The 66040-nt window shown below is 48.3% G+C and overlaps 7 protein-coding genes and 1 long non-coding RNA gene across 21 annotated transcripts in view; 4 read left to right on the top strand and 4 right to left on the bottom strand.

Annotated features, from left to right (window-relative positions):
• Positions 1-2798, top strand: UPK2 (uroplakin 2). Of its 2 annotated transcripts, none has more exons than XM_024751795.1 (5): positions 1-125; positions 578-712; positions 900-1038; positions 1299-1369; positions 2275-2798. In XM_024751795.1, the coding sequence occupies exons 1-5, from the start codon at positions 50-52 to the stop codon at positions 2409-2411; spliced, it is 558 nt and encodes a 185-aa protein (XP_024607563.1). In that variant the 5' UTR covers positions 1-49; the 3' UTR covers positions 2412-2798. The 2 variants fall into 2 exon arrangements, with proteins under 2 accessions (XP_024607563.1, XP_024607564.1); XM_024751796.1 differs by having other exon boundaries at positions 21-125; positions 2353-2798.
• Positions 2799-4799: 2001 nt separating this feature from the next.
• Positions 4800-23252, bottom strand: LOC112404021 (uncharacterized). Its single transcript, XR_003004027.1, has 3 exons — positions 23226-23252; positions 22297-22357; positions 4800-4866 (listed from the first exon to the last, which is right to left on the bottom strand). It is a non-coding gene; the product is annotated as an uncharacterized LOC112404021 (long non-coding RNA).
• Positions 7463-16519, top strand: FOXR1 (forkhead box R1). The gene is made up of 6 exons (XM_024751831.1): positions 7463-7592; positions 14038-14112; positions 14214-14461; positions 14700-14926; positions 15779-16017; positions 16491-16519. Exons 1-6 carry the CDS (start codon positions 7532-7534, stop codon positions 16517-16519), a joined length of 879 nt encoding a protein of 292 aa, XP_024607599.1. The 5' UTR covers positions 7463-7531.
• A 1866-nt stretch (positions 23253-25118) lies between the features above and the next one.
• CENATAC (centrosomal AT-AC splicing factor) lies at positions 25119-33740 on the top strand. Of its 3 annotated transcripts, XM_024751785.1 has the most exons (11): positions 25119-25254; positions 25397-25560; positions 25977-26075; positions 29425-29491; positions 29567-29629; positions 29976-30040; positions 30193-30301; positions 31295-31325; positions 33174-33263; positions 33336-33468; positions 33552-33736. In XM_024751785.1, exons 1-11 carry the CDS (start codon positions 25135-25137, stop codon positions 33613-33615), a joined length of 1005 nt encoding a protein of 334 aa, XP_024607553.1. In that variant the 5' UTR covers positions 25119-25134; the 3' UTR covers positions 33616-33736. The 3 variants fall into 3 exon arrangements, with proteins under 3 accessions (XP_024607553.1, XP_024607552.1, XP_024607551.1); XM_024751784.1 differs by having other exon boundaries at positions 33174-33468; positions 33552-33740; XM_024751783.1 differs by having other exon boundaries at positions 33174-33667.
• Positions 33728-35586, bottom strand: RPS25 (ribosomal protein S25). Its single transcript, XM_024751789.1, has 5 exons — positions 35452-35586; positions 35114-35209; positions 34360-34543; positions 33871-33969; positions 33728-33774 (listed from the first exon to the last, which is right to left on the bottom strand). The coding sequence occupies exons 1-4, from the start codon at positions 35452-35454 to the stop codon at positions 33875-33877; spliced, it is 378 nt and encodes a 125-aa protein (XP_024607557.1). The 5' UTR covers positions 35455-35586; the 3' UTR covers positions 33728-33774; positions 33871-33874.
• Positions 35587-35626: 40 nt separating this feature from the next.
• On the top strand, positions 35627-38821 carry TRAPPC4 (trafficking protein particle complex subunit 4). 2 transcript variants are annotated; one of them, XM_024751788.1, is made up of 5 exons: positions 35627-36138; positions 36302-36476; positions 37099-37202; positions 37835-37961; positions 38461-38821. In XM_024751788.1, the coding sequence occupies exons 1-5, from the start codon at positions 35964-35966 to the stop codon at positions 38537-38539; spliced, it is 660 nt and encodes a 219-aa protein (XP_024607556.1). In that variant the 5' UTR covers positions 35627-35963; the 3' UTR covers positions 38540-38821. The 2 variants fall into 2 exon arrangements, with proteins under 2 accessions (XP_024607556.1, XP_024607555.1); XM_024751787.1 differs by lacking the exon at positions 38461-38821 and having other exon boundaries at positions 35728-36138; positions 37835-38096.
• Positions 38822-39752: 931 nt separating this feature from the next.
• SLC37A4 (solute carrier family 37 member 4) lies at positions 39753-46143 on the bottom strand. 7 transcript variants are annotated; one of them, XM_024751811.1, is made up of 9 exons: positions 46127-46143; positions 44587-44920; positions 43495-43727; positions 42940-43183; positions 42287-42445; positions 41956-42041; positions 41327-41440; positions 40566-40704; positions 39753-40455 (listed from the first exon to the last, which is right to left on the bottom strand). In XM_024751811.1, the coding sequence occupies exons 2-9, from the start codon at positions 44732-44734 to the stop codon at positions 40289-40291; spliced, it is 1290 nt and encodes a 429-aa protein (XP_024607579.1). In that variant the 5' UTR covers positions 44735-44920; positions 46127-46143; the 3' UTR covers positions 39753-40288. The 7 variants fall into 7 exon arrangements, with proteins under 7 accessions (XP_024607579.1, XP_024607577.1, XP_024607580.1 ...); XM_024751809.1 differs by lacking the exon at positions 46127-46143 and adding an exon at positions 45522-45765; XM_024751812.1 differs by lacking the exon at positions 46127-46143 and adding an exon at positions 45332-45354.
• A 14728-nt stretch (positions 46144-60871) lies between these two features.
• Positions 60872-66040, bottom strand: part of HYOU1 (hypoxia up-regulated 1) — a 23630-nt gene continuing 18461 nt past the window's right edge. For all 4 annotated transcript variants that reach the window (XM_024751691.1, XM_024751689.1, XM_024751688.1 and 1 more), the window contains exons 15-26: positions 65868-65928; positions 65631-65710; positions 65028-65213; positions 64712-64884; positions 64545-64632; positions 64293-64415; positions 64012-64145; positions 63846-63930; positions 62959-63199; positions 62817-62864; positions 62503-62553; positions 60872-62369 (exon numbers count right to left, since the gene is read on the bottom strand). In XM_024751691.1, coding sequence (XP_024607459.1) covers positions 62308-62369; positions 62503-62553; positions 62817-62864; positions 62959-63199; positions 63846-63930; positions 64012-64145; positions 64293-64415; positions 64545-64632; positions 64712-64884; positions 65028-65213; positions 65631-65710; positions 65868-65928 — 1332 coding nt within the window. In that variant the 3' untranslated portion in view covers positions 60872-62307. The remainder of the gene's footprint in view (positions 62370-62502; positions 62554-62816; positions 62865-62958; positions 63200-63845; positions 63931-64011; positions 64146-64292; positions 64416-64544; positions 64633-64711; positions 64885-65027; positions 65214-65630; positions 65711-65867; positions 65929-66040) is intronic.

Here is a 66040-nt window from a genome sequence, read left to right on the forward strand (position 1 = left end):
CTTTCCTTAGGAAGCCACAGCCTGCCAGCACCCACCCCAGTTCCCAGCTATGGCATCTCCGCTGCCTGTTCGGACCTTGTCCTTGATCCTGATTCTGCTGGCTGTCCTGGCCCCCGGGGCTGCAGGTCTCTGCCATCTCTGGCCGGGGTGGGGAGGGGCTCAGGGGTCTGGAGAGGAGGGACTGTGCCTTCCAGGGCTCTCAAAGAGGGCTGGTCTGGCCAGTTGGGGTTGGGGGACTGGTGATGGCAGTGACCAGGCATCAGTCACTGGGGCCCAGGGCACACTCCTGGTCCCAGATCCAGGAGGCAGGGAGGTGTGGGGAAGAGTCCAAGGCTATGGATATGGGTGGGGTTGGGCTCTGCCCCCTCCTGGCATCCAGGGTCTAGCGGCTTGGTGGAGCACCTAGCTTCTGCAGCTCAAGCCTGCCACCTGGTGGTCGCACAGGCAAAAGACTCGTGTTCTGCAAACGGACTGCAGAATAGGACTCTTCATCCTCAGAGAGGACCCAGGGGTGGGGGGCAGATCTGTTGATGAGAGGGGGATTGACCCTCACCTGTATTCCCTCCTGGCCCCCCAGCCGACTTCAACATCTCAAGCCTCTCTGGTCTGCTGTCCCCAGCGCTGACAGAAAGCCTGCTAGTTGCCCTGCCCCCCTGTCACCTCACAGGGGGCAATGCCACACTGATGGTCCGGAGAGCCAATGACAGCAAAGGTCTGCTGCCCCCTCCCAGGCATACCCTAGTCCCCAGAGATCCCTTCCCAGGACACCCGGCATCCCTCCTCCCACTCATCCCTTCCTATTGACCCCCTTCTTGGGCCATCCATACTCTAAATACTGCCCTTCTCCTTGGGGTCTCCAGAAACTTGACCCTGCCTCACACCCCCAATTTCCTGCCCAGTGGTGAAATCTAGCTTCGTGGTGCCTCCATGCCGCGGACGCAGGGAGCTGGTGAGCGTGGTGGACAGTGGGTCTGGCTTCACGGTCACCCGGCTCAGTGCATACCAGATGACAAACCTAGTACCAGGAACCAAATACTAGTAAGTACCGGACCCTGGCCTGGGGCATCTGTGGGAGGGCCTACAGGAAAAGAAGCTGGGTCCTGACTTTGGTGTTAGCTGTGGGAGGTGGTCAGCATGGGGGAGAGTGAGGACCACAGCTAAAGGGGTCAAGAATGCACCTCTCCTGGGCACAACAGGAGGCATAGCTGTGAAGGGGGAGGCCTGGGCTCCCTCTTACCCTAAGTCCCAGATACTCACTGAGGATTCTCTCCTCTCTCTCCCAAATCTCACCACAAAAGCATTTCCTACGTAGTGACGAAGGGGGCATCCACTGAGTCCAGTAGAGAGGTCCCAATGTCCACACTTCCTCGTAAGTAATATCTCAGGGCCTCCAAAGGCTTTCCAGGCCCCTCCCACCCCATCCCGCAGCTGCCTCTCCCTGTGTTCCCTTAGCTCCTTTGCTTACCTCTATCTTCACACTGAGCCCTTGGCATTTTAAGTGGCTGTTGACTCATCTGCCCGCACCGCTAAACTTTGTGGGTAGCGATTGTGTCTGATTAATTTCTGTATCCTCAGTGCCTGACATAGGAGATGCTTCATAAATGTGTTTTTTTTTTTTTTTTTTTTTAAACATTTTTTTATTTATTTATTTTTGGCTGTGTTGGGTCTTCGTTTCTATGCGAGGGCTTTCGCTAGTTGCAGCGAGCAGGGCCCACTCTTCATCGCGGTGCGCGGGCCTCTCACTGTCGCGGCCTCTCGTTGTGGAGCGCAGGCTCCAGACGCGCAGGCTCAGTAGTTGTGGCTCACGGGCCCAGACATTTATTTATTTATTTATTTTTGGCTGTGTTGGGTCTTCGTTTCTATGCGAGGGCTTTCGCTAGTTGCAGCGAGCAGGGCCCACTCTTCATCGCGGTGCGCGGGCCTCTCACTGTCGCGGCCTCTCGTTGTGGAGCGCAGGCTCCAGACGCACAGGCTCAGTAGTTGTGGCTCACGGGCCCAGTTGCCCCGTGGCATGTGGGATCTTCCCGGACCAGGGCTCGAACCCGTGTCCCCTGCATTGGCAGGCGGATTCTTAACCACTGCGCCACCAGGGAAGCCCCATAAATGTGTTTTTGATGGATGTCTGGATCCCTCCAACGAGTCGTTGGTTGGTTGGGTGAATAAATGGGTGAAGGGATGGCTGGTTGGATGAATGGATGAGGGACTAGGCTGGGAGCCTTGGGAAGGATGGGGGCCGCTCCTGACCACAACGGCCTCCCTCCTCTCTTCTGACAGGAAGGAAGGCAGAATCTATTGGGCTGGGAATGGCCCGGACGGGGGGCATGGTGGTCATCACGGTGCTGCTCTCTGTAGCCATGTTCCTGCTGGTTCTGGGCTTCATCATCGCCCTGGCACTGGGCGCCCAAAAGTGAGGAGGACAGCACCAGGCAGCAGGCTCCTCCAGGAAGTCCAAGGCACCGTCCATTCCCCCAGCTCAGGGCTCTGCTTTTGCTCCTGTCTCCTCTGCTGAAAAGACTGCCTGCTCCCAGGCCACAGGTGCCAGGCTCTGGCTCCTCTGGTGCCATCAACTCCCCTCCCTGCCCCCCTCTCCACTGCAGCCCTTTCCTCCCTCTGTCCCCCTCCTTGTCCCCTAAGGCCTCACCTTGGCCCAACACTCCCTATTATTCCCCTCATCCCACTCGTGTCAGAATTGGTTTTCCTCCCACTTCACCTCTTTAACCAATCCCTACCCCTGACAGATGGGAATTTTTCCTTCCCTCAGTGAATTTAGTTCCTACAATAAAACCTGATGCCATGTTGCTGTGTGTTTTTCTCTTCAATGTGCTCCACTTTGGGGTGAACCTACAGAATCTGTGTCCAGGCTGCAGCTGCTCCCAGTCCTCTCTCTGCCCTGGAACCCCAAAGCTGCTTTTCCCAGGAGGCAGGAAGGGGTGGATGGGATAAGAATCCAAGAGTCAGGGACCTCCCTGGTGGTGCAGTGGTTAAGAATCTTCCTGCCAATGCAGGGGACACGGGTTTGAGCCCTGGTCCGGGAGGATCCCACATGCCGCGGAGCCACTAAGCCTGTGAGCCACAACTACTGGGCCCGCGAGCCACAACTACTGAGCCCGCAAGCCACAACTACTGATGCCCGTGTGCCTAGAGCCCGTGCTCCACAATGAGAGAAGCCACTGCAATGAGAAGCCCACGCACCACAATGAAGAGTAGCCCCCGCTCGACACAACTAGAGAAAGCCCGTGAGCAGCAACGAAGACCCAACACAGCCATAAATAAATTAATTAATTAAAAATAAAAAAGAATCCAAGAGTCAGGGTTCTCAGACTCACACCTGGGCTGTGGGTTTTGCACCTTCCAGAGCAGGCCACCCAAGCAGGGGCCTGGGGTGGGGGTGAGGCCGAGGCTGGTGCATCACATGGGGCTCTGAGGGCCTTTGTGGGGACCAGCAGGGCAAGGGGAAGCGCTGGGGGAAAGAGAGACTCTGACCAGGAAAAGACAGAGGGCCACTAGGGTGAGACCCAAGGACAGGGTACTGGGGGCAAGGGGAGTGGAAAATAGGCGAAAGAGTCTCTAGGAGGAGAGAGCAGAGGTAGAAGAACCCTGCCGGAGGGGGCAAGAGTGGTACTGCGGGGTAACGGAGGGAAAAGACAGGGAGGGCTCATCCTCATTCACTTGTGTCCTTGCCAATATATATTCCTTCTAAGGATCTTTCCCTTGCTCTTAGGGTAAAGACCAAAATCTTTGAGGTGACCTTCAAAGACAGCCCTGGGTCTCTCCCCTAACTGCCCCTCTGGCTCTCACCGTGTGCCTTCTAATGTCCTGTGTTTCCTCTTGCCTCAGTGCCTTTGCACAGACTATTCCTTAAGCCCAGGCTGCTCTGAAGACTGCCCCCACGCCCACTCCATTCTATTTGCATAGTTAAGCCAGCTTCCCCAGGGAAGCCTTCTCTGACCTCCACCCCCCATTAGGTTGTGTTCTCCTATCCCATCTTTCATAGCATTACTATGTTTATTATTATGTTTATGTGATTATTCAATTTTCTCCCCACCAGACTTTATGTTCCCTGGGAGTTGTCGCTTTGCTCCCAAGGGCCTATAGTACCTTTGCGGTGCCTGGGACACAGTGGATACTCAGTGGATCCACTGAGTATCCACAATGAAAAAATGAATCAACAAGCCCCTGAAGAGAAGGCAGGGGCTAGGAAAGTGCCAAAAATTCTGCAAAAACAATAAAAAATGACACAGACTTAGAAGATGCTGGAACAATGGTCTAATGATCCCTTTCTAGAGTAATCCAGGAGCCCGGGAGAGGGAGGCAATGGAAGAGAAGAACAACAATATCTATTAATTCCACGAACACTAACTTAGCTTTTTTTTTTTTTTTTTTTTTTTTGCGGTATGTGGGCCTCTCACTGTTGTGGCCTCTCCCATTGCGGAGCACAGGCTCCGGACGCGCAGGCTCAGTGGCCATGGCTCACAGGCCCAGCCGCTCCGCGGCATGTGGGATCTTCCCGGACCGGGGCACGAACCCGCGTCCCCTGCATCGGCAGGTGGACTCTCAACCACTGCGCCACCAAGGAAGCCCGATACACTAATTTTAAAAGGGCTATGGGGGTGGGGGTGGGGCTGTGATGAACTGGGAGATTGGGATTGACATATATACACTAATAAGTATAAAATAGATAACTAATAAGAACCTGCCGTACAAAAAATAAATAAATAAAATAAAATTCAACAACAACCAAAAAAGGGCTATAGGGGACTTACTTCCCTGGCACTCCAGTGGTTAAGACTCTGTGCTCCCAACGCAGGTGGCATAGGTTCGATCCCTGGTTGGGGAATTAAGATACCGCATGCCACACAGTATAGCCTAAAAAATAAATAAAAGGAAAACTAAATAAAAATAAAAAAAATAAAAAGGGCTACAAAAGGGTGGATGCATGACAACAACATTTTTTATAAGACAAAAATGAAACACTCATAAGGAAAAAGATTGGAATAATATACATCAGAATGTAATTATTATCATCTCTGGTTGATAACAAGAATGATTTTTATTTTATTGTTTTTTCTTTGTGCTTTCTATACTTCCAAGTTTTATGTATCAAACATGTATTATTTTTATAATTAGGTAAATTGTCATAAAAGTTATTGTTATTATTGATATTAAAGGTAGAGTCCCACTAAGTTTTTTAAAAGAAAGCTGTTATTTTCACCATAGTTAAAACAATATTTATTGAGGGTCTCCTATGCACCAGGTACTACTCTCAAAATTTCTGGCTGGGACTTTCCTGGTGGCTTGGTGGGTAAGAATCCACCTGCCAGTGCAGGGGACACAGGTTCGAGCCTTGGTGCAGGAAGATTCCACAGGCCACAGAGCAACTAAGCCCGTGTGCTGCAACTACTGAAGCCCGCACGCCTAGAGCCTGTGCTCCGCAACGAGAGAAGCCACTGCAATGAGAAGCTCGCGCACCACAACGAAGAGTAGCCCCCGCTCGCCACAACTAGAGAAAGCCCATGTGCAGAAACAAACACCCAACGAAGCCAAAGATAAATAAATAAATTATTTTTTTAAAAATCTGGTCTAGTAGACAAGCAACAGGCAACACAGTATAGGGTGGATGAGCTCTGATGGGAAAACCCAGTATGCACAAAGGAACCAGAGGGGGCTGCCTCACACTCTGGCCAAATCTGAACAAGTTAAGAATTAAAACAAATAATTACAGTACTGAATTATGATCCACTCTGTAAAATAAGAATCAATCTTTTGAAAAAAAAAAAAAAGAATCAATCCTTTGAGTCCATACTGATAACAAATAAACAAAATGAGATAAGGAAAAGCTCTTCTTTACAATAGAATGCCAACTAAATAAATGGAGATGGAATGATTGATTTAGAAAAATCAGGGAATTCCCTGGCGGTCCAGTGGTTAGGACTCAGTGCTTTCGTTATGGTGGCCCCGGGTTCAATCCCTGGTTGGGGAACTAAGATCCCACAGTCAAAAATAAAAATAAAAATAAAAATCATCATTTCAAGCCCATGATAGTAATGATTGATTTAGGCAAGAATCGTAAATAGACGCTAGAATCTGTGGGTCCAAACTTGAAGAGAAACAGGATTTTAGATCACTTTAAAGTATCTCCCCACAAATTGCTTACTAATTACAAAAGAAAAAAAAAGGTAACTTCACAGTTGAGAAACATGATGGATACCACAAATAATGATTCAAACTGACATCAAGGGCCTCTTGATGTGATGTACTAAGAAGGAAACAACATCACTTCTCTGGTATTGTTGCCAAAAACACATCTAATTATGAGGAAATTAGGGACATTCTACAAAATAAATGGCCTGTACTCTTCAAAAATGTAAATGTTATGAAAGATTTAAAAGTCTGGTGGGAGGGTGGTGGGATGAATTAGGAGATTGGAATTGACATGTATACTCTAATATGTATAAAATAGATAACTAATAAGAACCTGCTGTATAAAAACTAAATAAATAAAATTCAAAAAAAAATTAAAAATAAAGAAATAAACAAAAGTCTGAGAAACTGCTCCAGATTAGAGTCTAAAGAGACATAAATATTAAATGCCCTGCATGATCCTGAATTGGATTCTAGACCAGAAAACAAATTAAATAAAGGACACTATTGGGACAATTGGTGAAATCTGAATAGAATGTGTATATTAAACATAGTATTGAATCATTGTTAAATTTTGATGATTTTCCTGTTTCTGATTTTCTGGTTATGTAAACCAATATCCATGTTTTTAGGAAATACACACTGAAGTATTTGTGGGTAAAGGGACATGACGTCTGCAAATTACTCTCAAACAGTTCAGAAAAAATAATGTATGTCTTACATACATGGAGACAAAAGCAAAAATGTGATGAAATGTTAGTAATTGGTGAGTTACAGGATTTAGGTATACTGGATTTTTTTATAGTATTCTTGGGACTTTTCTGTAAATTTGAAATTATGAAAAACAAAATTTAAATATCACCATTCAAAAAAATAAAATAATAAAAAAATCACCATTTAATCCTATCTCCACCATGTACTTACAGATGTAACCTTGGATAAACCATGAAAGCTTCCACACTTCTAGAAAGTAGCTATTAATACCACCACGGGATCATTCTTCAATGGTAGACTGATTTACTAAATAAAAGAGCTTGGTGCAAATGTAGAGGGGAAAGAGGGCCTGGGGTACCTCCCTTCTGGACCCCCAAGGTTCCCAAATGAAAGCGGCGGGGCGGGGGGGCTTAGAAAGACGTGGCAAGAAGCACTCCGTGGAGGCTCGAGAGCAAGGGTGTCAGCTGGACTGGGCACACCTGAGCGGGCTCCGACCCAAGTCAATCAGAGCGCGGGTATTTTAGGAAGTGCCTCCCAGGCCTCAGCCTCAGTCTCTCCAGACTCTCCCACCCTGTGCCGGCTCTCCCTCCTCTAGCTAATCGTGGACCTGAAGCTCCAGCACCTAGACTTCTGGGCCAGCCTCCATGGCCAGGTCCCGGGATTGCTGGACTGGGACATGGGGAACGAGTCCTTTCTGGCCTTCACCACTACGCACCTGCCCTTAGCGGAACAAAACCGTGAGTGTCCGAGAGGGGGGTCGTGGGGGATGGGCGCGCCGCGGAGGGTCGGAGGCTCGTGGGCGCGCCGGGCCGGAAGCTCCCCGGCCTTTGACTTGCTCGCCACTCGCTCCCGCGAGCCCCGTGACTTTGTCGCGTTCGGGGCCCCGCGCCCCCTTTGTTGAGCTCTGGAGCTCCCACCCCGCCCCCACTTTTTCCGGGCAATGGAGTCCCCGCCTCGATGGAAAGCCCAGGGAGGGCAGGGGTCCTGCCTGAACACGGCTTTTCAATCCTACCCCACCCGCCCCGGCTAAATCCCAGAACTTTCTAGGCCTCTTCTCGGCCTTCTCTCCGTGGCGCCTACGCCATCGGGGCACACTACGTTTTCGTTCATCTTTCTCTTAAAATCTTTTTAAAATCGGTTTTGTTCGTGGCTGTATACCACCTCTTAATACATTGTCTGACACCTAGAGGTGCTCAATATTTGCTGAATGGATAGTTGACCGTTGTCTTTTAAGAACTTTTTTTGTTTGGTCCTCAAGTGTTGAGATTTGAGGTAATCACCTCCTACATTCATGGTACATGATTGCCATCTGTTTGGGCAAAGTACTTGGATTAACTCATTCAATCCCCACCCACTTTTGTCACCTCCCACACTCCCATGTATCAACCCTAATCCATTTAATGTCTTTAGATAGGTGTATCTTTGAAAACTGTTTAGCATTATTTTGCTTTTATAGGTGACGTTAATTTACATAAACTCATTGCTTTTTTTTTTTCCTCATTCAAATTGTTTTTGAGAGTTATTTCAGTTGCTAAATGCAAATCTGGTTCATCTTTTTTTTTTTTTTTTTTTTTTTTTTTTGTGGTACGCGGGCCTCTCACTGTTGTGGCCTCTCCCGCTGCGGAGCACAGGCTCCAGACGCGCAGGCTCAGCGGCCATGGCTCACGGGCCCAGCCGCTCGGCGGCATGTGGGGTCTTCCCGGACCGGGGCACGAACCCGTGTCCCCTGCATCGGCAGGCGGACTCCCAACCACTGCGCCACCAGAGAAGCCCTGATTCATCATTTCTGATTGCTGTGTGGTAATCTATCATCTGCATACATTACTTTTTGCATTTTAATTCTCCTTACTGATGGAGACAAAACTCCATTGGAACTCTTTGCAACCATAAGTAATGCTGACAAACATTCTTGTATCTTCACTGATTCAAGAAATATTTATTGAGCACCTCCAATTTGCCAGGCACTGTTCTGGACACTCATGTAATACATCATGAACAAAACAGACAAGTCTTCATGGAGCTGACATTCTACTGGGGCCACACAGGCAATCCACATCAAAATAAATAAACAAACAAACAAATAAATAAACGGTATGTTATAAGGTGATAACTGAGATGGGGGAAAAAAGGACATGGTAAGAGGGCTCAGGAATGGGGGCTGGGAGGTGGTGGCAGCTACAGTTTTCAATAGGGTTGGTCTTCATTGGGAACATTGTATATGAGGGTTGGTCTTCATTGGGAACATACGAGAAGAGCAGAGTTGAAGGAGGTGAGATAGTGAGCTGGAGGATACTTAGAGGAAAAGTTTCCCAGGCAGAAAAAATAGCCATTGTAGAAACCCTCAGGAATATGTCTGGGGGAACCGGTAAAGAGGCCAGTGAGGCTGGATCAAAGTAAATGAAGAGGAGAGTTCAGCGGGTGTGGGTCGTGGAGCGGAGATCAGGAAGAGCCGTCTTCCCCTTTGAGGGCGTTAGGGTTGATTCCAAGTAAGATGCAGCATGGTTGAAAGGTCTGGAACAGAGGAGTGACATGATGGCCAGCTTAGTGAGTGACCTGTGCTATTGCATAGTGCCTGTACTTGGTTTAACGTCCTGCTCTGTCTTAAGATTTTTAATAATTTTTGAACAAGGAGGCCCACATTTTCCTTTTGCACTGGGCCCTGCAAATTATGTAGCTGATCCTGAATGATCTATAGTCTGAAAAGATCACTGTGGCTGCTGGGTTGAGGGTACACTGTAAATGTAGAGCGACTGGGAAGCCAGGAGACTAGTTAGGAGGCTGCTGTAGTAATCCAGACAAGAGCTGATGGCAGACTGCACCACCAGGGTGGTGGCAGAGGATGTGGTGAGAAGGTAGAACCAGGTGGATTCGCTTGATGGATTGGATGTGTGGTGTGAAAAAGAGAGATTAGAGGATGACTCCTCCAGAGTTTTTGGCTGGTCAAGTGCAAGGATGGAGTTTTCTTGTAGTGAGATGGGGTAAGCTCCTGATAGGGTATTTAGGGAGGAAAATCAGGAGTTCTGTTCTGAACATGCTGAGTTTGAGATATTTTTTAGATATCCAAGTAGAAATGTTGAGTAAGCTGGTGGATATATAAGTCTGCAATTCTGGAGAGAGGTATGCAGATAGAAATTTTGAGAGTCTTTGGTACACGCCTGGCATTTAAGGGGTGAGGCTAGAGAAGAACCAACGATGAGCCCTGGGGGGCATTCCATTCTAAAGAGATTGGAGAGGAGATAAACCAAGAAAAAACTGAGGAAATGACCATTAAGAATCAAAACTGGTATTGTGGGGGCTTCCCTGGTGGCGCAGTGGTTGAGAGTCCGCCTGCCGATGCAGGGGACACGGGTTTGTGCCCCGGTCCGGGAAGATCCCACATGCCACGGAGTGGCTGGGCCCGTAAGCCATGGCTGCTGAGGCTGTGCGTCCGGAGCCTATGCTCCGCAACGGGAGAGGCCACAGCAGTGAGAGGCCCGTGTACTGCAAAAAAAAAAAAAACAAAACAAAAAAACTGGTATTGTGGTTTCCTGGAAACCAAGTGAAGAAAGTGTTTCAAAGAAGGAGTGGTCACAGGACAGGAACACTGCTGTGAGAGATCAGGTCAGAGGTGGGCTGACTATTGGATTTAGCAAAGCAGAGCCTTGATTATATGGTTTTGGTGGAGTGCAGCCTTGATCATAGTGGTTTTGGTGGAGTGGTGGAGAAGAAAGACTGATTGGCAAGGGTTTAAGTATGGAAGGGAGAGGAAGTGGAGACAAAGTATAGGCAATTCTTTCGAGGAGTTCTTCCTCAAAGGAAAGCAAAAATATGGAGTAGTGGCCTGGCACAGAAAGCGGGGACAAAAGAAGTTCTTGTTTTTAACAAGATGAGAGAATTAACAGCATATTTGAATGATGATAATGGTCCAGAGACAGAAATTTATAACAGAAAAGAGAGGAGACAGGAATTCCCTGGCCGTCCAATGATTAGGACTTGGCGCTTTCACTGCTCCCTGGTTAGGAAACTAAGATCCCACAAGCCTCCCGAGGCCAAAATAAATTTCAAACACTGTCCTTGAGGCATGGGGCCACCTGTGTGAGAGACAGCAGGGGAGGGAGATGGACAGAGGCACTATCCTTTGATCCCACTGAGATCACCCATCTGTTGGTCCCATCACCCTTTCCCTGCTCTCAAAGAGCAGAGTTAGAGGGGATGTCCTCTCTGTAACTAACCTGGAATCCCCCAAACAGGCTTACTCTCTTGCACACACCGTTGACTCCTTTGGCTCTCTACGGCTTTGGAACACTTGCTTGGCCAAACCACACCCTGATTAAATCCAACCAAACAAGTGCTCCAAAGCCATAGATCAATGGATTGGGGTTATCGGTTGGTATCAAAAGAGATGGCTGGAAAGAAGAGGTGGTGCATTTTTACATGGTGCAAAAATGAGGTTATGGAGAGGTTGCAGTTATTGGTTTAGGTTATGACAGTGAGGACTGTCTACATTAGGATGGAAGGCAGAATTCTGGGAGGAGAAGAGTTCAAGAAACTAGAGCCCAGGTTATTAGGATAATCATCTATGTATCTATTGAAATAGCCAAGATTTAAGGCAGGAGTAGCACTAGTGACAGTGAGCCAGGAACTAAATTCCTCTAAATGAGGGGGAGTGGCCGAGAATTTGGTAGATGATGGTAGCAATGAAAATTAGTATATAAATTCTTCTATTAACTTGAATAGACACACCCAGGATTAGACAGTAAATTGTAGTGCTGCCTGATTATTCTTCACCAGCACCAGTTGCTATTCAGATGTAATAAAGGATCCTATTTCACTGCATCTTTGCCAACACTTGGTATTACCTCTTTTTATAATTCTTGTCAGTTTGATGTAAAGTATTATATCATTCTTTTATTGTGTTCCTATTACTAGTAAGGCTCAGCATCTTCAGGTAGCCCCTCCTTGTGAATACTGATTCGTATCTTTCCCATGTATAGATTTGTCTTAGCCTTTTATTTTTTGATTTGTAGGAGCTGTCTATCAGAGAATTGAGAGTTCTGGAAATGATTTTTTTTCTGGTTTATTGTCTATTGATTTTTTTTTTCCCTTGTGAGTTTTACTGTGCAGAACCTTTCAATCTTTTTTTGTGTGTGTGGTACACGGGCCCCTCACTATTGTGGCCTCTCCCGTTGCGGAGCACAGGCTCCGGACGCGCAGGCTCAGCGGCCATGGCTCACGGGCCCAGCCGCTCCGTGGCATGTGGGATCTTCCCGGACCGGGGCACGAACCCGTGTCCCCTGCGTCGGCAGGCAGACTCTCAACCACCGCGCCACCAGGGAAGCTCACCTTTCAATCTTTATGTGTTATAATATCTGCATTAAATGTATAGGTTAATTTGAGGATAATTGGCATCTTTATAATATGTATTAATGTCTTTGTTTATTGAAGTTTTTTAGGTCCTTAAGTAGTAGGTACATCTTTTTCACATAAAGGTCCATTCTTTGATGAGTTAACCCCTAGATACATTATAACTTTGGTTGCTATTGTGAAAGCACCTTTTTGAAAAAAAAAATTATTTTCCAGTTTCTTAATGCTGGTATAGAGGAACAGTGGTGATTAGTATGTTGGTCTTATATCCAGCAAACTTGCTGGACTCTTATTGGTTCTAATAATTTATATAACGATTTTGTAGGGTTTTCTGTTAATCTGTTTTTTTCTATAAATAAATATAGTTTTGCCTTTTTCTTTCTTATATCTCTTACTACTTTTTCCTTTTTAGAATACTGTGTTGAACATTAACAATGTAATGGGCATCCTTTCTAATTACTGAGCTCTCTAATAAGTATATCATCATTTTCCAGACAAAAACCTAGATTCATCTGTAATATGAGGACACTCATGGGGACAATGATAGTTCCCCCTAACTGGACCAGAAGCCAGCTTCATGTCGAGCAGCTAGCTCTAATATATACCTGATTTACTCTAAGCCCACCATGTATTCATTCATCCAGTTAAGTTGAGCTCCTCCCATGCGCCAGGCAGTGAAGGAGACAGACCTGGAGATAGACACTAAGCAGGTAGTTACAATAAAATGTGTGCTACGGGAGTGTTTGGACAGGTAGTCAGAGAAGGCCTGCTTCAGAGAGACGTTTAAACAGAGACCTGATGGGTGAGTAGCAATTAACTAGGCAAGCAGGCAGAGGGAAGAGTGTTTCCAGCAAAGGGAACAGCTTATGGGAAGGCAGAGGATCTAGATGTGGTCTGTTGGAGATGGGTGGAGAGCCTGGGAGGAATGACTCAACACTAATGAGGAGCCAGGGCCTTGTAGACTATCTCAGGAATTTAGATTTGGCCCAAAGGCAATGGAAAGCCATCAAAAGATTTTACACTGAAGGGTGGCATGATTGGATTAACATTTTGGGAAGATCACTCAAACTGCAATACGGTAAGTTAAAGAAAAGAAGATAAGCAGACCTTTTAGGTTATAGGCTTGGACTAGGATGGTAGAACTTGGTGATTGATTGGGTGTGGCTGTACGGGAAAGAGGAGTCAAGAATGATTTCCGGGCTTCCCTGGTGGCGCAGTGGTTGAGAGTCCGCCTGCCGATGCAGGGGACGCGGGTTCGTGCCCCGGTCCGGGAAGATCCCACATGTGCGGAGCGGCTGGGCCCGTGATCCATGGCCGCTGCGCCTGCGCGTCCAGAGCCTGTGCTCCACAACGGGAGAGGCCACAACAGTGAGAGGCCCGCGTACCGCTAAAAAAAAAAAGAATGATTTCCAAGTATCTAGCCTGGACAGCTGGTTAGATGGGGCCATATGCTGAAACAAGGAATGCGGAGCAAGAGCAGGAAAACGGAGTTGACTTTTAGAAATGTTGTTCAAAATGCCTGTGGGTTATCCCATGGGCAGTTCTAGTTAAGGGCTAGCAGAGAAGTCTGGGCTAGAGATAAAGATTTGTAAGCCTTGAGTTTATAGATGGTGACTGACTAAAGTAACAGGCATTAATGAGAGGGTTTAGGGGCCGTAATGTGGGGTGAGAAGAGAAGAATGCAGAGGAGAATGAAAAGGTCAGAGAGGTAAGGGGAAACCAGTAGAATATGGCATCATAACTTCGCAGGCAGGGCCCATAGCCACCTCCCAGGGAAGCTTCAAGGGGCCGAAATGAAAATCCTAGGTTGTTTTGACTCTCTTCTTTTCTTTTTGCTAGTTGCCAGATATAAACTCCGAATAGTTGAGCCACCAAAACTACCTCTGGAAAAAAAACCCAACCCTGATAAAGATGGTGAGTAGATGGGAGTGAGTTCTCTGACATGGCCCTGTGGCCTGGGCGGGACACCCAAAGCCCATGACCCATGGCCCTCAATCTCCTTTTTCTCTGCACAGGTCCAGATTTCGAGCCCAACCTGTGGATGTGGGTAGACCCCAACATCGTGTTCCCCCCTGGAAAGCTGGAGGTCCGAGAACCCAGTAAGGGGAAGAATCTGACAAGCATAGTCCCTTCCCCTCAGCCACCCACAAAAGAAAAGGACTTTGCCAAATGCCCACAGGCCACAGTGGTGGAGTCGCCATCACTTTCTGGAGACCAGTATCCCCCTCGGAAGCGGTTTGCCTCTTCCCCCAGCAACTGGGAGGTAGGGATTTCTGGGCTGTGGGAGGGACTTGGGATGTAGGCAGGGTGGGCACAGGGATGATGCGCAGACTTCTGTTTTCTTAGGGTTAATGAAGGGTTAATGGGTTCCGAAATTAGCTGTGCCCCTGGGTTGGGGAGAAGCCCAGATGGTGGCCCTAGACCACCACCCCTTCCTGCCACTGCACCCCTGGAGTAGAGGCTGTGGAGTCAGGACCAGTTCCTACTCTGTACTCCTCTAGCTCACAGAAGAGAAGGAGGCTGAGGACCAGGATGACAGCTCCTCTGTGGCTCTCCCGTCCCCTCACAAAAGGGCCCCCCTCCAGAGTCGGAGGCTTCGGCAAGCCAACAGCCAGGAGGGAGGGCTGTGGTCCCGGCCCCCTCTCAATTACTTCCACCTAATTGCACTGGCATTAAGAAACAGTTCCCCCTGTGGCCTCAACGTGCAACAGATCTACAGTTTCACTCGGTATGTGCCGGGGGCCCTGTGAGGAGGGCGAAGGGGAGGGGGCAGGGCCCTGCTCTGATACCTTCCAGGCCCTGGGCTGCTGCTTCAGTTCCCCCATCTGGGTCTGAGAGGATGCTTCTCCTTTCCCAGGCACTGGTTCTGGGTTGCCCCCGACTGTGTGTCCACACCTCACATAGACGGGAAGATATCCACCCCACCTCCTTTCACATCTAAGAAACTCCCATCTTTTTATACCTTAGTTCCTTAACATATAAAATCACCCAGGTCATAAATTCTCCCATCTTCCCTCTCAAGAACACCCAGTATAAAATCTGGTTTCCCCAACAGTTTCTCACATGCCTTCCCTTTGGACTGAACTGCCTGGCACAGCCTGTTCCCCAAGGACCCGGGGAAGCCGGGCTGGGAAGGGATTTACGTTGAGCTTTGAGAGTCGGGTACCCATGAGTATGACGAGTTTCTCGGACCTTTTCCCTCTATTATCAGAAGAGTCGCAGAGCATTAATCCTCAAGAGGCGTCCTCCTTGACCAGGATTCCTCTGACAGGAGCTTGTTGGCCTGATTTCTGCTCTGTTCCTGTTGCAAGTCAAACTCCTGAGCCCTCGGAGGGAGGGAGGAAAGCGAGCCAGGGAGTGGGGGCAGTGAACTGGGTCTGTAAGGTGAGGCTCTACACAAGCACTGCGCCAGGTGGAGGTCTGACACATGCTTAGTTGGCAGAGTGCGTCGTGGGCCAGCTTGCCCTTCTCCGATGTGAGAGAAGGGCTGAGGCTCCTGGCCCCCGGGGAGAACATTCTCCAGGGTAAGGCATCTCCCAGAGAGACCACACCTCTCCTTGCCATTCCTCCCTGTCTGCAGACAACATTTCCCCTTTTTCCGGACGGCTCCTGAAGGCTGGAAGAATACCGTGCGTCACAATCTCTGTTTCCGAGACAGCTTTGAGAAAGTGCCGGTCAGCATGCAGGGTGGCGCCAGCACACGGCCCCGATCCTGCCTCTGGAAGTTGACCGATGAGGGACACCGCCGCTTTGCAGAGGAGGCCCGCGCCTTGGCCTCCACTAAGCTGGAAACTATCCAACAGTGTATGAGTCAGCCAGGTGTGAGGCCTCATCACACGTGGGGCCGAGGGGAGGGGCCCTGAAGATTCTGACCCAAGGCCGAGCGTGCAGGGAAGGAGCCAGGGTCACATGGGGGGGTCGCGGGGAGGGGGCAGCACCTTCTGTAGGAAGGGGAGAGGACAGCAGTGTTCTGAGACCCTGGGGTGGTGCCTGCCTCGGGTCCCCCCACGCACAAGCACGGAACCTGAGGTGCTGGGAGTTGATGGAGAAACAGCTAAGGTGCAGCTGGCCCTACTCACAGCCCCGCAGCCTGGGGAAATGGTAACCACACAATGTGAGAAGCATGGTATAAAAGGTTCTCTGCAAAGGGGGCTTTTTCTTCTCCTGGAGACCAGGTGGCATTTGGGCCTTGAGAGAGTAAAAGTAGATCATTTGCCGTGAGAGAGCTTTCCAGGCTTAGGGAACAGCGTCTGCAAACGGCAGATAGATCCCTTTGACTTCTTTCCTTACAGATGTGATGCCCTCCCTCTTCGACCTTTAGTTCCACAAACCATCCGTCAGCCCATGCCTTATTAAAGTTATCTGCAGCATCCTGGTGTGTCTGTGGTCCGAGGGTGGGGCAGGAGTGGGGGCGGAGGTGGGCTCTGAGGTTGGAAATGGGATGCCCTCAGAGCTGATGGGTGGGGCAGTTGCCTGGTGCACAGCAAAGGGTGCCCATGCTCTTCTTTCTTCAAAGGAACAAAACACTCAACCCTCTTTAGGTCCCATTTTTCTTGGGAGATGCTAGCATAAAGCAGCCAGGCCCGCAAAAGGCCCCCCCAAATCACTACCCACTCAAACGAGTGGATGTAATCAGTTGGGGACAAAGAGGAGAGGCCTAGGGAAACGCATCATCTATGGAACAGTTGAAGGAAAAACGCTTGGAGGAGGCCATGAAGGAGCAGTGAGAAAGGTGAAAGGAAAGAATTTCTTGAGAAAAGGAGTAGCCAGGCTTAAGTCTCATTTCCCTCATTTAAGCATTGGGGGTGAGGGGTGGGAACTCAGAGCTGAGAGGCATGGCCCTTCCATACTTCCGGTTTCAGTAGAAACCAGAGCACTTGTCCTTAGAGGCTGCAGATCACAGCTGGGCTGCTGTGGCTTCCCTGGTTGCAGGAGACCGTGTCCAGGGCAAGGCCAGCTGCCAGCCTCAAACCTGAGGGATAGGGAGAAGCCAGGGGGACAGGAAAGGAAGGAACGAGATTCAGAGCTGTGTCGGGATGCCACGGCCATTCCCACAGTGCTTGAAGTTCCTGCTGGGTTTCCCACAGGGCTGAGATGACCCTTCTCGTTCCCTCTCCTGCTCTTCCCTCACCCCGCGACAGGCCTGTACAGAAACATGGCTCCAGCCACAGACACTGTCCCAGGGGGGCATCGCTACTCCCCAGAGGTAGCCGTGGGTGGTGTGTGAGTCTCAAGAAGGGCACTGGCTCTCAGCTCTGATGTAGCTGCTTGCTGCTCCTGCATCCTCGTTCTAGAAGAACCTGCCTCAGGCAGCCACTTTCTCTTTAAGCTTGAGTGTCTTGATCAGGAAAATGAGATAATGATGGCTCTTTCTTTTTTAAATTTTTATTTTTATTTTTTTTGGACACACAGCATGGCATGTGGGATCTTAGTTCCCCTATCAGGGATTGAACCCGCACCCCCTGCAATGGAAGCGTGGAGTCTTAACCACTGGACCGCCAGGGAAGTCCCTGATGGCTCTTAGTACTGTACCTGTACCAGCACGAAGATGGGGAGGGATGGAGTAGAGTGCCTCATACCAAACCTGGCTCCCAGTTCTAAATAAATGGTAGCTGTTTTTTTGCTTCTTGTGATGTCTAGTTAGGACCCGCCTCCTTCCTCCAGGATGCTGGTGGACTAGTAATGGCCTGGATTTACTTTCAGCACTTGGCAACTCTCAGTGGGAGCCGGGACCTTGCTCCATCTCTGACTCTCCGCTCTGCTCCCACTCAGCAGATGACCTGTCATCTCTCACTATATCTTCTTTAGCACAGTTTTCTTAACATTTCTAAGTACACACAGATTTGATTTGGGAACTAAATAGGACAATGGAAAGTGTGTAGTCCTGTGACTGGCATATTAACATTGAGCGCTCACAACTGGACCAGACATCATTCTAAGTGCATGTGCAGGTTTAATCCATACAGAGGCCCTAAGGAGTAGGTACTGTTATTCTTCTCAGGTAGTTGAGTGTGATAGCTATTTAAGGAGTTGCCTTCATTTCTGTCCACTTATTCAGCCCTTAATCCCTTGCAGTCTAGAGCACTATAAAATCAGACTGCCTCCTCCCTAGTCTCTGAAACATGGTATTCCTGAAAAGCATGGCCCATGCCCTATCTGACCAAAATCTTTACCTTTGAAGAAAGGCCCCGGTTCATCTGCTTGGTTTGCACGTTTTTGGTAACAGACATGCAGTCTCGCCCTGGTCACTTGTCCATCACCACAGCCACCTCTGCTCTACCCGCTCCAGCTTTGCATTCATTCTGGAATATGCACCCAAAGCAGCGCTAGGCCAGGGGCTCTCACTGGTCCTGTGGTTGCCGCAAGGATGTGGGGGATTGGCAGGCCCAGGAGTGTCAAGTGTCAGTGCAGGAGGCAGTGTCTCACCTTAAAGAGCTGAGCCTCATACCAAAGGCCATTGAGAATGAGCTGAGCCAAGAACCTAACCCGGTTTTACACCTAAGCAGAAAGTATTTGTTGTGTTGTTTTATTATGTACTAAATTTTCCAGGAATGCAACTCTTATGTAAAGTGAAGGAAGACTGTACTTTTTTTAGTTTGGAAGTTTTCTGAGAGTTGTTTGCCATTTCGGAAAATCACTTCACTGACAGCAAAGTTGCTCTGGTATTTAACTCACCAATACCACTTGCCTGTATTGGTCTGTTTGTATTTGTTGTAATCATCAGGATTCTACATGTATAAACAAATACTTAGCTATTTCAAGGTAGCCAATATACAGAAAAAAGTATTTTCAGGACTGCCCTGGTGGCACAGTGGTTAAGACTCTGCACTTGCAATGCAGGGGGCCCGGGTTTGATCCCTGGTCAGGGAACTAGATCCCACATGCATGCTACAACTAAGGAGCCAGCGAGCCACAGCTAAAACCTGGCGCAAACTAATTAATTAATAAATTAAAAAATCAGAATAGCTCTATATCCATTTTTTAAAGTATTTCAATAATCATTTGAATGACATCTCTTTAAGCTATTCACAATAAGTATCTACACATTTTTAACTCTCATATTTTCAAATATAGTTTATCGGACTTCCCTGGCAGCGCAGTGGTTAAAAATCCACCTGCCAATGCAGGGAACATGGATTTGAGCCCTGGTCTGGGAAGGTCCCACATGCCATGGAGCAACTAAGCCTGTGTGCCACAACTACTGAGCCTGCGCACTACAGCCCGTGAGCCACAACTACTGAAGCCCGCGTGCCTAAAGCCCGTGCTCCACAAGAGAAGCCACCTCAATGAGAAGCCCGCGCACCGCAACGAAGAGTAGCCCCCGCTCGATGCAACCACAGCCATGTGCAGCAACGAAGACCCGACACAGCCAAAAATAAATAAATAAATTTATAAAAAAGAATATATATAGTTTATCCACTAGAATACATTTTTATACATTTCTCTCCCTTTATTTTTCTGTTGTATTACCGTTGGAGCATTACAGCTTGATTTTTTTTTTTAATTGTATGTGTAGGTAGGTTATTTTATCAGTATGGTTCATTTCAAGGTGGTAAAGACGGTCTTACAGAGTATTTGCTCCATTCCTAGGGTGTTAAGGCTGATGAAGTAGAAAACCACCAAACCAAGCAACGTATAAGATATAGTCCCTGGGGCTTCCCTGGTGGCGCAGTGGTTGAGAGTCCGCCTGCCGATGCAGGGGATACGGGCTCGTGCCCCGGTCCGGGAAGATCCCACATGCCGCGGAGGGGCTGGGCCCGTGAGCCATGGCCACTGAGCCTGCGCATCCGGAGCCTGTGCTCCGCAACAGGAGAGGCCACAACAGTGAGAGGCCCGTGTACCACAGAAAAAAAAAAAAAAAAAAGATATAGTCCCTGTCCCAGAGGCGCTCATCCTCAGTGACCTTGGCAACCAGTGAGGACGATACAATGGAATAAGTTCCGTTCATGTCCAAACCCCAGAGCCTAGCATGGGGCCCATTAGGTAGTTAGAATGCTCTGTTTGCTAGGACTTGTCACTAGTAACTTCCCTAACAGGCAGATTCCTTGTTCTCTGGAAGCACAGAGAAGAGGGCAATTAGCGTGAGAGGAACTGGGGAAGACTTCTCACAGGAGAAGTTAGTACAGGGTCTTTTTTCCAGGTCTGGAAAACAACAGCTAGCTCTTCTCCGGAAGTGATGTCCCCTGCATTGGCAAGCGGATTTTTAACCACTGTGCCACCAGGGAAGTCCAACTCCCTTTTATTTTTTAAATGATGCTCAGCCACTCATTGAAAGTGGCTTGGAGGGGGCAAACATGGAAGCAGGAAGGCCTGTAGGGAGGTGACTGCAGAATCCAGGTGGCAGTAGAAATGGAGAGAAGCAGCCTGATTTGATGATATAGCTTGGAGGCAGAATCAACACGTCAACAGTATTGACTAGATGTAGGAGGAGAAAATAATGACTCTGAGGTTTTTGGTTTGAATGATTGGATGAATGATGAGAAGGGGCAGCAGGTTTGAGCAGTTTTGTGTTTAGAATGTGTGAGACATCAGGGTGGTTATGTCAAGTTGATAATTGTTGTAAGTCTGGAGTTCAGAAGATAAGCCTGAGCTGAAGACGTAAATACATTTGAGAATCAGGGGGATATAGACAGTATTTAAATCATACTCAAAGTACTGGTGTAGAAAGATATTCATAATACATTTTTAGGGCTAAAAAAACAAACAGTAGCAGAACAGTATGTTCGATATGATTCCAAATGTGACAGAAACTATATATATATATATACATATAAGTATGCTGTCTACACACAGAAAATGTCTTAAAGAAAACAGGTATCAGTAATAGTCATCTTTGGGGATTGGCGGGTGGCAAAAAGATATGGAGGCCAATCCCTTTTTATTTATTTATTTATTTATTTTAAAAATATGTATTTATTTGGCTGTGCTGGGCCTTAGTTGCAGCACGCAGGATCTTTAGTTGCGGCATGCGGACTCTTAGTTGCAGCATGTGGGATATAGTTCCCTGACCAGAGATTGAACCTGGGCCCCAGGCATTGGGAGTGCAGAGTCTTAGCCACTGGACCACCAAGGAAGTCCCCCTTTTTATTTATAGCTTTGGTACAGGTTTTTTTTTTCTTTTTTAATAAGAAATTTCTTTTTAGAATTTTTAAATAAATAAAGCTATTCACTAGCCTGTTTTGTAGTTTGATACTCTAATTGTTAGGGAACCATTGACTGATACCACCCACCTTGGCCAGGCACAATGATAACCACTTGCATGAGTTGTCTCACAACAGGAGTTCCCAATAAGGAACAGGGTGCTGCCACTGAAAACTAACCAGGAGAATCTGGGAGGGGCCAAAAGGAGGGAGGAGACGCCAGCCCATAATATTGTCCTACCAAGCTCTCAGAATCCTTTGCACTGGAATCCATCTTGGCTGAGAGATGCATGCACCACCAGGAAGGACCCTGAGTCAGACCAAATATAGGCCAAGAAAGATGATTGGCCAGAGACAACCCTGAAAACTAACCCCATTACCATGAAACATGAGACTGCGAGCTACGAGCTACGTGGCAGAGCAGTTCTGGGTTCCCTTACCCTGCTCCTCTCCACCTGGGGGCCCCTTCCCAATAATGTCTTCTGCTTCGTCAGTACATGTATCTCCTCAGACAATTCATTTCCGAGTGTTAGACAAGAGCCCACTCTTGGGCCCTGGAAGCGGTCCCCCTTCCTGCAACATAATTAGCAGGCTGTTAGCTGCATGCTTCTGAGGCTCCTTCCCAGCACAGACTCCCACCCCATGGGCATGTTAACACCAGGGTGTCTGGAGTTTTGATGATTTTAACTTAATTTGACAAATATTCATAGAAGATCCCTTTCTGCTAGTTCTACTGAGTCAGGTATGATCAAGACACAGTCCCTGCACTTGAAGAGCTTTTTAACTATTGAGTTTTCAACTGACTACTAAACAAAACGACAAGATGATGGGCAAAGGACCTTGGAATGGAAAAATTAATTCTGCAGGATCCACTCTGGTAGGCTTCACAAAAGGGGTGACATTTCATTCATTCAATCATGAATTGATCTAAGAGCTTATGACTAGATTGAGAGCTTACCATGTTCCAGACAAAGTCACCAGCCTTGTGGAAATTCCATTCTAGTTCATATTTCAGAGCCCTATATAATAGAAAGAACTTATCAGGCAGAGCTGGAAAGAAGTAAATTCTAGGCAGAGGGAACCAAGGGCTGGAGATGCTAAAGTGCATAGGAGCAACAGGACTGCAGGAATATTGCCTGGAGGAGCAATAGGTGGGGGGGAGGGTGGGGGGGAGTGGGAGAGTGTGGGACACAAGACTGAAAAGGAGGTTAGGAGACTTAGTGTAAAATTCATGTTGTGAAATTTAGATATTTCCTGAAGGCAACTTAGAGACATTAAATTAATCAGGAAAGTCATTTTAGAGACTACCTTAAGACCAGCGTGTGGAGGATAAATGGAGGTGAAATACACCAGACACTTGGAAACCAGTCAGAAAGATTTTACATGAATCTAAGCAAGAAAGGTAGGGAAATGAAATAAGGTATGGTCTATGAGTATAAAAGGTGGAGAACAGATTTTAGACATCTCAGAAATCCAGTAAGACAGCTTGCACAGGGTGGATGTGGGGACTAAGTGAAAGGGAGAATCAAAGATAACTTACTGTAGGGACTTCCCTGATGGCTCAGTGGTTAAGAATCTGCCTGCCAATGCAGGGGACACCGATTCGAGCCCTTCCCTGGTCTGGGAGATCCCACAGGCCGCGGAGCAACAAAGCCCGTGCGCCACAACTACTGAGCCTGCACTCTAGAGCCCACGAGACACAATAAGTGAAGCCCGTGCACCTAGAGCCCATGCTCCGCAACAAGAGAAGCCACTGCAATGAGAAGCCCGCGCATCGCAACGAAGAGTAGCCCCCGCTCGCCGCAACTAGAGAAAGCCTGTGCGCAGAAACGAAGACCCAACACAGCCAAAAATAAATTAAAATAAGTTAAAAAAAAGATAACTTACCCCAAAACTCCAGGCTTTAGTTTAGTGGTTATCATTCACTGGGAGGATGAAAACGGGATGATCTGAAGAGGAAGAAATTGAGTTCCATTCACACAGTCTAGTTCAGATGGCAGCCGAATGAATACTCAGTAACGGAAGACTTTAGGGAAACAGTTTCAAAAGCCAAATTGCAGAGGGCTGAAAAGTTAGGCGTTTAAGCAGATGGTATAGACTACTCTAAAGCAGCTTTGGGACAAATGACGGAAACAGATGGGATGGTTGGGGTGTGACACAATGAGAGGTCTTTGTAGGTCAAGTGAAGTAATATGTTGCCGTGAGAGTGTGGTGGAAGTATTCCTGGGATCCAATGGGTAAAGCGAAGTCAAGAGGACCTCAGACCTAGACCAGTGATTCTCAAACTTGACTGAGCATCAGAATCACCTGAAGGGCTCATTAAACCACAGATTGCCGGGACCCACTCTGGAGTTTCCTATTCAGTAGGTCTGGGGTGGGGCCCAATAATTTGCATTTCTAACAAGCTCCCAGATGCTGATGCTGCTGACCTGGAGGCCACACTCTAAAGGTTTTTAAAATTTTTAAACCTGGCCTAGAGCAAAGCATTTAGTAGCTGGCATATGATGAATAATTTTCCAAGTGACTGGATAAGAGTACTCATATTCAGGAAAGGAGGTCTCCCTGCAGTTAAAGACCAGATGGAAGGTAAGTCCACACAGGAGGATGGAAGACGGTGGTCAGAGTAGAACTTCAGAGTCTGAATTCAGAGAAGGAGCAATTTTTGGTGGACAAGGTCCAGGGGAGTGATGAGAGGTCAAGGAACTGAGAACTGCAAGGTCATCAAAATATATCACATCTGGCAAAGGCCTGAGTCTAAAGGGAAGCTCCATCAGGATGTCAAGGTCTGAAGGGGAGTCTGGCTACTTTCTGGGTCTGAATTATGTAGAGTTGACTGGATATGCCCACAGACATTGTAACCCATCCAGGTTAATGCACCAATACAGGTAACAAATGTAAGGGAAGCTGGGGACTTTGTGCCAGCTCTGTTTGCACATCCTATAAGTTAAGGTGTGGGCCAGGCCCCAGGCTTTTTGGAGGGAGTTCTAGGGTGGAGATCACAGTCTGGGGATTTCAGCCCTGGGAGGGAGCAATTCACCTTAGGTGCTAAGGGAGCAGGACAGACAGGAAGGCTGTTGACTCTGGGAGAAATGGCTTGTAGAGAATAAAGTTCCACTAGTTTAGCACGTTTACAGATTAAACACGTCTGCTAACCCTCAGCAGTGACTGCACCCTTTATAGCTTTCCCTTTACAGCTTTACAGGAGCAACGTTCAGATCACCCCTGTGGGGTATGAGCGTGATCAGGTCATAGATTAGGCCTTCAGCTTGTGTTCCCTACAGCCTGCTGGCAATGCCTCTGCCGCTTTATACCTGTGCAACCTTCCACAAACTTACCTCCTCCTTCACGCCTCAGTTTCCCGCTTGTAAAATGCCAGTAATAACAGGACACCACACAGGGCTATTGTGAAGATTACCTGAGGTAGTTAAGGTAAAGCTCTGGACCCCCACTGAGCACCCTATAAATACTAGTTACGATTATGTTACATTGTCTCTACGGGTCCTTGTCGGTGTCCAGATACGTGCGCGGTCCCCCCTAACTGTTGCGTGCGCTCCTTCCCCTCACCTTTTCCAGCCAGACTGCATTTGGCGGTACTGGCGACGGGCTGGGTTTGCGCGCAATGAGGGTTCCCAGAGAAAAACCCGCGCAACCGTAGTAGGACTTGCAGTGGCGCCTGCCGGCCGCTGGGGGCCGCGGGGGCCGCTGGGGCCGCTGGGTTCGCCCCGCCCCTGAGGGGGTCAGAGGTCACCAGACGGCGAAGGAGGCTGCGCGTTGCGGATTCCCCAGTCCTGGGTAGATGGCGCCGGCGGAGCGCTGCCCTGTTTGCCGCCAGACCTTCTTCTGCGGCCGCGGACACGTCTACAGTCGCAAGCACCAGCGGCAGCTGAAGGTGGCTTTGGAGCGGCTTCTGCCTCAGGTGCGGACGCGAGGCTGGAGGAAACCCTGGACAGGACGGGGCGGGAATGGGGGCGGGGCTGTGAGCGCCCGAGGGGGTGGGATCTGGGGGTCCCACCGGGGTCCTACTTAGCCTCTTCCCCTTGGTACCCTCTCCGCGGCAGGTGGAGGCCGCCCGCAAGGCCGTCCGCGCCGCTCAGGTGGAGCGTTACGTGCCCGAGCACGAGCGGTGCTGCTGGTGCCTGTGCTGCGGCTGTGAGGTGAGGAAACACCTGAGCCACGGAAACCTGACCGTGCTGCATGGGGGGCTGCTGGAGCATCTGGCCAGGTGAGCTCCGGGCCGGGAGCCGCATACAACAGTCGTGTACGTTTGTGGGAGGGAGGGTTTAGGGTGGGTGAGAAGAAGAACGCTTTTGTGATTTGATTGAGTCATCTTGTAGGCATTGCCAGCCTTGAAGGTAGCGGGCTTACGGCTGCCATGGTCCCAGTGGTGTTGGTGGTCTAGCTGGGAAAGTCAGCTGGGCAGGTTCAATCAAGGTTCCCTCCCATCACTTCCTCTCAGATTCTCACATTTTTATTGGAAGGGGGAGACTGGAGATCTTGAAGAGACTACTATCAGTATTCTCTCAGCCTTGCCCAGAGACGGAAACCCAGATGTCAGTTTGCATTATTTATCTAATGCCTAGATATCTGTGTAATATTCTGCAGTCTGTCATTGAGATTACATGTCCTTTCCATTCTCAGTCCAGAGCACAAGAAAGCAACCAACAGATTCTGGTGGGAGAACAAGGCTGAGTTCCAGATGAAAGAGAAGTTTTTGATCTCCCCCCAGGATTATGCACGGTAAGTCACTACTTCACATGATGAAGAAGCAGAGTGTGGATTCTCTGGGCCTGTGTCAGGTACTGGAGCTTCCTCTACTGCTTGGGAAGTTTAGTAAGGACTTCATTAGTAACCATTGTCTTTGTAGCACTCATTATCCTAGGCACCATATTGGACACAAAAGAAATATGACAGAGTCCTTGAAGGGTTTATAATCTAGTTGGGGGGGGGGATTTACAATGTATTTAGCAAATAGAGGATAGTGTATAATTAAAGCTGACCATAATCAACTACTTAAATGTATGACACAGAAACTACTAAGGTTCTTTAGGAGCAGAAGATGCTTTTTATAGTGTGCAAGAAACTGGTGCTCACCCAGTGCCCACTTTTAATAGTTTTGGACTCTATTTTAACTGGCCTCGTAGGACCCCAAGGAACCGGATTGTAGGAAGCTGGACAGCACAGAGAGGGAGTGAGCCCTGACTGCCTCAGGAAGAGGACTCAGGCAGCCTCACATCATCACTTTTATTGGGACCATATTGAGATTGTGGAGTGTGGAACCCAAGGGGATCCCAAAGCCAAAGTTAAGAAAACACATGGTGTTTGTTATTTCTTTCTACCCAATGTGGAGAATAATGAGGAAATAAGAAATGCCTAAATCCCACCACCTTGCCTTAAAATCTGTGGTTCAGACTGGGAGGAGATAAGAAACTGAGGCCACTCACTCCTCACACCCTGGCTCAGCTCCATATGGTTTTTGGTGGGTGAATAAAGGATAGTTGAGCAGCAAAGGTTATAATTGAGAATTATGAGGATGGACTCTTTGAACTTTTTATTTAAATATAATTTGACTTTTGAGCTTTATAAATTTCAAGCTCACACAAGGCCAGGCCAAGCCTGACTGATTTGACCAGTAAAGATACAATGAGCCACTTTTATTATTTAATCTTTTTTTTTAATAAAAAAATTTATTTTTGGCTGCGTCTGGTCTTTGTTGCTGCACGCAGACTTTCTCTAGTTGCGGCAAGTGGGGGCTACTGTTCATTGTGGTGCATGCACGGGCTTCTCATTGTAGTGGCTTCTCTTGTTGCGGAGCACAGGCTTTAGGTGTGCAGGCTTCAGTCGCTGTGGCTCGCAGGCTCTAGAGCACAGGCTCAGTAGTTGTGGTGCACAGGCTTAGTTGCTCCGTGGCATGTGGGATCTTCCCAGACTAGGGCTCAAACCCGTGTCCGCTGCATTGGCAGGCGGATTCTTAACCACTGCGCCACCAGGGAAGTCCTAATCATTATTTTAAAAGATTAGTCTTTTTATTTGGCTGCATTGGGTCTTAGTGCCGGCATGCAGGATCTTCATTGCAGCACGCAGGCTTCTCTCTAGTTCTGGTGCGTGCGGGCTCCAGAGCACGTGGGCACTCTAGTTGTGGCACGTATGGACTCAGTAGTTGCAGCATGTGGGATCTTAGTTCCCCGACCAGGGATCAAACCCAAGTCCCCTGCATTGAAAGGGGGATTCTTAACCACTGGACCACCAGGAAAGTCCCACAGTAAGCTACTTTTAGATTCAGGCAGTTTGTTACATAGGCAGTGAAAAGAGTAAGCCCGAAGTGCCAGCTTCCCAGGTTGTCCAACACACCAAAAAGGACCATACTGATACAAATAGGGCTGGGTGACTGCAGTGTGAGCTGTGCGATACTTTTGCTGGGGAGCCAAGTCTAGACTGCAGCTACGTGCTTTTATATCTACAGCTCAAACCTGAGAGCACAAAGTCCCATACCCCATCAGAACTGAGAGTTGATGAGAAACTGTTTCATAATGGTCTCCCATGAGAGATAGGGAGACGAGTGGGAGATGGCCTCCTAGCAGTTCCTTTCAGGCCTCCTGTCCTCTTGTGTTCCAGGAGGATCACGCAGACCTTCAGCCAAAACTCTGATAAGCTGCAGTTCAAGGCTTTGCCTGTAAGGATACATGCAAGGCTGCCAGGGCACCTTGATAGAGCCATTCCATCTACATAAACGTTTTACATATTAAAATTAGGCAAAAAGGCTATAAGCTCGTGTGCAGTGGCGGCGTCGGCAGAGTAGTCGGCAGCGGCTGCAAGAGTTTGGCGACATGTCTCACACCATTTTGCTGGTACAGCCTACCAAGAGGCCAGAAGGCAGAACTTATGCTATGAATCTGTGAATGAATGCATGGAAGGTGTTTGTGTAATGTATGAAGAACATCTGAAGACAGTGAATCCCAACAGCCCCCCTATCACGTATGGTATCAGTTATTTGATTTTATTGATGACCTGGAAGACCTCAGCTGCCTTGTTTACTGAGCTGATACCCAGACATACCAGCCTTATAACAAAGACTGGATTAGAGAGATTTATACGCTCCTTCATCATATAGTTGAGTTTGGAAGCATTAGGGGGATGGGGGTGGGCTTGGAACACAGGTGTGCACAGAGTGCTGTAGAAGAAGTTTTTATTATAGTAATCCAGTTTCCATTTTGGTATACGCTAGCCAGGGTTGAATGTATTAGATGAAATGTGAGGATCTTGTTCAATCAAACTCCTTTTGCCCCCTTCTCCCCCTCCCTTTTTAACTTAAAACATTTTTATGATGATTTAGATGGAAGTTGGTTTTTGTCAGTTACTGTTGGTTCCAGTCCTTCAAACTGTTCGTATCTAACATTCACTGTACTAAGAACCCTTCTTCCAATCGGGGCGGGGGGTGGTGATGCAGTCTAGTTACGTCCTCAAGACAGTCTGAGTGAAAAACAGAGAAATGTCCTCTAGTTATAGTTTCAAAAAATAATAATAAAATTAGGCAAACAAAGACAGTTATATTAATTATATATCAGTTGATAACAATGATGAAAGAGTAAGAATTCAAGTAACATTTGAACACAAAAACCTGACTGTACACCCTTAGGTTTTCTGAGGACTAACGAACTGCAAAGAAACCTTGAGCTTTGCTTAGTAGTCTTATTGCTGATAGCAGCATTGGTGTTATTCGGATACCTTTGTATTGTAGGATAAAAACAACTGCAAATATATTGTTGCCCCAAATATGGGACAATTTGGACATCAATAAAGGGAAATTGATTTTCTTAAGTATGGTAGTGGTTTCATAGGCTGTTCCTGTTCCCAGGAGATGCTGAAAAATTTAGAATTAAGTCTCATGTTCTTGGCAGAAAGGCAATGTGTTTATAAGCAAACTGGAGCCAGTATGGCGAAATGTTTACAGTGAATCTGGGGGAGAGGTACATGGGTGTTCATTGTACTATTTTGTTTCTGGGAGTTTGACACTACCCAAAATTCAGAGAAAAATGATCTACTGAGGATCTTTTCACAACTGACCGGGACTTGCCCTTTTTCTTTTTAGATTCAAGAAGTCCATGGTGAAAAGTCTGGATTCCTATGAGGAAAAAGAGGATGAAGTGATTAAAGAGGTGAGTTAAAGGAAAGGCCTCTGAAGGACCCAGCCCCCCCCCACCATTTTGTACTAAGCAGCCTCTCTCCCACAGATGGCAGCTCAGATCCGTGAGGTGGAGCACAGCCGGCAGGAGGTGGTTCGGTCTGTCTTAGAGGTTGGTTTCCCTCGGAGGAGCCAGAGCAGTATCCAAATCCACTGATTCCTGCTTCTCCCAGGTCCAACATTTCACCTACCAGCTCTTCTTATGAGAATTCATGGACTCCATGCTTTATCTGCTCGGCTTGAATTCCCTTACCTGCCCACCAGGGTGCAGGCCTTTGTCAGTGGAGATGATGTGGGCCAGGCTGGGGGAAGGGAGGCAGGGAGGGAGGGAGGGAAGTTTGCAAGATATGGGCAGTACCCTCAATATGTCAATTTGTTTACTTCTGGAGGGTGGGAGCATGGCCTAGGCAAATTCTTAAGCATTCTAGACACATTTATTTTTCCTGAATCAAACTCAGCCTCAGACAGTGCCAGACCCAGAAGAGGGCTCTTCGGCACCTGGAAGCTGGAAAGGGACAAACAGGTAAGACTGTTAGGAAACCTCTTATTGGGAATTCTGACATCTCTTAGAACATTCTGTAACTTTGGCTGGGAAAAGGGAACAAATCTCATCTTTGCTATCCTCATGGCTCAAGGACCTTGTCTGCCAGCCTGGCTCCTCTTTGTCTTTTTCAGCCAAGTAGCCTCCACCTCACAGCAGCCCTCCTATGTGGACCTGCCACCAGCCCCAGAGCTTGACTGGATGGAGACAGGACAACCGCTGACATTCATTGGCCATCATCAGGTACAATGGATACGAAAGTTGGGAAAGGGCCAGTGCCCCCTCAGTTCCCAGGACACCCACCTCTCCTGGCTTTTCTGTGTATTCTGGCCTTTCCTGTCTTAGCAGGCTTTTCCCTCTTGCTGCCCTATCCCATAGTATCATGTTCTTAGACTTTTTCATCACCCTCCATGGTGATCTTATCCACACACTGCCCCAATTGCCACATAGAAGTACCAACTCCTAAATCTCATCCTGTGCAGAATCCAGTTCCAGCTCAATACGGGACATTTATAGATGCCCCACAGGCACCTGAAGCCACGCCACCACTCCTGTGTCTCCATTAACTGCAGATGCAGATCCTCATCTCCTCCTTTCATTTTTTACATTCCCTCAATGAGTATGTCACCTATTTTATCTCCTGAATACAAGCTAGTCTCTATTCCACCTTGGAACAATTCCTACTACTGCAATCTTGTCCCAAACACAACAGAAAATAATCGCATCACCTGCTATCTTACATTCTATCCTCCAGCTGCACTGTGCTGCTCCTTGCTTTTGAACATGTAATTGCCATTGTCTTAAATGATGTGCTTTCCTTCTCTCACCATCTACTTAACCCTCACCTTCCTTCAGCTCTTAGCTTGAATGTCACTTTTTCATGGAAAACTGTTATAAATGGATGTAGCCCCATGTAAAAAGCTGTGAATGTAATTTGTGTAATTCATACTTCTCTTTCCCAGTAGTATGTATGCTCTGTAAGAAAAGGGTTTCGTTTACCTACCATCTAGTAGGCACTTATTTTTGGACATCTCTGCTACTAAGACCTTGAGTCTGGTGAGGGCAAGACTGTCTTTCAGTGATTTGCTGTGCTCTGTAAGATTTAACATCAACCCAGTGCAGAACTAGCGTCATGGCAGTGGTTCCATCCACCTCCAGTAAAATTTCTTCCTCTAGGCTATGAGTATCCTATCATCTCTTGGCTTTCTTATGATTTTTTCCCATTTCCAACTACAGGATACACCAGGAATTGGTAACATCCACTCAGGTAAGACCCACAGCAGTATTTCTCAAACTGTAAGAAGCTTTTTTTTTTTTTAAAGAATAAAGTTGATTAAGATACAGCACTGTCAGTCAACTTGGGATCTTTGAGACACACCTGAGTTCTAGGCCTTTTCACTGGTAGAAGGGTATCGAAGACACATAAGTCAAATGTGTCTGAGTAACTCAGGAAAGTAACAGATGTACATTCACCTGTTCGCCGGATTTTTTTTTTTTAAACTTTCAGATCTAAGGTGTTTTAAACTTAGAAAATGTCAGACATGGTAATTCTTTTTTTTTTTTTTTTTTGCTGTACGCGGGCCTCACTATTGTGGCCTCTGCCGTTGCGGAGCACAGGCTCCAGACGCGCAGGCTCAGCGGCCATGGCTCACAGGCCCAGCCGCTCCGTGGCATGTGGGATCTTCCCAGACCGGGGCACGAACCCGTGTCCCCTGCATCGGCAGGCGGACTCTCAACCACTGCGCCACCAGGGAAGCCCCTGACATGGTAATTCTTATAAGGGTTTTTGTTCAACCACTATATGAGTGTGTGTTAAAGTGTTTTTTAAAATAATACACTTAATAGTGAAAATAAAGAGTATAAACAACAAGGTCCTACTGTATAGCAGAGGGAACTATATTTAATATCCTGTGATAAACTATTATGGAAAAGAATATGAAAAAGAATACATATATAACTGAGTCGCTCTGCTGTACAGCAGAAATTAACACAACATTGTAAATCAACTATACTTCAATAAAATAAATTTTAAAAATAAAACTCGTTGCAATTGAGGGCCAGAGAAGTCTCTATACCGTACATAGTGCCCACCATGGCATTAGCCATGCTACAGCCACTCGTCTCCTTGTATTTCAACTAAGGGAAAAAGTACTTTGCTTGAAAAATGGAAGATTACAAACTTTAGCATAACAAACTAAAGCGTAACAAACTAAAGCAAAGTAAAGCAGCATCTGATGAAGGATGTGTATTCTCAATATATGAAAACCTCTCTCAACACTCAATAAAGGCATATAAAAAGATGCTCATCAAAATGGCTGAAACTAGGACTTCCCTGGCAGTCCAGTGGTTAAGGCTCCACACTCTCAATGCAGGGAGCACGCATTTAATCCCTGGTCAGGGAACAATACCATATGCCACGTGGCGTGGCCAAAGAATTAAAAACGGCTAAAGGCTGCCCATTTATATATGCAGGCGCTCTCATACACTGCTGGTGGGGATGCAAACTGGCATAACTACTTTGGAAAACAGTTTGGCAGCTTCTTTAAAAGTTGAAAAAAAATCCCAATGTGCCTCAGCCAATGAACACTTCAAAAAATAGTAACAAAGAAGGAACGATTGAAAACACGTGTAACACAAAAACCTCAAAGTAACTATGCTAAAAGGTACACAAGGGTACATAATATATGCCATTTATACAACATTACGGAAAACGCAAACTAACCTATAGCAACAGAAAGCACACCAGTGGCTGCCTGGGAAGAGGGGTATAAGGGAAGTGTGCTAGAAAATATTTTAAAGGGGCACAAGGATACATGGTGGTGGTGATTTCATCCCAGACATTTCAAATTGCACACTTTAAATGTGTGTAGTTTGTCAGGCATGTATTGCTATATTGATACAGCTGTACTGATACAGCTATTAAGTATCAGCACCTTTTAAATTAGCCTAGGCCCCTCAACTTCCCATGGTCCAGAATTCCTGGGTTTTGTTTATAAACATTTATAATTTTCAATTAGGTAGGAACTTATAGCTAGCTATGTTCCACAACAGCTTGAAGGTTAAAAACTTTTTTTTAAGTGCTTTCATTTCTACTTAAAGGGTCTTCCTTTTCCAGGTGCCACACCTCCCTGGATGGTCCAAGATGAGGACTGTAGCTCTGGGAACCAACAAATAGGACCCTCCTATGAAGAGTTTCTCAAAGAAAGTAAGTTAACTAATTCAGAAATAGTGATGGGTTCTTTAAGTCTTCCTACTCAAATAAAACTGCTTATTGTAGAGGAAAAACAGAAATTGAAGAAACTCCCACCAGACAGAGTTGGGGCCAACTTTGATCATAACTCCAGTACCGGTGCAGGCTGGCTGCCCTCTTTTGGCCGGGTCTGGAATAATGGACGCCGCTGGCAATCCAGGTATGGGCCCAGTGTCAGGACCCCAACCCACTCCCCCTTGGAGATCTCACCCTTCGTCCTGCTAACCCTTCATTTCCTTTCAGGCATCAATTCAAAACTGAAGCCGCAGCAAGAAACAAACAGCAGTCACATAAAAAAAAAAGTTAATGGTTTCCTAATACATTTTCAACCACCATAATGCTCAAAGCCAAATCAACAAGCCGATACCTACTATTATCCTTTGTAACTGCCTTTCTTAGGAAACAGACATGCCCATTTATTTGATTTAATAAAGTTTTATTTTTCCAAATATACAGCTGGTGGGACCTGTAAAAAAAAAAAAAAAATCCAAGAATCAGAACTATAGAGCCTCGTGAAGGGATGCATACTTCCTACACCACGAACCCCTGGGTTCTTGCTCACCTGTTCATGCATCTTCACCAGCAGCTGGAGCATCTCCACCCTTAGTATTTCTGGTGTAAATTACTTGAGCTCTGTGCTTTGAAACCAGTTTAATAAGTCCTAAAAAGAAAGCATAAAATTTTCACACAATAGTACTATGAAATACTTAATAAGACACTAGAAATATCTGTTTTATATTCCATCCCAAAAGAGAAATGCTGAATTTTAAGCGTGAGTTTAGGAGGCATGCCTACATTTCTTGGTTATAATCTAATTTGACTTACCCTTTTAAAACAAGGGACTCACCACCTGCTCTTGGGATGGCCACCTTCACAGCACTTTACTATAACTTGAAAATCACTGTTTCCATTATTGGGCACTAACCAATAACCTAGATAACATGTTAGAATTACATTACTAACAACCACCTATTGCATTTAAGATGGCTAGCACGGTCAGGCCAATTTAAGGTACAAAAGCATACAAATCAGTACAACACACCCCTCTCACCTTTACTAAGCAGCTCCTGCAAGGCTGCCCTGGCCAGGGAGCCACGAATCTTCAGTCTCTCAGAGACAACAGCTGGAGTTATAAGCTTATAGTTGGGAACTTCTTTACAGAGTTTGTCATATGTTGCTTTGTCAAACAAGACTAGGTTATTGAGCTTGTCCCGAACTTTGCCTTTGGACCACTTCTGCTCACCAAAAAAAAAAAAAAAAAAAAAAAAAACTCAGTGCTCTATTCTTCCCTCCTCTGGAACAACCTGCCTCAAAGAACTGTTACTTGGTTGTACGGCTATACTGAGAGAGTGGCTCTATTCCTTGGCCTGCAGAAATCTATGAAATGCAGAATTTGCAGAAACTCTGCAAATTAAGATTCAAATAATTAGAAAGCCAGAATTCAAAGCAAAAAGAGACCCTGGTCGTCGTTAAGGGCATCAAAGACACATCTGGTTGGGGGCGGGGGGGGGAGGGGAACCTATTATTGAGACTTTCAGATACTGACTGAGCCCCACGGAACCAACTAAAATAACACTATGTGCTGCGTATCAAAATAAATGCTCTGTACACATCTAATTTCTAAACAGCGTATATGACCCCATTCTCCAAATAACGAAAAAACAGAATGCTGATGAGAGCATAAGCTGTAATAACCTGACTCTAGACCCCACAACCTTACAAGCCATCTGCTAGGTGTCACTTAATATGTCGATAAGGGACGGGTGCCCGCAGCCTCCCTCAACGTTCAAGCGACTGACTCCTACCTTCTTTTTGGCTTTACCCCCAGACTTGTTCACTGGGTCTTTGTCTTTCTTGGCCGACTTTCCGGCATCTTTCTTCTTCTTGTCATCCTTGGGCGGCTACAGAAGAAAAGCGGGAATACTGCCAGGTCTCAAGGCAGCCCCACGCTCCCCCTACCCCTGCGCTCCACCTCACCCCCCGCCCAGACTCCACTGACGGAGCACATGGAGGAAGCAATAGCCCGCCCGCCTCGACACGCGGCCCGGAAGTTCTGGGAGCCCTCCTCCGATGCCGCCCCAAATGCGCGCCGGCATCGCCGGCTCCCGAAACCACGCCGGCTGTCCCCGAACAGAGCGCTCACCATAGCGAAGCCGGGAAAGCAACTGCCACCACCTCGCCTCCCTAAGATGTCGGACGAAAAGGAAGTGTGTCTAGCGAAGAAGCCCAGAAACCTCCGCCTGCAGCGAGTGCTTCCGGGGTAAGGGGCGGGACCGCGCGGAGGAAGTCCGGAGGCGCAGGCCTGACTCAGGCCCGGAACTGGCTGCGGGCAGTGCGAGCTTACCCTGCAGCCGGAGGCACGCGAGGCTGCCCCTACCTTTTGCGCTTTGCGACTAGTTGTGAGGCAGTCACACGTTACTGTTTCGTGACACTAAAAACCTGGGAAAAGGGACGGAAAACAATTTTCTAGATCCCGACAGCTAACTTCCCGGCGTTACTGACAGCCAGGCGTGCTCCAAGTGCGCAAGCGCCGCAGCGTGCCGCGCTCCCGGGTCGAGAGGGAACGCGCGGCCGGGGCGCCGGGGGCAGGTCCTGTGCTGCGGTTCCGGGGCGGGGCCGGGAGGGGGAGGCAGTCCCGCAGTAGCGGCGGCAGCGATGGCGATTTTCAGTGTGTTTGTGGTGAACAAAGCTGGAGGCCTCATTTACCAGTTGGACAGCTACGCGCCGCGGGCCGAGGCTGAGAAAACTTTCAGTTACCCGCTTGATCTGCTGCTCAAACTGCATGACGATCGTGTGCTGGTTGCCTTCGGCCAGCGCGACGGCATCCGGGGTGGGTTAGGCTCGGGCCTGGGGGGCGGGGTCCGGTGCCGCCGTTGTGGGCCGGTGTCTCTGGGCGGGGGGCGGAGGGGGTGAGGAGTTGGGGCCGGGTCCATTGTCGCCTTGATGGGATCTCCAAGCTGAGGCTTCGTTGACGCTTAGCCTCGGCTCTGCAGTGGGCCACGCAGTGCTGGCCATCAATGGTGTGGATGTGAGCGGCAAGTACACGGCCGATGGGAAAGAGGTGCTGGAGTACCTGGGCAACCCTGCTAACTACCCGGTGTCCATTCGATTCGGCCGGCCTCGCCTCACCTCCAATGAGAAGCTCATGCTGGCCTCCATGTTCCACTCGTAAGTCTCACAACCCTTCCTAGATTTTGTCGTTCTGCACTTGGCTCATAGGCTGGCTGGATTAGTGTGTTTCTGCACTCAGAGACTTCCTGAGCGGCGGTGCTTACTTTCCTCCTTCTAAATCCTCAGTTCTTGTGTCATGAAAAGAATTGATCCAGTATGACTAGGCTGTAGGTAATGCTGGCAGTGGTGTGATTTTGTTTGCTTAAGTCACCTTCTCTTTTCTGAGTCTTAAGTTTCTTCATCTTTAAAGTAAGGCAATTGAGCTAAATGATCTTTAAGATCTTTTCTTGCTGTCAATTATGGTATGAGATGTGCTGGATATGCATAGTCACGGGGTGAGTAAACGTGGCACATAGTCCCAGAGTGTTAATTTCACCCAAAGTTTTCAATGTACAATGTTTTGTAGCAAAGTATGAATGTAGAATACATGCAGAATTCAAATAAAATTTTAAGTAATTTTGATACTGCTGCCAGGCAGTTCACACTGCTGCTTCTGACTATCTCAAGCTGTAATTTGAACTCTTCAGAAGATAAGGGTCATTTCAGTGGAAAAGTTCGAGAAGCACTTCTTCCTTATAGCAATGAGGTGCATTCCCAACTTTGCCTCCTTTGCAAATAGGCTGTTCGCAATCGGCTCCCAGCTGTCTCCTGAACAGGGCAGCTCAGGCATTGAGATGCTGGAGACAGACACATTCAAACTGCACTGCTTCCAGACATTGACAGGTACGCATCTCTAGATAGGTCAAGGGGATGCGATGGGGCAGGTTGGGAGAACGGATTGGCCCAAGTTGGGTTTGGTAAGCAAGGGAGTGTTGGTCAGCCTTTTCTGGGACAACCACACAGACAGTTACTTGTTTTGTGAATCTAAAGGCAATATTTAATCTGACGCCAGTTTTGTCCATGCCACTGAGCATCATCCTGTCCACAGATAAAACTCACCTTAATGTTATCTCATGTTGCACACGTTTTGGAAGGTGTGTTGTTCCAAAATGAAATTTGAATGTGAAATGGAAATGACCTTTGGATCGTGACTGTCATTGCATCACTCGCTGAAGGCAGATCATTGAAAACTGCCTGAGTTTGTTCCTTGCCTGGCACTTTCTGCTGAGGGGCCCCCAGGCCAGAAGTAAGCGACAGGGCTAGGACCCAAAGCCTGGTCACTCAGTCAGCAACTGATGCAACAAAGTCATTTCACTTCTCTGCTCTCACCTGTAGATTCAAAATCTTGCTTTTCGTGCTTTATGTAGCAATAAGGATAACATTTAAGTGGGCATATGAAAGTGCTGTACAAACAAAGGACAGCATTATTTGCTGCATTCTCTACCCTTTGGTAATCATTACTGGTCCCTCTCCAGGGATAAAGTTTGTGGTGCTGGCGGATCCTAGGCAGGCTGGGATAGATTCTCTTCTCCGAAAGATTTATGAGATTTACTCAGACTTTGCCCTGAAGAATCCATTTTACTCCCTGGAAATGCCCATCAGGTATGTGGCCCCACTTCCCAGATTCTGGTCCAAGCCTCCTTGTTCCCCCTCCCTCTGTGCTTTTCCCCAATGTCATTTTGAAGTGTAATAGGGGTTATTTTTTGTCTTTTTTTTGTGGTACACGGGCCTCTCACTGTTGTGGCCTCTCCCGCTGCGGAGCACAGGCTCCGGACGCACAGGCTTAGCGGCCATGGCTCACAGGCCCAGCCGCTCCGCGGCATGTGGGATCCTCCCAGACCGGGGCACGAACCCGTGTCCCCTGCATCGGCAGGCAGAGTCTCAACCACTGCGCCACCAGGGAAGCCCTAGAGTTATTTTTAAATAAAACAAAAGTAACTAGCCTTTTACTTACTTATTTTTTGGAGAAGCCAAAGACTTTCCTTGGGGTTTATGTCTTTCTTCAAGCAGAGTTTCCACTGGCTCTGCCTCTGCACCCAAGGTGGGGAGAGAGCCAGGCCTCACACTTTGTCCTTATTTGTGCTTCCTGGGTCTGGCCTAGGTGTGAGCTGTTTGACCAGAACCTGAAGTTAGCCCTGGAGGTGGCAGAGAAGGCTGGAACTTTTGGACCTGGGTCTTAGGCTGAACCTGCAGTGGACCCCCCCCCGACTCCCCGCATATTCTTGAGAGATCCTGCAACAGGGGTCCTGCTGTTTCCACTCCGATGGCGAGCCCAGCGGCATTTGTTAGTGCACTTGAAAATGGGAGGTTGCTGAGCCTGATGACATGTGCCGATGCCCGAGCCTTAATACCATGCTCTCTTTCCTCCTGTATCTGTCATGGTCCTACTTCCCAACTCTGTACAGATTATTTATGAAGGAGGTAGGCCCATAAATGCTATAATAAACATTCCTTTGATCTCAGTGTTTGCTATCCTAATTGATGGTTTGGGGGAAAAGCCTCAGGAGGGGAGACAGGAATGATAAGGGAATTCTGGGAAAATGAGATACTATGTTCTAGTAGAAAACAAAACAAATATATGTTCATTAAGTGAATGAATGAACATGGGACTTTGAATCAGGAGCCTTGGTCCTAGTTCCAGAATCGCTACTGACTTCCTAGGTGGTGGGTATGGTGGTGATGATGATAATGAAATGATGATGGAATATTTGTCAAGTGCTTACAGCCATGTTTTACTGCTTTATCTCACTTAATCCTCTCCCTTACCTCAGGGGGTACCTTCTGTTTCTATTACGGATGAGCTTCAGCAAGCAATGTACAAACTGTCTGCCTCAAAGTCTCAAAGCTAGTTACAGCAGACTGAGTTTGAACCCAGGCTTTCTGACTACACTGTTATCTCCCTCCATCAAATTACTTAACCTGCCTGGCACCCAGTAGTTTCATCTTCAAAATGTTCATTGAATTATGCAGTATGAAGTTGAAGGCGGTAGAGACATGAGCTTAAAGGAGTCCATCTACACTTTAGCTTTCCCTTCCAGGGGAATGAAGTCTCTCTCTTCTGGGGTGGAAAAAGCAGGTATTAAGGGAGTATTTCCCAAAAAATCTATCTCTGGCTTGTATTACCTCCACTTTTTTTTTTTGAGAAGTACTCTATTTTTTTAAAAATATTTATTTTATTTATTTCTCTATTTGGTTGTGCCAGGTCTTAGTTGCAGCAGGCGGGCTCCTTAGTTGTGGCATGCAAACTCGTAGTTGCAGCATGCATGTGGGATCTAGTGCCTTGGCCAGGGATCGAACCCGGGCCCCCTGCATTGGGAGCACGGAGTCTTAACCACTGCCCCACCAGGGAAGTCCCTGTACTACCCTTTTTGAAAGAATGACTCACTGACAGGGTTTAGTATCAAATCTAGTTTTAATTTTCTATAACAAGTCTTTCTACTCTCCCATCCATACCCCCCTACTGTACCCTGGGTATTGGTGAGAGTGACCCTCTTCCTGTGGAGTCCAAGGTATTGGCAGGAGCAGTTGCCCCCTGCTGAGAGGCCTCAGGGCAGAAGTCCTGGGCCATTGCTGCCCTGCTGCGGCAGGAGGAGCCTCACCTCAGGTGAGGATGGGGTGGGATGGGGACAGGGCAGGGCCCAAGAGAGGGAGAAGGATACAGGAGACTCCCTGAGTGCAGGGGTTTCCTCTTTGAAGCCAGGAAATAGGAGCTAATGGAGTCCAAGAACAAAGGTTGTCTTTTAAATAGAGATCAGATGGGAAGCTGGGACCTCATTAGCCACTGATAACTTCCAGCGCCACTTGGGTGAGGGAAAAGGAGCAGAAAGGGAAAGTCAAAGGTGCTAGTCAGATAGTCCCCTCCCTCCCCCCACCCCCATGGAGGGGAGAGGCCACAAGTAGGACAGGATGCTCCAGAGCCTGCACTGTCTTCACTCAGCCTTCTTGGGCACTCGGCCCATCTTGGTGCGGATGTTTCGTAGAAGGAAGAAGGCACCTGTGCTGGCTGCACAGATCACTTCAGCCACCCAGAACGCCGTGCTCCAGCTGTAATGCTTCGCAATGGTGCTGAAGGGCAACCCAGCCAGAAAGCCGCCCACTGTCAGGGAGGAGGGGAAGAGCCTGAGTCATTGTGAGGATAGAGCCAATGGGGCTTGTTCCAGCCCCTAGCTGGCTTGTGTGCGAGGCATCAGCGGGGGTATCACTTACCATTGGCCATGAGTCCCACAATGGCATGGGAGGTGCCACACAAGTTGGGAGGGGCACTCTCATTGGCTATAACTCCGAACAAGGCAATGGGGCCATAAGAGGAGAAACCAAACACAGCTCCCAACACCAGGATCCAGAGCTGCAAGGGCAGTGCAGTGTAGCATTTAAAGTCTGAGAAAGCCTCCTGCCTACCTACCCCTGCCATTGGATAGAGGAATGCTTGGCCCCAGGAACAAATAATTGTAGTAAAAGCAGACAGTAAGTGACTCCCACACACACCACTTCCCAGCACAGCTGACTGCAGAGCTAGAGGAGTGGGTGCCACATTCAGCCAACACGGGCCTGTGCAGGTAGGGGAGGGAGGTTCAGGAGCCATCCCTCCAAGTGAGATGCTGTCTCCTCAGGATCTGTGCAAGCTGGATTGGCTAAGGGCAAGGCAGAGGCGGTAGGACAAAGGTGAGACACACCAAGAGGAAACCAGAGATAAAGATAGGGCACCTCATGCTCTGTAAAGCCTGTGAGCTCAGCGAGAGGGTGAAGAGCCGGAGTCCAGAAAGCAACATCCTAGAGGAGCATAGAGAGGAGAAGAAACCAGGCCCAGAGTCAAGGAGGGGCATCAGAGTACAGAGGAGGGGAATGGAGGTACAAACGACTGAAAAGGGCAATCAGAAGCGGAGAAAGACCAGGGAGAGGGAGACAGAGTCAGTGGCCCTTGCTTTCTCATCCTTGTCCCTGATGTGGGCCAGTCCCTGTTTATTTACCTTGGGGGAGTCACTGGTCACAGTTACCCGGAAGAGGTACATGGACGCTGTCATGCCAGCCATCATGAACAGCAGCAAGCCATGGCGGGGGCTCCCGTACATGGACAACCGTGCCTGTGGACACAGTCAAGCAACATCAGGCCCCAGGAGCAGCAGAGAACCCTCACCCCTGGACGCTGACACGGCAGACCTCTGCTGACAGGTCTTTAGCAATCCCATTGCAGTTCTTGGCCCAGGGCAGCTCTGGGAGGCCCTGGGACCTGCTTATTATGTTCTGAGGCCAAACTCCACAACATCCCTTCCTCCACTTGGGGCAGGCTTGGGGACACGCGGTGGCAGACTGCATCCAGTCCTTCCCCAACCCCAGTTTCCCTGGGGCTGTGGAGAAGCTAGGCGGAGAGAAACTCTGGCTCTCCTTGACATCAGTTAAAACCCTTTCCCCCAAGAGCCTCATCTCCACATCCCCAGCAAAGAAGAGTAGCCTGGAATCATTCCCACCTCACCCAACCAAAACCAGCATATGCCAAGCTGCCTGTGCCCCAGGGCTCCTACCTCTCTGGTGCCTGTCCCAGTCCTGCTGGGAAGATTTAAAGGGACCCTCCTCCTTCCTGTCCCTTCTGCCCACTCACCTTGGCCATGGCCCGGTCTGACAGGTAGCCAGCTGCGATGCTGCCTACAAGGCCCCCAACCTCCAGGGCACTCATGTAGGAGCTGCCTGCAGTGGGGAGTTGTGGTGGGAAGAGGGAAAGGAAGGGTGGAAAGGTGTTACACCGTGGGGTTGCCCCAGACTGACTTAAACCCAGAGAGGTACAAGGTCCCCAAGGGTGACTGGCCACAGCTGCCTGAGTACTGCCCGGCCTCAGGGAAAGAAGAAAGGATAAAGGGAAGCGGGTCTGAATTTCCCATCCCCTGCATTGGCTCCTGCTCCCTAGGCCTGCCCCATCCCAACACTTGTCTCACCCACGAGGGCTGACTGTCCTCTCTCCTGGATAAGGAAGAACTGGCCCCAGTCAGTACAGCACGTCTTTACTCCAAACACCACAAGGTAGCCAGTGGAGAGCACCCACAGGTAGGGGGTCAGCAGCAGCTGCTGTAAGGTACTCTCCTCCTTCAGGGAGCCTGGGGGTGGGAGGAGGCCAGGCTTCAGGACGCTGCTCAGGCTGCCCTGCCCCCACCACACATTAACTAGCCATAGGGGCAGAGTCCGTCCACATAGCCAAGGATCAGCAGGAAGGTCCCCCTCACCCACTGTTCTGCCCTCTCTTCTCCACTGCAAGTCTCAACGAATGAAAGAGAACCTGAGGACCAGCGGGGATGGAGGAAAGCACCCAAGCCACTTAAGCTTAGGATGCTGTCCACACAGGGAACTCTGGCTCTCTTGTAAGGAAGGACTAGGCTATAACATGAGTCATAGCATTTGTTGGCTCTGCCACTTGTCCGGTACTTAACTGCCTCCCAGGATGGAGTTTTATTTACTCCTCACCCACTCTCCATCACCATCCCGACATCCATTAGCTAGTACAGGGCCCGGCATACAGCCAGTCCTCAATGAAAGTCTGCCAGGCGAATGATGAATGAAGGTTCCCTAGGGGTCGGCTTTAGTGCGTACTCACCCTTCTTGCCCTTGGAGGGGGTGGGGTCCAGGTTGCGGAGTCCAACATCAGCAGGTTCATTGTGGATGAGCAGGAGACAGAGGAAGGAGACAACCACACACAGTGCCCCAGACAGGGCCAGCGTGCTGCGCCAGCTATAGCTCTGGGCGAGGATGGTTGCCAGGATGGGGCCCAGCCCTCCAGCCAGGTTCATGCTGGTTGATAGGACGGCCCACCAAGTGCCAAATTGAGATGGCTCAAACCACTGTGGGGCAGAGGGGGACAGAGTAGTTGCTCAGCCTACAGTCCATATTGAAGGTGAGGGTCAGGTGGGGCAGACCCAGAAGCTCACATTACAGGGATGAGGGAGAGGGCTCTTCTACTTGGCAGGGCCAATTCCCTCATCTGCCACCTGATCCCACCACGTTCAGCCTCCTAAAATATCTTGACAAGCAAGAGGAGCTGGACTGGAGCTGGAACTGGAACGCCTGAGGAACCTGCTCTGGTTGCGGGTGGAGGTGCCAGGGTGCCCACATGCTCTTTAGGTGAACCGGCTGCTTGGAAGCAGACACTCACCTTCCGCAGGACCTTGCCACATGGGGGCCAGCCCAGCCCCTGTGCCAGGCCATTGAGGAACCAGAGAGCAGCAAAGACGGGTACTGCGGAGCTCCAGGAAAAGACTACGTTGACCAGGCCAACCAGGAGAAGCCCGGAAGAAAAGAGCCAGCGAGCACTCATCTGGTCAGAGAGCACCCCGCTCACAAACTTGCTGATGGCGTAGGCTGCCGACTGGCTGCTCGTGATGAGCCCTGCAGGGGAGGGGAGCAGGGAGCAGGACACCTGGGGGGTTAGGGGCCAGGGAAGAGGCACAGGAGGGGGGAGGAAGGCATGGGGTCAGGTGTGTAGAGGTGCCTGGCAGGGTGAGACTGGTTCCTTCCAAGAGGAATAGGAGGGGCCTGTGTTGGAATAGTGACATTCATTCATGGAGCCAGGCTACTCCTCCCGCCTCTCCATCAGCACTAGCCCCAGGCTGACCCATGACTTTTCAGCCTCTTGGAGAGTTCCAGCAGCAGCTGTCAGGGGGCAGGACAGCCCTCCTCCATGGGATTCTCATATGCCTGATTTCTCCCTCACCGTGGATGCCAACCCAGGCTCTCTGGCAGTTCTGTTGCCCCACCTCAGAACATGGGGCAAAAGGCTTAGAATTAGAGTCAGGGACCTTATTCCTCCCGAAGGGTAGCCTGCTAGGCCACATGGAGTCATTGCACCAATTCCGCAGTTCCCAGTGCTCACAATGTCAGTGGCCAGCACTCACCCTGTGGTCTTAGCCTGCACCCACACAGATGCAGAAACCGTGCTCAGAATCCCTCTAACACACAGTGCCTCTGGGGACACATGTTAGTCACAGGCGGACATTCACACACACACACACACACCAGATAAGCAGCCCTCAGACATGCTTAGACCATACCCATAGTCCTTTACCTGTGCCCACAGACATGGATCTCAGAGCCGCCTCATCCGGCACATGCACTGTGCCCTGGCATCTGCTGTGCAGACACTCCACACACACTACATGCCTGTACCCACCACACTGCACAAACACCCAACTTGTCCTGCTGGTCCTGTGTTCCTGGGCTCACCCCTCCCTGCCCTGCCAGGGCTCACCCAAGTCATCCTTGTCCAGAGGGACCTCCTCCACCAGCGACGGCATGACAAAAGAGAAGGTCTTGCGGTTGAAGTAGTACAGGCTGTAGCCTCCAAACATGGCCGAGAAGATCACAGTGCGGTAATAGCCGTAGCCTCGGGCCGCCATGGTGGGAAAGAGCAGGCCCTACTGGCCGGGACACAGAGCCTCTGACCACGGCTCCTGATTGAGTCTCTCAAGTTCTCAGATCTGCTGAGTTGGGCTTTTTCTGCTCCCTCCTCCACCCAGCCTCCCTTTATAGGCACCTTCTGGACAATCATTAAGCCTGGGGCGGCTCCTAGGGAACCCGGTGTCCTGAGGGAGACAAGAAAACAGGAGATTACTGACGCCCACGCTGTGGGGGCCCGGAGGGCGTCCGAGAGGGAGGCAGTGTCCATGAGCCAGGCCAGCACCGTGTGTCCCCAGGATTGCTGTCTTTCCCGGCTCTTCCCTGTCCTCCTGCCCGTGAAACCAGCTGTGATTAAAGGCTTAACCTAATTATTTTTGTCGGCTTGCGCTCAGGGGAGGCAGGGTTGGGATGAGTAGAGCTGCCCTCTCTAGCCCGGCTCCCTCATCCACCTACCTTCTCATTCATTCCGCGAAGGTTTATTAGGGCTTACTGGTTGAGAGGCACTGCACTAGGTTCTGGGTTAGTTTCTACACACGCACACACACACTCAGACACCTACCCCCAACAACCTCACTTTCAAGTCTTCCGGAGCTGACCTCAAGCCCTGTAACTCCTGATGCTTAGCACACGGTAGGGTGTAACTGTTTCTTGACAGTTGCAGAACCGTAAGCAAGGGGCGGGGGAAGGAAGTTCCCTGCTCAGGACCCACTTTCGGTTGCACACCGAAAGCCCCACTAGGGGCAGGGGTCCTGGTTGTGCCACTCAGATGCCTCTGGTCGCCTTTACCCTTGACGTCAGTTTGGGTTCCGGTCTGGCAGGCTGGGGCTTCAGGGACCGTGACCGGACGCCCCGTGGGCGGGAAGGCGCAGAGACGGACTCCAGGCACAGTGCCCATGCGCCCCGCTTCCCAGGGCCCCGGCAACACGCCCCCGGCTTTGCCGCTAGGTTGAGAAAGCAATTGGAGCAGAAGGCGTGGGCGCAAGCGGAGCAGGGTGCCACACGTAGGCCCCGAAGGCCCCTCGCTTCCGGCGCCGAGTGGCTCGGCCAGGCGGGGTGGGGCCAAGCGGCAAGAACAGGGAGGAGGGAGCGAGGCGGCGGGCTCTCGGCACCTGCCCAGCCCCGTGTCCTCAAGCTACCCGGGACACCCGACTCCGGCTGCGAATGGACGGGGGCCCAAGTGCAGGGGCGACCCCTGGACGCATGCGACATAAAGGAGAGGGAGCGTGCTGCTCCCGGACCCAGCAATTGCCTCCACCCCAGAACCGGCAGCCTCAGAAACTGCTCCCGGCTGGATTGGAAGTTGGGCCTCCAACAAAGGAGCCGCAACACTTGAGACTCCCGCTCCAGCCCCGCCCCCAGGCGACGCCCCTCCCCCGCACACTGCCCCCTACCTGAACGGAGGTGGGAGCTGGAGTGGCATGGGGCGGGGCCCGGCGGGCGCATGCGCGTGCGCCCAGAGTGGGGCGGGGACTCCGCCTGCGTCTTCCAGTCCCGAGAGCCGAGGCCACCCACAAACGTTTTCATATGACCGCGGGTCTCGCTGGTCGTTGGGCGAAGACAGCGCCCCTTAGGGGCTGGAGTCGTACGTTCCCTTAACTGATGGCCTTCGACAAACCAAATCAGTGAGTTCCTCCAACTATCAATTACTGTTCCCGAGTTGTTCACGGTCTGGGAAACATCTTGTAAGAGAACACAGTATTTTCTGTAAGAAATTAATGCAGTCCTCAGTAAGCACGATTTGTATATTTATCTGTGGTCAGACTATTGCGGACAGAGTTAAAACAAAATAGCCAGAGTGTTTAAAGTATGGGCCCTGAGTAAAACTTAAATTCGAATCCCGGACGCACTGCTTCTGACAGCATGACCCTGGGTAATTAATAATCTCTATGAGCCCCCAGTTTCTTACCAACGTCATAGGGTGGTTGTGAGGATTCAATAGAAGATTCAGATACAAGTTCAGAAAATTTAGATAATTGCTTTCACAGAGTCCATCAGAGAATTGCTGAAATAAGTGCTTCAAAGTTGAGAGTAAAGCTCTTTTAGAGTGATGTTAAAAACACAACAGGTCCAAAATGATGTTGCTTATGCTAAGCCTCACATCACCAAAGGGAGACTTAATTACAGTTGTGGCTCTCCCAGAAGTGGAATCTTAAATAAGTCAATCAGGAATCACCTGGGACTTCCCTGGCGGTCCAGTGGATAAGACTCCGTGCTTCCAAGGCAGGGGGCCTGGGTTCGATCCTGGTTGGGGAACTAGGATTCCACATGCCATGTGGTGGCGCCAAAAAAAGAAAATAAAAAAGGAATCGCCTGCTCAGCACTAGTTATCTAGTTATGTCATCTACCTCTAGACCCTCCTGCCATTCCCTAAAGCGAAGTAACCTGGTAATAGCCAATCTGCTTTTTGCCTAGTTTAATTCCTTGTTCCTGTTCCCTGCTATCTATAAAAGGCTTTCATTTTGTACAGCTCCTCAGAGCGCCTTTCTAGCTGCTAGATTGGACGTGTCCTTATTCATAAATTGTTGAATAAAGCCAAAAAGATGTTTAGAATTTTCTCAGTTGAATTTTTAAAAATAAATTTATTTATTTTTATTTTATTTATTTTATTTTTGGCTGTGTTGGGTCTTCCTTGCTGCACGCGGGCTTTCTCTGGTTGCGGTGAGCGGGAGCTACTCTTCACTGTGGTGCGCGGGCTTCTTATTGCAGTGGCGTCTCTTGTTGGTGGAGCACAAGCTCTAGGTGTGCAGGCTTCTGTAGTTGTGGCTCTCGGGCTCTAGAGCACAGACTCAGTAGTTGTGGCGCACGGGCTTAGTTGCTCCACGGCATGTGGGATTTTCCCGGACCAGAGCTCGAACCCCCGTTCCTTGCCTTGGCAGGCGGATTCTTAACCACTGCGCCACCAGGGAAACCCAGTATTACACTTTTTTAAAGGCCCTTTTAAATAATTACAGTGTTTGCTTTCGGATGCCATGGGTCATACTTTTATGGGTGTGACTATAAACATTGTTATAAAGAGTAAGAGTTGTATAAAATAAGAAATAAATACAATACTGAATTTCTTTTCATATTAGCATCAATAAACCTCTAATCGCACTTTCTGCCCCTTCAAATAGAGTTATGGGGGAGACACTATTTTTTTGTTTGTGGTAGCTGCTTAGTCTTTTTTTGTTCCTTCATACTTTTCTGTTATAAAAAGCTTATCTGATACTGTGATGTGTTCATGATAACTATTCTTTAATTGGAAATTCCCTGGCAGTCCAGTGGTTAGGACTCTGTGCTTTCACTCCTGTGGCCCGGGTTCGATCCCTGGTTGGGGAATCCCACAAGCTGCGCGGCGTGGCCAAAATAAAAAATTCTTTTATTTTACTTTGTTATAGTAGAACTAGTCATCATGGACATTTCTGCTACCAATAGCAATCTAAACTAATGTTGGTGAAAGACTAGGTATGTCGACTGAAAAAAAATGCACAACACAAAAGTTGAGAATTGCGTTTTATTCAGTAGACTTGCTGAGGACTTAAGCCCTCAGAAGACAGCCTTCTCAGATAGCTCTGAGGGACTGCTCTCAAGAGGTAAGGGAGGAGCCAGGATATATGGGCAAAACCCAGGTTGTCAGAACATCAAACGATTACTGTTAATTAAAGAAAAACCAGACATCTCAATTTAATGAATATAGGACTTTTCTATGTATTGGAAGATGTAAGAGTCTGGGCTCATTGAAATCATTCCTTTCGTATGCACATGAATTCTTTGGGCCAGTATCCTATTTTTCTCCTTTGAATCCCCTCAGAATGCACAGTTGGTGGTGGCTGCATCAAGCTGAGGGCTTGATGGCTGTAACATCTTTTGTTTACGAATACGACATTCTTCGTCCACAGGTACTTACTTTATGCTTGCAGATTCAGCTCACCTCTTTTGGACCAAAGCCACAGGAGAGCAAATATTTTCACACCTATTAGAATGGAATTGCAACTGTCATACATTCAGACTGTTATGATCCCAAGCAGTCTTTATATAATTTGAATTACATTGTATGTTAGATTTTTCATAAAGTTTGGCCAGTTTTTACAGAAGAAATTATTTCTCTGATACTTTGGTCCTATCTGTGTAAAACTAGAGTTTTTTCTTTTTTTTTGGCCACGCCACTCATCTTGTGGAATCTCAGTTCCTGGAACAGGGATTGAACCTAGGCCATGGCAGTGAAAGCCCAGAATCCTAACCACTAGACCACCAGGGAACTCCTGAAACTAGATTTTTAAAAAAGTAATATGTGACCAAATTTAATTGTCTTCCTAAGGCCTAAATAAAGAGAAATCAGTTTCCCATTAAAGGAAGGAAGGAAGGAAGGGAGGGAGAAAAGAAAAGAAAGAAAGAAAGAAAGAAAGAAAGAAAGAAAGAAAGAAAGAAAGAAAGAAAGAAAGAAAGAAAGAAAGAAAGAAAGGAAGGAAGGAAGGAAGGAAGGAAGGAAGAGAAAGGAAGGAAGGAAGGAAGAAAGAAAGAAAGAGAGAAAGAAAGGAAGAAAGAGAAAGAGAAATTTTTCATGATTTTAATATTTTTCAAAAATCCAGGCCAGTTGTTCTGCAGAATGTCCCTCATACGGATTTGTCTGACTGTGTTTGCAATAAGGATCATATTAAATAATTTTGGCAGAAGTACTGTATAGATGACAATGTGTCTTTCTCAGTGTACCACATCAGGAAGCATGTGATAAATTTGATCATTTAGTTAAAATGGTGTCCACCTGATTTCTGTACTAGAGGAAACTTTTCCTCTTTATAATTACTAATCTATAGTGGGGCCATACTTTGATACTACAGATATATCCTCCTGTTTCGACAATCTTTCACCCAGTGGTTTTATCATCTATTGATGATTCTTTCCTGAGTCATTTATTAATATGGTGGTTGCAAAGTGGAGATGTTTTCACTCTATCATTCCTTCTGTATTTATGAGTTAGTATTCTTCTTCTTTTTATTTATTTATTTATTTATTTTTGGCTGCGTTGGGTCTTTGTTGCTGTGCACGGGCTTTCTCTAGTTGCGGCGAGCGGGGGCTACTCTTCGTTGCGGTGTGCGGGCTTCTCATTGTGGTGGCTTCTCTTGTTGCAGAGCACGGGCTCTAGGCGTGTGGGCTTTAGTAGCTGTGGCACACGGGCTCAGTAGTTGTGGCTCGCAGGCTCTAGAGAGCAGGCTCAGTAGTTGTGGCGCATAGGCTTAGTTGATCTGGGGCATGTGGGATCTTCCCGGACCAGGGATCGAACCTGTGTCCCCTGAATTGACAGGCAGATTCCTTTTTTTTTTTTTCATCTTTGTTGGAGTATAATTGCTTTACAATGGTGTGTTAGTTTCTGCTTTATAACAAAGTGAATCAGTTATACATATACATATGTTCCCACGAGTTTGTTTTTGTTTTTGTTTTGTTTTTGCGATATGCAGGCCCCTCACTGTTGTGGCCTCTCCCGTTGTGGAGCACAGGCTCCGGAGGCGCAGGCTCAGCGGCCATGGCTCACGGGCCCAGCCGCTCTGCAGCATGTGGGATCTTCCTGGACTGGGGCACGAACCCGTGTCCCCTGCATCGGCAGGCGGACTCTCAACCTCTGCGCCACCAGGGAAGCCCAAATTGTGAAATTTTTTGTTCTAGTTCTGTGAAAACTGCCAGTGGTAGTTTGATAGGGATTGCATTGAAGCTGTAGATTGCTTTGGGTAGTTGAGTCATTTTCACAATGCTGACTCTTCCAATCCAAGAACATGGTATATCTCTCCATCTATTTGTATCATCTTTAATTTCTTTCATCAGTGTCTTATAATTTTCTGCATACAGGTCTTTCGTATCCTTAGGTAGGTTTATTCCTAGATATTTTATTATTTTTGTTACAGTGGTAAATGGGAGTGTTTTCTTGATTTCACTTTCAGATTTTTCATCATTACTGTATAGGAATACCAGAGATTTCTGTGCATTAATTTTGTATCCTGCTACTTTACCAAATTCATTGACTAGCTCTAGTAGTTTTCTGGTGGCATCTTTAGGATTCTCTATGTAAAGTATCATGTCATCTGCAAACAGTGACAGCTTTACTTCTTTTCCGATTTGGATTCCTTTTATTTCCTTTTCTTCTCTGATTGTTGTGGCTAAAACTTCCAAAACTATGTTGAATAAGAGTGGTGAGAGTGGGCAACCTTGTCTTCTTCCTGATCTTAGTGGAAATGCTTTCAGTTTTTCACCATTGAGGACGATGTTGGCTGTGGGTTTGTCATATATGGCCTTTATTATGTTGAGGAAAGTTCTGTCTATGCCTACTTTCTGCAGGGTTTTTATCATAAATGGGTGTTGAATTTTGTCGAAAGCTTTCTCTGTATCTATTGAGATAATCATATGGTTTTTCTCCTTCAGTTTGTTAATATGGTGTATCACATTGATTGATTTGCATATATTGAAGAATCCTTGCATTCCTGGAATAAACCCCACTTGATCATGGTGTATGATCGACAGGCAGATTCTTAACTACTGCACCACCAGGGAAGCCCTGTGAGATTTTTTAAAAGTGTTTTTCTATTGGGTCCTCAACACTTAAATGACCCATCCCTGAGGATGGACAATGGCCCCTTTACCACTGTACCTAGCTAAGTGTTTGGTACAAAACACTACGGTAATACTCAGTAAATTGCTAGATGAACAATTATTCACACCATCTAAATACTTTTATATCTTGATTTTTTTTCTATTATAGCATAAAAATGTTTTATAGAGTTAAGGATTTTGGGCTGAGGGGCATGAAACACTCAAAGAACTGTTTGGTAAGAGTTAGCTTGCTATTGAGGAGCAATAGACGGAAGGTGTAGAAACTGGACAGAGTCATAATTCCAATGGGAAGCGCTAAAAGTTCCTACCAGAGAGAGAACCATGGGGATTCAGAGGCAGATGTAGGCACAGAATCTTGCCTGGGCCACTGCTGATGCAGCTAGTTGGCTCGGAGGGGAAGGGAGTGGGTCTCAGAGGTCAGCCAGAGCTAGAAAGTCTGGGCAAGGTTTGTTCAGCCACATATGTGAGGACAGAGACACCTGCCAAGAGCTCTGAAAATGGCCCAGAAATAGAGTTTAACAGGCCTTCAATGCCTGCAGCACCAACGTAGCTACTACAATCCTCAACCTCCTTTCAGCCAGGGGTCATGGTAAGTTATTTCCCTGTCTTCTCCCATTTTAGTTCCCTCATATAAAACATAGACGATCTAACCCACCTCAGCATCACTGTGGGAATTAAATGAGAAAGCATTCTAAAACATCTTATGGTCAGGACATTGTAGAGACGTAAACGCTAGTCTTCTCACTCTTTATTTCCCAAGAAAAGTAAGGAAAGGAAATAAGACGATGACATCCCCCAAAAGTAACCAGGCTTTGCTACAGGATAATAAAACCTAACGTGAATAAATGCAAATTATACTACATGCCTGAAAAAGAAACTATGATTTTGATACTGTAAACACATCAATCCTTTCCAAATTCATCTGGAGTTTTTTGTTTTTCGGCCACACTGCTTGTGGGATCTTAGTTCCCCAACCAGGGATTGAACCCAGGCAGTGAAAGCGTGGAGTGCTAACCACTGTACCGCCAGGGAATTCCTTTCATTTAGGGTTTTTAAAGCAATTCCAATCAAAATCCCAATAGGATTTCTTGGAAATTGGGCAAAATTGTTTTAAGGATCATCTGGGAGAATAAGTAACATCAGAGTAAGAAACTTGACGAATTAAAAAAAAAAAGAGTAAAGAAGAGAATTTCCACTGCCAAATATTAACAATTGTAAGATTATGGTAATTATGTGGTTTAGAGCATAGCCAGGCATTTAAAAGGAGCAAGAAGTACTAGAAGCAGACCTTCACATGTATAATTTAAGCCATGATAAGGAAGACATCCCAAATCAATTGGGGGGGGGGTAATTAATTAATTAATTAATGGTGTAAGATAATTGTTTAGCTATTTAGAAAAAAATCCATTTAGATTTCTATTGCATACCCCACAAAGAATAAACCCCAGATAGATTAAAGAGTGCCATTGAAGAAAATAAAACCACTAGATTAGTCTCTGGATGAGGCAGTGTTTTCCAATCTTAAAAAACAACTGAAGAGGAACTGCCCTGGTGGCACAGTGGTTAAGACTCTGCGCTCCCAATGCAGGGGGCCCGGGTCCGATCCCTGGTCAGGGAACTAGATCCTACATGCATGCCGAAACTAAGGGTTCACATGCCACAACTAAGGAGCCCGCATGCCAAAACTAAGACCCAGCGCAACCAAATAAATAATAAATAAATTAAAAAATAATAATAGGGACTTCCCTGGTGGTCCAGTGGTAAACAATCCACCTTCCAATGCAGGGGATGCAGGTTGGATCCCTGGTCGGGGAACTAAGATCCCACATGCCACGGGGCAAATAAACCCAGTGCACCACAACTACTGAGCCTATGCGCCTCAACTAGAGAGCCTGTGTGCCACAAACTACAGAGCCCACGGGCCCTGGAGCCTGCATGCCACAACTAAAGAAGAGAAAACCTGCACACCACAACTAGAGAGAAGCCCATGTACCACAACGAAGAGCCCACGCGCCTCAATGAAATATCCCTCATGCCTCAACTAAGACCCAATGCAGCCCCCCAAAATAAATAATAATAATAATAAAGATATATCTGGGACTTCCCTGGTGGCGCAGTGGTTAAGAATCCACCTGCCAATGCAGGGGACACAGGTTCAAGCCCTGGTCCAGGAATATCCTACATGCCGCGGAGCAACTAATCCCGTGCACCACAACTACTGAGCCTGCGCTCTAGAGCCTGCGAGCCACAACTACTGAGTGCGTGTGCCACAACTACTGAAGCTTGAGTTACCTAGAGCCTGTGCTCCACAACAGGAGAAGCCACCACAAGGAGAAGTCCGCACACCGCAATGAAGAGTAGCCCCCTCTCGCCACAACTAGAGAAAGCCCGGGCGCAGCAACGAAGACCCAACACAGCCAAAAATAAAAATAGATAAATAAATTAAAAAAAAAAAGAATCTGCCTGCCAATGCAGGGGACATGAGTTCAAGCCCTGGTCTGGGAAGATCCTACATGCTGTGGAGCAACTAAGCCCATGCGCCACAACTACTGAGCCTGCGTGCCACAGCTACTGAAGCCCGCATGCCTAGAGCCCGTGCTCCACAATGAGGGAAGCCACTGCAATGAGAAGCCCGCGCACCACAACAAAGAGTAGCCCCGGCTCGCCGCAACTAGAGAAAGCCCGCGTGCAGCAACGAAGACCCAACACAGCCAAAAATAAAGAAAGAAAGAAATAGGAGGGCAGGTGCTGGAACCATCAAATTAACATGAAAACATGGAGGCATTCCTGGAAAATGGACGATGAGGTCCTGTGTGTGTTTGGAGTAGGGGTGGAGGGTGGTAGAAGGCAGCCCAGAGTGACAGGGCCCATGAACTGTGGATAGGAGATAAAGTAGGGCAGAGATTTTAGGTCTGCTACTCACTCTCCCAACATTACCTGGGCCAGTCCATTGTGTGCCTCTGCTACTACTTAAGGGCAGAAAACAACAGCCAACTGGATATCAATAGGTTGGGGTGTCAGCTTTCAACACAGGTACAGGCAGACTAGCTGCATCCTAGCATTTACTCCACTACCTCAAAACCTGAACAGCAAAATGGTTCTAAGTGAGGAAGGGAGCTCCCCAAAAGGCAGTTGTACTACCCTGGATGATTTCAACATCTCTGCTGTACATCTCATACCCTCCTCCATCTCCTCCAAATGCAAGCCTGCTTCACCTGGAGGGGCTCATGCTCTGAATGTTTGCCCCTGTTTACAACTCCATCCACCAAAGTGGCAAATATCCCTAAGGGAATATGTAGGGGAATATGTGCCCAAGGGGGAAAAGTCTAGGAAAGAAATCATTGTAAGAATAAATAAAACAGGGCTTCCCTGGTGGTGCAGTGTTTAAGAATCCGCCTGCCAATGCAGGGGACACAGGTTCGAGCCCTGGTCCAGGAAGATCCCACATGCTGCGGAGCAACTAAGCCCGTGCACTGAGCCTGCGCTCTAGAGACCACGAGCCGCAACTACTGAGCCCGTGTGCCACAGCTACTGAAACCCGCACACCTAGAGCCCGTGCTCCGTAACAAGAAAAGCCACTGCAACGAGAAGCCCATGCACCGCAACAAAGAGTAGCTCCCGCTGGCCACAACTAGAGAACACAACTAGAGAAAGCCCACGCACAGCAATGAAGACCCAACACAGCCAAAAATAAATTAATTAATTAAAAAATAAATAAATAAAACAAATTGAACAGCCTATAACAGACAAGGCAGATTTGTGGGCCAAGAAGCTAAAATCAACGTATTAAATATTCTCAAAAATATAAAGGAGACTCATGAAAATATGAGGAAAAGCAATAAGTCATCAAGGATGTTTTGCTTTGAGTAACATCAGACTAGCTTGTTGCAGACCAACCCTCCCACCAATAACAAATAGAAAAGCTGGTCAGAATATAAAATTGGTGTTTGAAGGTGCCCAAGAGCTACCAAAGCAGCAAGTTATCAATTAGCTTTTGCAGTTAGCTATTATTATACAACAAAATCACCCCAAAACTTAGTTGCTTAAAACCATAACAAGCATTTTATTGTGGCTCACAAGTCCATGGGTCAGCTGGACAGTTCTGCTGATCCAAGCCAGGCTGCTGATGTGTCTGCAGTCAGGAGGTAGCATTTCTTGCAATCAATCTGCCACAGAGGTCAAGATCCCAGAGTGAAGAGAAGCCCAAAGAAGTGAACACAACACTTGGTGCTGTTTGCATCACGAAGGCATTTGCAATCCAAAAGAAAGAAGGGAAGCTCAGCACTGCTTTCAGAAGTCTAGGATTTGGGGGACAAAATATGAAGTTCAAGGCCATCAAGGAGAAGGCAGCATGAAAACCAGCCCAGGCATTAATTTAGGGCACCTGATGGATTGCACTCCGGGAATAAGGGTCAACATGAAATACCACAACCTTCACAAAGACAACAGTCCAACTGGGCACTGGTGGCATAGTGGTTAGGATTCCCGGCTTTCACTGCCATGGCCTGGGTTCAGTCCCTGGTTGGGGGAACTGAGATCCTGCAAGCCGCCCGGCCCAGCCAAAAACAAAAAACACGACAGTCCAATCAAATCAGCTGAAACTCTGGGTAGACTTAAGGCAGTGGTTCTCAAAGTGTAATCTTTGGACCCTGCAAGATCTTTTGGGAGGGACAGGGAGGTCAAAACTATCTTCATAATAATACTGAGATATAATTTGCCTTTTTTTAAGCATATTAATATCTGCACTGATGGTGTAAAAATAATGGAAAATTAAGCTGCTGGCCCCTTGGCATGAATCAGGCAGTGACATCAGACCATATTAGTAATCATTGTTTTCTTCACCACCACACAAAGTTAAAAAAAAATAAAAGAGAAAAAAAGCCACTTTCACTTAAGACTGTCCTTGATGAAGCAGGAAAACTCATTAATTTTATTAACTTTGAACTCTTGAGTACACACTTTTTTTTCTTTTTTTTTTTTTCGGTACCCGGGCCTCTTACTGTTGTGGCCTCTCCTGTTGCGGAGCACAGGCTCCAGACGCGCAGGCTCAGCGGCCATGGCTCACGGGCCCAGCCGCTCCACGGCATGTGGGATCTTCCCGGACCGGGGCACAGACCCGTGTCCCCTGCATCGGCAGGCGGACTCCCAACCACTGCGCCACCAGGGAAGCCCGACATCTTTTTAATATTTGGTGTGATGAAATGTGAAGTATGCCTAAAGCACTCCTGCTGCTTATGGGAGTACCATGGTTGTCCAAGGAAATGCATCTTTGCAGTCTGAATTGTGAGCAGAACTAGCCTCTTCTTTCATGGAACACATTTTTTACTTGAAAGAATAACCCAGAGAGAGATGAGCTATGGTTATCCAGACTTGGGTGTTTGTCAGACATTGTCTCCAAAATGAACAAAGTAACCCCGTCACTTCAAGGAAAACAACTGATAGTGTTTGCTGACAATAATAAAGTTTAAACTTGACAGCTTCCCACTATCTTAACATGTTTCTAATGAGATCAGTGGTGTTATTACCAAATATTTTTTGGTATAGTGTAATGAAATGCATTAACATTTGGAAGATCTGTGTAATTCAGTGAACCAACATTTTCCAAATTACTAATGCATGATAAAAAAAAAATCACGCATGGTTAAAAGATCCATTCAAAGTGCAAGATAGACCAGTAGGTTTTAACTTGACAGGATATGAAAAGTTCATTGACTTGGTTTCGGATTCCACATTGCAACTAATCTTTAAGAAACTACCACCTGCTAATTTTGTGTAGTACCAAAAAAGAATATTCACAAATATCTGAAAAGGCTATTATTAAACTATTTCTCCCTTGCCAACCTCATATCTGTGTGAAGCTGGAGGTTCTTCATATACTTCAACCAAAACAACATAGGCAGCAGCTTGAATGCAGAAGCAGATATGAGGATACAGTGATCTTCTTTTAAGTCAGACACCAAAGAGATTCACAAAAATGTAAAATAATCCTACTGTTCTCACAATTCTTAAAATATAATTATTTTTCATAAGAATATATTATTTACATTGACATGTAGGTTTACTAGTGTCATTTTTTTTTTTTTTTTTTGGAGCGCCACCAGGGAAGCCCCACTATCGTTATTTTGAATTCTTTTTCTGGAACGTTGCCTATCTCCACTTCATTTAGTTGTTTTTCTTGGGTTTTATCTTGTTCCTTCATCTGGTACATAGCCCTCTGCCTTTTTATCTTGTCTATCTTTCTGTGAATGTGGTTTTTGTTCCACAGGATGCAGGATTGTAGTTCTTGCTTCTGCTGTCTACCCTTTCTATAAAGAGCTCTTAAATAAGATGCTCAACCTCAATCATGAAATAAATTGATGCCACTTTTCTTTTCTTTTCTTTTTGGCTGCGTTGGGTCTTTGTTGCTGTGCGTGGGCTTTCTCTAGTTGTGACGAGCAGGGGCTACCCTTGGTTACGGTGCGCAGGCTTCTCATTGCAGTGGCTTCTCTTGTTGTGGAGCACAGGCTCTAGGCGCGTGGGCTTCAGTAGTTGTGGCTCGTGGGCTCTAAAGCGCAAGCTCAGTAGTTGTGGCGCACAGGCTTAGTTCCTCCGCGTTATGTGGGGTTTTCCCGGACCAGGGCGCAAATCTGTGTCCCCTGCATTGGCAGCGGATTCATCGTAATGACTGTGCCACCAGGGAAACCCTGATGCCACTTTTTATCTATCAGGTTGGCAATACTGTGTTGGTTTTAGAAATCATCCAAGCTTGGGTCTTATATTCCTTTAATTTTTTTTTAGTTTTGGCCATGGGGCATGTGGGATCTTAGTTTCCCTGACCAGGGATCGAACCCGCGCCCCCTGCAGTGGAAGCACTGGAAGCGCAGCGTCTTACCCACTGAACCACCAGAGAAGTCCCTCATCTTTCTTTAAAAAGGTAAGAAAGATCAAAGCCAAAAGATTTGTTTCAGGAACAGCCAGCAGCCCAGTTCCTAAAACCCATATTCTTTTTTGTTTTTTTGCGGTACGCGGGCCTCTCCCTGTTGTGGCCTCTTCCGTTGCGGAGCACAGGCTCCGGACGCGCAGGCTCAGCGGCCATGGCTCACGGGCCCAGCCGCTCCGCGGCATGTGGGATCCTTGCGGACCGGGGCACGAACCCGTGTCCCCTGTATTGGCAGCCGGACTCCCAACCACTGCGCCACCAGTGAAGCCCTAAAACCCATATTCTTAATCAATGAACGATGCTGCTTCCCACACACATTAGCAAAGAATTGAAGGAAGATAATATCTGGGAATTTAAATCAGGGCTTCTCAACATCAGCACTATTGACATTTGGGGCTGGGAATTCTTCGTAGTGGGGGTTGTCCTGTCCATTGTAGGATGTTTAGCAGCATCCTTGACACCTGTCCATTAGATACTAGAAACTGAAACCAAGCGGGGCCTTGTGGGGCTCCCGGGCACGGAGGCCTTTTTGTCCCCCGTTTCTTGTAGGCAAGACTCCAGCCTCCATGACCTTCCCTGAGTTCCAAAGGGCAGCTTCAAACAGTTACTAATCAAGAGAGGAGCAGCCAAGAAACCACCTGAGACAAGATTAAAGGGACCAGAGAAGCTCATCAAGATTAGGAGACCAAGCACCTGAGACTCTGAGACCCTGCACCCTAATCTTGTCAGCAACCCCACCCTTGGGAACTATTGTCATAAAACTCCTCATCAAATCCTCCTGGGTTGGGACACATAGTTTTTCGAGGCAGGAGCCCGCCGTATCCCCCTTTGCCTGGCAAAGTAATAAAGATATCCTTTTCTACTTCACCCAAAAGTCTTGTCTCCAAGATTTGATTTGGCACCAGTGTACAGAGAAGCTGAGCTTTCGGCATCAAAACCCCTCCCTCCTCCCATGGGACTTCCCTGGTGGAGCAATGGTTAAGAATCCGCCTGCCAATGCAGGGGACACAGGTTCGAGCCCTGGTCCGGGAGGATCCCACATGCCGTGGAGCAACTAAGCCCATGCACCACAAGTACTGGGACTGTGCTCTAGAGACCGTGAGCTACAACTACTGAGCCCGCATGCCACAACTACTGAGCCCCACGCACCTAGAGCCCGTGCTCTGCAACAAGGGAAGCCACCGCAATGAGAAGCCTGCGCACTGCAACGAAGAGTAGCCCCCGCTCACCGCAACTAGAGAAAGCCTGTGGGCAGCAACGAAGACCCAACACAGCCAAAAATAAAGATAAATAAAAATAAATGCGCTATCAAGCCATGAAAAGACATTGAGGAACCTTAAATTCATGTTACTAAGCGAAAGAAACCAACCTGGAAAGACTACATACTGTATGACTCCAACTACATGACATTCTGGAAAGGGCACAACTATGGAGACAGTAAAAAGATCTGTGGTTGCCAGGAGTTAAAGGGGAGGGAGGGATGGATTTGCAGGCCACAGAGGATTTTTAGAGCAGTGAAAGTACTCTGTATGACATGTTAACGGATACGTTTCATTATCCATGTGTCGGAACCCAAAGAATGCACAATGCCAAGAGTAAACCCTAATGTAAACTTTGGGTGATAATGATGTGTAGGTTCATAGATCATAACAAACGTCCCTCTGGTGTGGGATGTTGATACTGGGGTTGGCTGAGTATGTATGGAGCCAGAGGGTATATAGGAACTGTGTACTTTCTGCTCAATTTTGCTGTGAAACTAAAACTGCCCTTAAAAAAAGTCTATTGGGAAACAAAAAGAGACTTGCAGGTTCAAAACTTGTCTAAATTGTTCAACCTTTAGAGAAAAACATAAACTTCATGGTCAGTTTTTTATTCAACTGCTTAGACGCGTGATTGATTAAGACTAGGGACTTCCCTGGTGGCACAGTGGATAAGACCCCACGCTCCCAAAACAGGGGACTCAGGTTCAATCCCTGGTCAGGGAACTAGATGCCACGTGCATGCCACAACTAAGAGTTTGCACAACTAAGTAGCCCACCTGCCTCAACTAAGACCTGGTGCAAAAAAAAAAAAAAAAAAGAGGCCGTTGTTAATAATAATTAATGATTACAATGATTTTCCTTTGGTAAAACATGGCTCCGTTATAACAGGAACAACCCAAATTAACTGTGCTACGAGTAATGAAGCTCTAGCAACACATTCTTGTATCAGCGTAATAACGCAAGGGTTATTGGGTCAGAATTAAGTTCAAACCTAGCTGAGTCACCTAATACCTTTGATTCCTTGGACCTCTGAACCTCTATGAACTGCTGATTTCTTATTTGTAAAATGAGGTTGTTACCTTAAAAATGGATTATTACCTAAAAATAGCTGGAATATAGGGATCCAAATGACGTCAGGGTAAAAATAAAACCAGTTTTGTTCTCATGAAGAAAAATTACATACATGAATCTAAATGTAAGTCTAAAATGTCTAAAATGTCTAAAAATCTAAGTCTAAAATGTTAATGATGTTTTGGTGGTAGTATTATAGGCAATTTTGTTATTCAAACTTCTACCTTCCAAATTTTCCATTATAGACATGCATTATTTATATTCAAGAAATAAACATATTTTTAAAAATTCACAGCACAAAAAACTGTAGAAAATATTTTATTGAAACAGCTTTTCAATTAACAATGGAGCAAAGTACAACTTGACTCAAAGCTGTCCAACCAGCCTCAACTGCTAGTGAAACAACTCAAACATACAGGACAGGGTAGGACACCTGGGTCACATTTCTGCCAATGTGGCAAAAAAAAGAAAAAAAAAAGAGGAAAACAACACAAGAGACAGACACAAGCAGGCTCCCCCTTGTCCTGGGAGTTGGGGTGGCAGCCCTGGCCCCTGCTACAGATGGGATCCTGGAGGGCAGGCTGCCCAATACCAGTGTGGTGGGTAAAAGGGCCCCCATCCCAGCAGAGCAACACATTAATAAGAAAGGCCAACCTGTACCCTCTTCCTTCCCCCCACAAGGCCTGCCTCCAACAGAGCCAGGTGGCATTTTTACATTCACGCCATGGTCTCTCCTGCCCCCAGGGTCTCAGGACAGGGGCTCACAGTAGAAAGCACATTTTGGTCAGCCCAGGGGGCCAGGAAGTGAGGGAAAGGCTCTGAGAGGGCAGAACAGAAGCGGAGAGAATGGGGGCAGGAAGTCAAAGGGCCAATGAGTACCAGGCTACTAGGAAGATGCAGTTTTCAACAGTGCTTGCAGGACGCTGGCATCCTGTGCCAGCCACTGCACACAGCCTTCCTAGGCCCAAGAGTCCACAGGCTGGGGAGATACAGGGTTTTCACACATCTCACTCCCTGGAGAGGCAGCTGGATTCCCTTCTTTACCTTCTCCCTGCCTACTCTGGCCACCGGGGGTTGTACGTGTGGGTGGGAGTCGACCTAGATTGACTCAGGCAGTCCAGATGGAAGGGCTCTGGCCTAGAGGCAGAGGACTGCCCAACTTGCAAGAGGAAGCCAAGGAGACCCACAGGGAGGAGGCATGGGGGCGGGGGTTTTTAGAGAAAAAACCCTGGAGGAGGCAAGAGCACAGACAGGCGCTCAGAAATCAAACCTGGTAACCAAGGCTCTGCAGACACTGGCCTGTGTGGCATTGATCTCGTGGTGGAGGAGGGAGGGAGGGAGGGAAGGATGACCAGAAAAGACTGGAGACCCTCTAATAAGCCAGGACACCCTTCCCACTACCAGGTCTGTCAACCAACTACCGATGGCCATCCTCTCACCTACCCACAGGCGAAGAATTAAGACCTAATAGTGATTTTTCCCAAACTAGGGCCTGGATGGGTAGGGAACCAGAAGGTGGGATTGGGGAACGGAACAATTTCAGTTTTAACCACAGAACTACTCCAGAAGAACTGGTGAGCTGTCCCTTCCTCCCCCTTCTCCACACCTCCAATCACAGGTGAGAGAAGAGGAACTTAAGCCTCTGAGGGCGGGACCAACCCCTCCCCCAGCCCTTGGTGTTTAATAAATAGAGGTGGTAAGAGAAGGGGGCGGGGACGAGTGGGGAACTGGGAGGCGGGGGTTATAGTTCATCATTCTTCAAAGTTGGCTTCTGTCCTGTAGGCTGCTCCTTCTGTTCAGATTCTGGTGGGAGTTGGGGGAGAGCAAAGGAACAAAAGCAAGTGAGATGGAGGGAACGGGCCCAGTTCTGGGCAGGCATCTCCCCCCAGATCCTGCTAGGCTTCCCGGTACCCCCCATCTCCCACTCTGCCCTCACCTGCTGCGGGACCCCCTAACTCCAGAGGTTCAGAGTCTGCCGGTTCAGATCCTGCTTTCGGGAAGGAATGGGTTAGTGTCTGCAAAGGAAGGGGCTAACGGAGGGGATGGCAAACTTTTCCTGCAAAGAGCCAGATAGTAAATATTTTAGGATTTGTGAGCCACACTAGGTCTCTTTCCATATTTTGTTTTTGGAAATAACCTTCTAAGGCCGTTCACTGCTCACAGGCCGTCTGCAAAGAGGCTGTACCTGCAAGTTTGCCGACCCCTCGGCTAAGTGATGCCCGTATTCCCAATCAGTTTCCCCCAACTCACGAGTCTCTTGCTCAGGCTCTGAGATGGGCTTTGCATCTTCAGTCTGGCCTGGAGGGAAACCAGGAGGAAAATGTCGTCCCAGGAGGGAAAGGAAAGCTTCTTGCTGCCCTGTAGCACCTGGAACCAGGCACCCTGCCCTCACCTGCTGGAGGGATGACCTTGTCCCCCTGGTCACTGGCACTGGCATTGAGGGGAGGCTCTGCCCGGGTCCCATTCTTGTCCTTGGGCCGGGGCCGGGGCTTGGCAAACTTGGCCTTATTGAGCAGATACTGCACCTCTCGGTCCAGGGCCATCATCTTGGCCTCGATGTCTTTTGAGAGCAACACGGGCTTCTCTGTGGCAGGAAGCTTGGCCTGCTCGGCCACGGTTGCATTCTTCCAGGCCTGTGGGCGAGGACAGGCTCAGAGCCAGCCACGGAGATGGCAGACGCCTCTGTCCCAGGTGAAATACACCCCCCAACCAACCACAGGCTCTTCCCTCAGACCCCAAATCACTGCTGCCCGTGGCCGTCAGCCCCAGAAGTAAGCAGACCCCTCAGAATGCCATTCGGGACTCTCCACATGGGAGTCCCAAACTCCACGTTTCTGGCTTACATCCTATTACTATGGACTAACTACAGCTGAACCTCTTAATTATTTTCTCCTTATCTCTCCACTTCTGAGCTCTGGCCCAAAAAAAAAACGTCCCCACATCCAAAACAGTTTCTGCTTCTCATGACAAGTCATTCTCACCTCCCCAAACCCTGGCCCACCTTCTGCATCCAGCTCAAGTCCCAGCTCCTCAAAGCAGCTTTCTCTAACCTCACGGGGATGGGCTCTGTCGCTCGTCTGGTTGACGACTCATGGCTATGACTCTAGTCTGGGACTAATCTGACACGGCCTCAAACGCAACCATCTTCTGCCTTCCGGATTAGCTGCCAAGCCCGGACGCAGAGGCTGCCAGCTCTCCGTTTCTCCGCATCTCCCACGCTGCCTAAGACAGCCCACCTCACCAGGTAAGTCTCCAGTTAAGTATTTACACGGGGATTACCCAGGTCTCGTTGATGACTTTCTCTAACGTTGTCATCTCCACCTCCGTGAAGATCTGGTCCATCTCTGGGATGAGCCGGGCCCCCCTGCAGCCAGAGAGGAGACCATCAGTCCAGGAGGGGACAGGGCGGGACTGAATGACGAAGAAAAGCGAAGGGGCCGCTCACGTGAGGAACATGCTGGAATGGTTGAGGAGGTTATCGAGGGCAGACAGCCGTTCGGGCCACTTCTTGCGCTCTTCCACCCGAAAAAACAAGCCTTGGCACAGCTTCCTCAGCTCGGCCAGCTTCTCCTTCAACATCTGATGGATGTGGGGAAGGGAGAGGGCAGAGGGTTGAGGGGATGACATGTCAGCCCTGGAGCCAGCCCTGCATCCTTCGTTATGGCCTCGCACCCCAGCTCTCCTCCCTTTCCCATCCGGCCCACTATGTCCTGGGAGGTCCCTCACCACTGTGGTGGCCCCAAAGCCCTCATCCTCCAGCCAGGTGGACGCGGCATGGAGTCTCCCAGAGATGTCCTCACGCTGCTCCTCGGTAGACACTTCCTGATACTCAGGCTGGTACAGCTTGTCCTGGGGAGGTACACAAGAGCGCAAGCATGCAGCAGGCCCTGGGGGCAAGGCTCATGGAGCAGGACCCCCTCCCTGCTCCCCAGCCCCAGACACAGGGCCTGGGGCAGGTGTGCTTCCCACCCGACCAACCTGTGTCTCAAAGATGAATGCTTCCAAGCTGTTGGCTGCTTTTTCCCGTTCCTGCTTCTCTAAGTCCCGGAGCGTCAGGTCCTGGAGTCTGTGGACAGGGGCGGCAGGCATGAGGGGCTCCATTCCGCACCCTGGGCACCCTCCGCACACTCGCAGCCTTTACTCACTTCTGGGCCGAGCGGGCCAGCTCATCCTGGCGCAAGTCAGGCAGGTCCAGGACTACCAGCTCCACCCCGATCTCCTCCACCATTCTCTGCTTCCGGGCCGGCTTCTGCTTCTTTTCTTCCTCCGGGGCTGGAGGGACACCCTCAGCCCCTGCCTCACCCTTCTCACTTGGCTTCTGGGGTGAAGAGACCAAGATGTCAGGGAAAGTGTTGGCCCTTCTACCCTCCACAGGCAGGGCTCTGGGGGCCAAGAAGCAACGCAGGCACCTGTCCCATTAACCACTGGGTCCAGGCTGGCCTCACTCTGCCTAGAGCTCACCTGGGCCTCGGGCTTTTCCCCGTTGTCTTTCTCTGCGGCCTTTTCTCCCTCAGGGGCTGCATCCCCCTTAGGCTCAGGGGGTGGGGGTGGAGAGGTGTCGTCTGTTGGGGCCTCAGCTTCCTCCCTGGGCTCTGCTTGCTCTCCAGGCCCAGCCTTGCTCCCCTCAGCAGGCCCCTCCTCCTCCTCCTGGGAAACAATCACAGACACGCCCACCCACAATAGTCACTAGCAGAGCCTAGGGATCAGGACTGGCTCGGCAATGCCAGGTCCCCATGGCTCTGCTTTGAGGGGCTCACCGCCCATGACACAGCTTGGGGGAGACAGAGGACGACTGTATGGAAATTGGCAGCAGGCATCTGGACTGCAGCAGTCTAGCTGGACAAAGGAAAAGCGTTTGGAGATGAGGGTGGGCCTTGGAGCTCAAGCACAGGGATGGCTCAGAGTCCAGAGGAGGGTGTGGTGAACTCGGCCTGGGCTGAGAGGAGGGGTAGGTCTATCACATCCTAGGCAGCTGAGATGCCCACTCCAACCCCCTGTCCCTGCTGCCTCCGCCTGGTCCCACGCACCATCCTCCATGCTCCCTTGGCTCCATCCTGGCCTTACCTGGACAGTGTCAGTACCATTCTCTTTAGTATCTTGTGTGGTGCCACCTCCAAACAGGCTGGAGATGGTGTTGCCAAGTTCTAGAAAGAAGAAAACCCAAAGACTTAAAGGGGACCACACCATTGACTCCACCCCCAACCCTAAGGGCATGGCCCGCCCACCTCCCCGAAATGCACACAAGTACACCCTCTCACAGACACACACACACACATACACGTGTATGCACCCTCATCTTACTGGTCAGAGTAGATTCCTCTTCTGGGCTGTCCTCCACCAGCGTCTCAAACACAGACTCCACCTGAAGACAGGGATCCGAGGTGAAGAAATGCACACGCTAAGCCACCTTTTCCCCACAAGCATCCTGCCTGGCGGGTGATTGCTGAGGCACAGCCAAGTGACTTCCAGGTGTG

Source organism: Neophocaena asiaeorientalis, unplaced genomic scaffold, assembly GCF_003031525.2.
Source record: "Neophocaena asiaeorientalis asiaeorientalis breed wild unplaced genomic scaffold, Neophocaena_asiaeorientalis_V1.1 scaffold479, whole genome shotgun sequence".
NCBI classification, from domain to species: domain Eukaryota; kingdom Metazoa; phylum Chordata; class Mammalia; order Artiodactyla; family Phocoenidae; genus Neophocaena; species Neophocaena asiaeorientalis.

What these genes read in the sequence shown, in the direction of transcription:
- UPK2 (XM_024751795.1), top strand. Translation starts at nt 50, where the DNA reads ATGGCATCTCCGCTGCCTGTTCGGACCTTGTCCTTGATCCTGATTCTG. An exon ending in CCTGGCCCCCGGGGCTGCAG is followed by an intron (nt 126 to 577) that starts GTCTCTGCCATC and finishes CTGGCCCCCCAG; the next exon opens with CCGACTTCAACATCTCAAGC. An exon ending in GTACCAGGAACCAAATACTA is followed by an intron (nt 1,039 to 1,298) that starts GTAAGTACCGGA and finishes TCACCACAAAAG; the next exon opens with CATTTCCTACGTAGTGACGA.
- FOXR1 (XM_024751831.1), top strand. Translation starts at nt 7,532, where the DNA reads ATGGGGAACGAGTCCTTTCTGGCCTTCACCACTACGCACCTGCCCTTA. An exon ending in CAGATCTACAGTTTCACTCG is followed by an intron (nt 14,927 to 15,778) that starts GTATGTGCCGGG and finishes CCCTGTCTGCAG; the next exon opens with ACAACATTTCCCCTTTTTCC. An exon ending in ACAGTGTATGAGTCAGCCAG is followed by an intron (nt 16,018 to 16,490) that starts GTGTGAGGCCTC and finishes CTTTCCTTACAG; the next exon opens with ATGTGATGCCCTCCCTCTTC.
- CENATAC (XM_024751783.1), top strand. Translation starts at nt 25,135, where the DNA reads ATGGCGCCGGCGGAGCGCTGCCCTGTTTGCCGCCAGACCTTCTTCTGC. An exon ending in AGGATGAAGTGATTAAAGAG is followed by an intron (nt 29,492 to 29,566) that starts GTGAGTTAAAGG and finishes TCTCTCCCACAG; the next exon opens with ATGGCAGCTCAGATCCGTGA. An exon ending in CATTCATTGGCCATCATCAG is followed by an intron (nt 30,302 to 31,294) that starts GTACAATGGATA and finishes TTCCAACTACAG; the next exon opens with GATACACCAGGAATTGGTAA.
- RPS25 (XM_024751789.1), bottom strand. An exon ending in GGGGTAAAGCCAAAAAGAAG is followed by an intron (nt 34,544 to 35,113) that starts GTAGGAGTCAGT and finishes TTTGGTGAGCAG; the next exon opens with AAGTGGTCCAAAGGCAAAGT. An exon ending in GCAGGAGCTGCTTAGTAAAG is followed by an intron (nt 33,970 to 34,359) that starts GTGAGAGGGGTG and finishes CTTTCTTTTTAG; the next exon opens with GACTTATTAAACTGGTTTCA.
- TRAPPC4 (XM_024751787.1), top strand. Translation starts at nt 35,964, where the DNA reads ATGGCGATTTTCAGTGTGTTTGTGGTGAACAAAGCTGGAGGCCTCATT. An exon ending in CCAGCGCGACGGCATCCGGG is followed by an intron (nt 36,139 to 36,301) that starts GTGGGTTAGGCT and finishes TCGGCTCTGCAG; the next exon opens with TGGGCCACGCAGTGCTGGCC. An exon ending in CTGCTTCCAGACATTGACAG is followed by an intron (nt 37,203 to 37,834) that starts GTACGCATCTCT and finishes GTCCCTCTCCAG; the next exon opens with GGATAAAGTTTGTGGTGCTG.
- SLC37A4 (XM_024751811.1), bottom strand. Translation starts at nt 44,734, where the DNA reads ATGGCGGCCCGAGGCTACGGCTATTACCGCACTGTGATCTTCTCGGCC. An exon ending in CCCCTCCAAGGGCAAGAAGG is followed by an intron (nt 42,446 to 42,939) that starts GTGAGTACGCAC and finishes TCCCACCCCCAG; the next exon opens with GCTCCCTGAAGGAGGAGAGT. An exon ending in TGTGGGACTCATGGCCAATG is followed by an intron (nt 40,456 to 40,565) that starts GTAAGTGATACC and finishes CCTCCCTGACAG; the next exon opens with TGGGCGGCTTTCTGGCTGGG.